We start from the raw sequence: 52,580 nt of genomic DNA, 5'->3' as shown, positions 1-52,580 counted from the left end.
CTTAGCCCTTAGAATTATGCTGTACCTTTTGTACAGAAGATACAAAAAAAACAACCAAACCACAATTATGTTATACTCTGCAATGTAAATAAAAGCTTGCACTCTCCTTCTTGAAGTAACAGTCCTAGGAATTTTAACTAAAGCCAGAATAACCTATTTCTGCAATAAAATCTGCGAAGGCAGGCTCATAAGTGCCATTTGTGGAAGTTTTCAATGCATAAATCCATTTAAATGTAAACACTGTGCATAATGATGTTATTTTGCACTCTTCTCAGGAGTTCACAGACCTCAGATAAAGTTTATGAAGCATAGGAGAAAAAACTTGTGCTGACAAGAAAGAATGAAGGTTCAGGAATAGTTTTGTTGTGAGTCACTACTTTCCTGCTTTCATGTATGAAGGTATTGCCCCTCGAGCTGTCAGGCCTTCAAATCGCTTGTAGGTATAATTTATAAAGACCCAGTCTTTGTTCTTGTAGTCTGTCTCTGGATGGTTGCTTGTGGTCACTGATTTTAAAAAAGAATATAGAGGTATTAAGTTATTAGTAATAACTAAGGAGTTTAACAGAACACAACTTTGCATTACCAGAGAATGCTTCAAAATTATCAAGAAAGAGGGGGGAAATGATTTAACAATACCAGAAGCAGAAAAAAGCCAAAAATAAGGTCACTAGACACACTTGGCTACAATGTAACACAGAGTTAACCATGAGTACATGCAGTTAACTGTGATGGCTTACTGGCTATATTGAATTTTGGACTGTGCTTCTAACATTAGACAAAGCCCTTTCCTGAAAACCTTTTCAGTAGGTCAAGCTGAAACATAATGGAAGTGAGAGCATGAGGATTTGCAAAACTGAGCCTGTAGTAGAGTATTAACTATTTTATATGAAATACCTACTTTTGAGAGAAAGAGATTAAAGCTAAAACTGTACATAAAAAAGAAATAAAAACCAAAGTGGAAATATCTACCTGCTGGTTTAAGGATATCAGATTCCGGAAATTCATCGAAGTTTGAAGTATCATCAATACTTTTGATTTCTATGGATATTGCCGCTGGTCTCTCCCTATTAAGAATCAACAACAACAACAAAACAACAATTTATTTATTACATTAGCCAATGGCCATAGCACATTGTGAGAGACCAGGCAGTGTGACCTGTCGCAATTATACATAGAATACTACGAATACAGTTAAATCATTAAGTGTAAAATCATGCTGAGTAATACAGATGAGATAAAGAGCAATAACAGGGCATGTTGACTGTCTATGGCAGGAAGTTACATAGGACTAGGGCTGAGGTAAGTTAGCCAAAAAGGTGGCCTTGAGTTTCAGGGCCTGTAGTATATAGATGGCCACTCCACGTGATATCAGTGGGTTGGCATCCGCCAGTAAGTATTTCATGCGGTCATCGTCCCAGGCGATGATTGGTGGGATTAAAAGGAAAAGCCTGGGTCTTCCTGAGCAGTAGAAGAAAAAATGAATAAAGTCCTCTATCTTTCCCTTGTTGCATGGAGAGGAAGCAACGACCTGAGCTCCACACCAGCTCTATTAAGAATCGTTCTCAATTAAAGTTTATAATGCAAGTAAGTACCAAAAATCAAAATCTATGTCAGAGGTTCTTCTGAAGTTCAAACTTTGCCTTGCTCATGGGTCATTCCATGGTAACTCACGTTACATTTGACTTATGATTACAACAATTAAGTAATATCTAAACATAGTAAATGAGAAGCAATCTTGAATAAAATAATTGTGTATATAATACATACCTGGTTATTTTAAAAACCTATTACCTTTTTCATATTAATTTCAAAATATTAAAAATAAAAATTATTTTTGTGTGGTAACTCGCGTTACATGAATTGGACAGCTTAATTTTATGTACCCACGTTTTTCCTTTTTCTTCCTCTTACGAGGAATTTAGAAAAAAACTTTTTAGGTAATAGTATTACAGAAATCTTGCCTTTCATAGCATAGTGGTCAGGCATCTCAAATTTCAATGGTTATTAATTGAATAACTTTTCTCATGGTAACTCACGTTACATAATATGGTAACTCGCGTTACTTTTCAAATAATAATTTCATACATTGGAATTTTATGAAGGTAAACAATTATTTTCTTGTCACTTAGGAAATTTTGACAAATATTTATTTAAACATGAATGTTAGAGACAGTTTAGAATCTATAATAGCCTCTTGAATTAACCATAGTAGGTGGGGAAATTACGCCAATGACTTTAGATCAGATGTAAAATATTTCATCAGCAGGCATAGGCCATGTCCAGAAATTTCCAGTTTTTTTCATAGCACTAACTTTGTACTCCTGCTGCTCTTCAACAATTTTAATGTCTTTCACAGTTCCTGGAAAAAAACATTTCCCTCATAACTCACTTCTACCCAAGATCCAAGCTTAATATCAGCAGGAACTGTTGAACCTGCAACAGGAGGAAGGTTAGAACTAAATGAAGGTAGAACTCCCACTTCATAGGTCTGCTTAGTTACTGCATCACTATTTTTAGAAAGTATGGAGCAAATAGGTTTGTGTTCCAGAATCTTAATATGGTGCAACTTTGATATGGCCTTCACTGGCTGCGCACTTTTGAAAATATTCATTGTATTCAGCGTAGCATTTCTTTTAACGATTTGGCCTGGTGTGATCTCCACTACTTTCACCATAGAGACTTTAGTTGCTGTGGTGACAAACTGAGTGGCACTGAAAACCAGGGGCGTAGCAAGGGGGGCAGGCCGCCCCTAGTTCCAGGGGAGGGGGTGACACTTTGGCTGGCCCCTCCCCCCCGCCCCGCCGGGTGGGCCCCGAATGGGGGCATGTCGCCCTTCCCCCCTTTCCAGCAGCTATTTTTCGGCGGGGGGTGGGCCAGTGAGGAGGGGGTGTCACACTGGCATGACACCCCTCCTCGCTGGCCCACCCCCCGCCGAAAAAAACCGCTGGGGGGGGAAGGAAGCAGAACAGGCGCATTCAAGCACCTGCTCTGCTTCTCTTTTCCCCCTTTCCGCCGCTTTTTTCGGCAGGGGGGGCGGGCCAGCGAGGGGGGTTGTCACGCTTGTCACCCCCTCCTCGCTGGCCCACCCCCGCTGAAAAAAAGCCGCGGAAAGGGAGAAATTCCGCCTTTCTGCATCCACGTGCGCTGTGACGTCACGACGCATGCGTCATGCCCCTCCCCCAGGGGGGTGCCTCTGCACCGCCGCCGCCCCCAACAGCGCAGAGGCTTGCTACGCCACTGTTGAAAACTATTTGCTTTCTTGCTCTCACTGCATTCCAAACTTGACGCTTAATGGTCCCTCCTATGCCATCAATTGGGCCTTTGCCATGCGATGTAGCAAAGTAGTTCCACCTTATTTTCTTGTGGTGCTTTTCTTCAAGAGCAGCAATTGCAGCCACAACATATTTGTTCTTAAATTGTGAGCTCGGTCCATCAGACCATACATTAATTATGTCAACTTCTTTACGAATCTTCTGCAAAATGAAATCTATGTAACATACCACTGTCTCCTTTGAATGATCAGAATTGTCAAAAGCAAGAACCAATGGGTGGTGCTTCCCACTATAGCACATTGAACAAGTAAACAAGCTTACTTGGTTTTGTTTCCAGTGAGCACTTTGAATTTCATCCTGTGCCACACAGGTGTAATTTTCCAAAAAGTAATTTTCCGAAAAGAGCAATTAGAATGCAAAATTTGAGCACTGTAACGCGAGTTACCATAATTGCGGTAACTCACGTTACACATTTTGATAGTGTTTGTAGGGCACAAACTGTAACATAAAATTATAATGTTTACATGATTACATTGCATCTATTGCCTAGAAGGAAAATGCAGAAAAGTTTAATTCTGAAGCTCCAATTCAGGAAGATATTCTAAAAATAACTTGTTTTGGTAACTCACGTTACAGCTTCATCATCAATAATTAAAATCAATCAATACCAATGAAAAATGTAATTGGAGCAATATAGACTATTTGCAATCAAAAGATGACATTTTAAGCTTTCAGTATACATATTACAATAATTGTTTACATGGTTTGAATAGATTTTATCTTACCTTTAATGTATGTCTAACTTCAAAAACAAATTCATTTGCAACATGTGCTACATTCAGGTGGTTGCCATCTTGGAATGAAGCATTCTGGGAATAATTTGTTTTGTTGCCAAAACAATTTGATATGTGTACACAAACTTAACATGTAAAAAAAATATTTTTTTAAAAAAATATTTTTTTAAATTTTTTCCTCATTTTCATGGAATGACCCTCATAGGGAATTACTGCACACTAAGCAACTGAATTAGAAAAACTTAAAGAACAGTGTCCTAGACGAAATAAAACATTGTACCTGATATGCTCCCAGTCAACGGCTTCAAAAAAGGGGTTTGTTTTGATTTCTTCAACACCTGGGGCACCAATTCGGTGCTCCCATTCACAGCAAAATCTGCACAGACAAAAAAGGCAGCACAGAATATTCAAAAAGTGGGGAAACAAACTACTAAGTGGGAAAGGGAACAACTGACAATAAAACAAATACAATTCAAAGTAAATGCAATTTTTTCCCCAATGGAAGTCTCTAGAGCAGGTCTCCATATACTGGAAGAAAAAACCTTAGTATCTGTGTGGGGTTAATGAGCGTTGTTTTTAAAGCCATTTCACATTATTTCCCCGTCCTCCAAAACACTGGGAGCAGTGCAATAGCTGCATTACTCTGACTTTCCTCCAGTCATCTGGTCATAAGGGATCATGTTCCCCATGCTAAGCCCTCTGTGCATTACTGAGAAGTTGTGAGGCTCCAGAACATTTTTATGCCATATTAATCAAACCACTACAATTCTGCGTCTCTTCCAGTGAGATATGGACTGCTTAATGCCACTTGTTATGATACATGTTTCCCCAATGTTTCATTATCTGACAATGTAATAAATTGCAAGATTTTCAATGCTTTCTTTCTTTTTTTCTGTTCCGTTTAACGTGCTTATCAAGCAGTAATACTCTCTTTGGAAATTCTGTGCAACACAGAGTTCAGACACTCACTTAATATTTTCCAGTGCACAGAACATTAGGAGCTAGGGAAAAGTTGCCTCTAAAACTGGGATTCAAGGAAGTTTAGAAGCCACACAAGTCTCTCTCGCTCTATCCTGACTTTTGCTGGAGGTTCAACATAAGGGAGAATAACCATCCTCTTCTGCAACATACACAATACATAAGGGAATAATTTTCTCGCTTTATGCAGCTGGCCAAGGAAGCTGGAGGCAGCACAGGAGAGGTTCCCACATTCCTGAAAACCCACCATGGAATAGCAATGGTGCTGTGGTTGATGAGGGAATCCTTGTGGGTACGTAGGCTAAAGCATTTGCCCAAGTTATGGGCTCTCTGGAGCAGACAACTGTTGCAACTGCTTAGGAAAAGGAATAAAGTAAGAAGCAATGTGAAATAAGGAGAGAGCAGGGGTGCTTTGCCTAAGCAACTTTTAAAACTAATACTTCTGAATGATAGTGTGCTGCCTACAGAGTTTTTAAAATATGGAAGCCTAACTCTTATTTTTGTAAGATCACAAAGTGGTAGCCCAAACTTGCAGACTGAATGTTGAGAAATCTTGTATCTGATGACAGCAGATAAATGATCTGGTACCTTAGAATAAGATCCTTGGCTCTCTCAGAGATTGGAACTTCTGGAGGGAATATTAGGGTCTCTTTCCAATTCATCACCTTCTTGTAAGTTTCTTGAGGAGTCTCTGAACAGAAAGGAGGGTAACCTGAGAAAGTTATGAAAGTTCCAATTAGTGATTAATGAAGTCCAGTGAAGTGCAGCTATCATCTTCTACCTTCTTAAATTTATTTTAAGGTCAAGCACCACCAATTGCATATTAAAAATCCAGCTAAAAGTAGCCAAGCAGAAGAAAAGCAGTATTATATATAACATATTATTTAGAAGCCAGGTGAGGGGCAATGATCTACAATATCATATTTTTTATTCTTAGATACATGAATGGTTGTTTCTTACCAATTAGCATCTCATACATGATGACCCCAAGTGACCACCAGTCACAAAGCTTATTGTAGCCTGTCTGCATAAAGACCTCTGGAGCAATATAATCTGGAGTTCCCACTGTAGAGAAGGCCTGAAATCAAACATCACCTGTTACACATTTTCTGTTGTATCTTATCAATGAGCACAGGGAATATCCAGAAAAATGACTTCTGCAGTCACTATTAATGAACAAGTCTGCAAACAAATTTGTTTGTGTCTCTACTTCAGGATGCTGGAGGGCAATGTGATACTCTGGCCATAAACAAAGTCCTACTGCGCCTCTTTTGCTGCCATGAAATTATTATTTGAGAAATCTAAACCAAGGATGGGGAACCTATGGCCTGCAGGCCAAACGTGTCCCTCCCCCCACCCAGGTCTCCCCATTTGGCCTGCCAGGCTGTTTTGGGAAAGTCAAAGTTATATAAAATGTCAGTTGTGAGGCAAGTAAGGGTGGGGCTTCAAAGGAGCTTAAAGTAAGCTCTCAATTGTTCTTTTTATGATGCAAGGAGTGCTCCCAAACAAGTGCACCTTGGAGGAAGCAGTGCTACTCTTTGGCAAGCCTCCCCATACTCCCCCTTTGAACCCCTGACATCTGGAGTATAAAACAGTCATGTGGCTTTTAAGCCTCCCCACAACTGCCTGTTTAACCCTCCAACATCACTTGGGAACCCTGCACAAGTAATTTTGACAGGAGGGAGACACAACTTGCCTATCCATCGTGTGCCATCGTGTGCCATAGTGACGACATGTGGCTGACAGTTGGGCGATCCCACCTGTCAAATTTGGCCTGCAAAATAAATCCTGATGAAGATCAGGCTTGTGGAGCCCCTAACCCTGATCTAAGCCTTTGGTTACATTTGAGATCCCTTCCAACTCTATGGTTCTATTTCCCTAGATGAGAACAAGTGGCAAAGAACAAAAGAAGTATGCATTACATACTGATTTCTCAGCAGGATCTTCAAGGTCCTAAACACAAAATATGACATGATCTCTACACAGAGGGAAGAATCTCTAGACAGAGCAATACCTACCAGCTGCCGCCTGTTTCTTTTCCAAGTTTCTGCTTTCCTTTTGGAGTTCATATTCTGAAAAGCTAAAGATAGAAGACAGGTAGTATATTATTTACCTTTGTGTTTAATGGCTCTGTTTCAATGAAGTGTTGATGAGGTTTACTTTTTTTACAATAGTTCCCTACTTTTAACATATTCCCCTGAATCCCAGTATGCTCCCTCTCCCCACCCCATACAACCCAGAAATGTGCATGTGTACATGAGAGGATGACTATGTGAAAGAGAGCTAGAATAGCATAGTAAAAATAAATAAAAGTTATATGTGACTGACAGCAAGATGAAAGTTCAGAATTCATTTGCATACATTTCAAAAAATGGCTCCATATTTATTAAAGTGGATGTGTATTATTCCTTCTAGTTACAGACAATTTATTCTTTGGTGGCTACACTCAAAATCTTCAGTAGGTATCCATCCTGCTTTGCATTTTTGCAAAAGCAGTATTTTGAGGCCTCCCTCAGATATTTAGCAGCAGTCATTCCATCAAGCTGCAGCAGAGGGACAGATGCGCCTACAGAGTCACTCCATCAAGTCCGCTGAGATTGCCAGTGCCATTTAGCTCCCCATCAACTGTTTATATTCAAGCTGGTCATTATAAGAACTCTGTGTAATTTTAAGAACCGATTATCAAGCTTGCTTGTTTCCTTCTCCCCTCCTCGTCCCATTTATCATTTTGATTCCCGTCTTAAGACTGCAAGCCCATCAATATTTCTGCCTAGCAACAAGATCAAAAGACGTTTTAGGTACAAGACAACTTACTGAAGTCACTAGGAAGGTTGTGGCTCAAATTTCTATAGAACTCTGTTCTATGTGCTTTCTTAAGTCCAGTGCAGAGACCAAAGTCGGATAGTTTCACATGGCCCTACATGTCAAGAAACAAACACAAAATAAGGAGATACAAGGCAACCTCATTTTTTAAAAAAAATTTTTTAAACAAATTTTATATAACATTTGATTGTATCAAAACCACTAAGGAGTTCAAACAAAATAAAAAAAATTCCTTCCAGTAGCACCTTAGAGACCAACTAAGTTTGTTATTGGTATGAGCCAATAACAAACTTATTTGGTCTCTAAGGTGCTACTGGAAGGAAAAAAAAATTTTTCCGACTACGGCAGACCAACACAACTACCTACCTGTAACTAGATCTAAGGAGTTCAGGTACTGAATGTTTGACCATGGTCTTAAAAGCCTGAACTGGCCTTGATCTCAAGACCAGGTTTCTAGCAAGATAAAATGACTCTGACCAACTCATTCAGAGCCTTGGGTAATTGTGGCCAAGATAGCTTGGTGATACATACTGTGCATGAATGAAACTATTCACTTAAGAAATTTTAAGAACATGTACAGGAAGCAGGAGAACAACAACAAAAACTCACAACCAAAATAAAATGTCATGACTCTTCTTCAGCACCCAAAGCATGAATGCCAGGAATCCTAACTAGAACGCTATAATTTATTTCTCTAGTCTGGATGGTGGTATGGGAAACACATGCTATTGAGGCCTCCTGGGTTTTGGATTTGATGGAGGTGCCGCCTTCTGGTTCATGCATGACATACCACACATTACTGTATAATTTATTTTTATGCATCTAAGCTATTTAGCACTAGTCTCCCATTTCCGTCTCTGGGGTTTCCAAAGTAAATTAACACAGCATTAATAAAATAATATTAGATCTCTGCCTTGTGTGTTTATTTATATTGTTTTCAAACCTATCTTTATTACAGAATCATAGAATTGTAGAGTTGGAAGAGAACCAAAGGGTCATCTAGTTCAACCCCATTTTTAATTGTATGATTGGAAATCACCTTGTGATGTCTGTAAAAGGGGGTTCATATAACTTAATAGTAATAAATATTTTCATTGTCCCTGAAACAGCTTACAGTAAATAATACTCATACCTTACTGTCTAACAGGAGATTATCTGGCTTGATATCACGATGAATAAAACCCAGCTGATGAATTGAATCTATAGCCAGCACAGTCTCTGCTATATAAAACTGAGTTTCTTCTTCTGTTAGAGTATCTTTTTTCATCAATAATGTCATCATATCACCTGCATGTACAGAGAACAGGAAGTGAAGATAAGTTGTATTCAGTTTCTTTGTAATGCCATATCTAGTTGTCCTCTTAGCTTGGCCTAAATTCCAAGATACACCATCTTCTGTTCCAAGTCTCTTTTTCCTCAGAGCTATTTCATTTACTTCTTAAATAGCTACTTAGTCTATTTTCTTTCCTACACAGGCAAGGAAATAGCATCATAGACAGAATTACATTACGTCCTGGAAAATGTGCATGCTTTACTCCTTGCAACTGCTAGTAAAGGATTCTGAATTGGCCAAAAGTAGATGCACATTCCATCATAAATATAGCAGCCTAAAACAGCAGAATGGCCTTTTGAATATGCCCTCAATTTCACCAAGTTTCCTTCTAACAAGTTCATGTTTCTAATTTCAGCATAAATAAATACAATATAATCAAATTCCTGCATGGGCCAGCCTCAACTTATTTCTGTCAATAACAAGTAAAAATGAAAGTCTGGATATAGCTCTGAAAAGTTGTTGAGCAGTAAAGTGGATAGGTCATTTGGTCAAAACAGTAATATTCTCCCTTAAAAATCCACATGAACACCCTGACCAATAAACAATAAAGAGCAAAAGTCAACCTGGAGTGGGACTGCTTCACTATCAGTGGATTTCATATGCTCAAAACTGCCTTTCCTATAGTTCCACTATAGTCTATGGGTACATCACTTCAGATTGTGAATTGTTCAATACATGCTAATCAGTGACTAGCACATTTCAAAATGAGGCATATAACTTGTCATGTAGTCAGCATTCACAATAATATCAAGCAATATTAGATGACACAGAAGTTCAAAATAATTACCTCCAGGCAGAAACTCCATAATTAAGTAGAGGTTCAGCTTATCCTGGAAACTATAGAACATTTTTACCACCCACAAACTGTCTGCCTCCACTAGAATGTCACGTTCTGCTCGAATGTGGCCAACCTGGAGAGGGATACATTTTATTTTTTTTAAGAAGCAAGTTGTAATTAAAGAAATATTTACACAATATTTGCAAATGTTGTTCATAACCCAAGAGGTCCCCAAACGGCAACTAATTTTTAATATTAGTTACATTTCAAATTGCAGAATGGTGCATGCCAGCAGCACAGGTGCCGCACAGTCAAGTGAGTCAAGGTACACGCAATGGGCTATAAACCCATCCCAACTGTGAACAGGAAATAAAATTTAAAAATGAGCAAATCCCTCCCCTTACCAGCAGCAGCCACTTAGTTAAGAGGGCTCAGTTGGGGCTGCCCTTGAAAAATGTTCAGAACTTTCAGTTAATGCAGGATGCTGCAGCTAAAGATTTGACCATCACCACATTTCAGAATGCTCTGAATTTCAGCGTGCTCCGGTCCATGGGGTCACGAAGAGTCGGACACAACTAAATGACTAAACAACAACATTTCAGAAACATGTTATCCCTTTGCTAATATCAGCTGCACTGGTGGTTGGTCTGTTTCTGAGTGTAATTCTAGGTTAAATCCCACAATAGCTTAGGACAAGTTGTCTAAAAGCACTTTTTCTTCCCATTAGTCTCTCTGCCCTCCGACATCTAGCAAAGCCCTTTTATGCATTCTGTTGCCTTAAGAAGTGTGTTACCACCCACTATAAAAGACTGCTTTTTGTGTCATGGCACCCGGTATATTAACTCCCTGCCCAGAAAGATTAGGTTTATATCCTGTTCTGCTGGTTTCATGTTGTTTGAAAACCTTTCTAGCAAGCCCTTGTTTTTAAGCTTATGTGTTTTTTGGCATTTGTTGCTGCTATTTGCATTTTTACTGATACTGGCATTGGCCTGGTTTGTAAGTTACAGTATGTCAAATTATGGCTAAGTGTGAATGAGGGCGTGTGTGAGTATTTAGAGCAGCCTTTCTCAACCTTGGGTACCCAGATGTTTTTGGCCTACAACTTCCACCATCCCTGACCACTGGTTCTGCTACCGAGGGATAGGTAGTCTCTATTCAGACCAGGTCTCTCCGGAATAGAGACATTGGATTCTTATCTCGTTATAGTTATGTCATTATACATGACAAAGCTATTTTTAGCCATCTTACCCCTTGCTTTTTCCTGTAAGATCAATTGCAGTCATCAACAGGTTTACCACACCTATCAGCCAATCACCCATTCCCACCACCCTTCTGAGTAATACCCCTCCCCGCTCTCTCACTATATATAAGGGTCTGGTGACTTCTGTTTCAGTGTATCTGAAGAGGTGTGCATGCACACGAAAGCTCATACTAAGAACAAACTTAGTTGATCTCTAAGGTGCTACTGGGAGGATTTTTTTATTTTTTTTTTGTTTCGACTACGGCAGACCAACACAGCTACCTACCTGTAACATTCCATTTGGTGATTACAGAGTTTCTTTTTCCTAGAAGGTTCTCTTCTGCCTTCCATGCATTCCAAATTTCCCCCAAAAATGATAATTTAAGATATCCCATCTGAGTCTAATGGTTCCAGCAGAAAAGAAGAACTTCACATTGCTTGCACATTCTTACTTTTGACATCTGCATACTCTCATTAGGAATCAGTATTTACCTGCTCTTTTTCAAGCATATCTGCTTTCCGTAGTATTTTCATTGCGTACACATGCCCTGTATCTTTCTTCTGAACAAGCCGCACCTAGAAGTTGTGGAAAAACAATGCACATATTAAAACCTCTTTCAGCCATTTTGTTTAAGACAAACAGTTACAGAAAGGAGAATTAGGGGAGAAAAGTGCTCTGTTTTGGGGATGATTGCACAATATATAGAGCCTTCTGTACCTACCAGTGTAGTATATCTAGTTTTCAGCTGCTATGGAGCATAACACTATCTGGCATTGAGTCAATTATTATTTTTCCTTCCTGGCTAACATTCATGACAAAGCTACCCTTCATAATAAATTACAGTAAGAGATGCAGTGAATACATATAACTGAGACAGGCCTAGGGTACACCCAAAATATTTGGATAATGGGTATAAATAAAGCAGATTATTACTATAGCACTATAATGGAATACAGCAACTTAGAAAAGGTGTAGACACAGGATATTAAGACAGTTAAGTTTGGAAAATAACAACATTATACTGTTAGCCATTAGATGATTTTCAGAAAAGCCAGTAAGATGCTGTTGCTGCTTAGAGCATTACCTGAATTCTGTAAATAACTACATGTAGGAAACAGATGTTACCAGATAACTGTTAGGGAGCTCAGCATAAAACTACACTTCATTTGCCCAACTGTGTTCAATGTTAACAAATCAACTATGTCCAATTGTCCATTACCTTAAGAGGATTTTCAAATTACTAACATCTTTTTCAGAAGTGTAGAAACTACTTTTATTGATAGGATACTTGCCCTGAAAGCAAACTCTGTATTTGCATTTAATAACAGGGTGATAATAGGAACCCACAGCTGTTTGGTGGTGTTGGAGGATCAGAAGTTGGCTGTCTATACTTTTTAGAAGCCTTTTTCATTTTGAACTCTTACCTCTCCAAATGCTCCTCGGCCTATTACTTTTAAAGATTCAAAGTCTTCCAACCCAAGTCTTGTTCTTTTTAGGCGCAGAAACTCTGTTTCCTTTCGGGCGTGTGCTGATCTCCTCATTCTTTTCTAGTTGTTCAAAAATGGGGGGGGGGAAGGTTAATGTCATTTCCTATTTAAAAAAATTAAAAATCAACAGCTAGGCCAGAATCATTCACAGCAAAAGCTTGTTATCTTTACTCTGGTCTTTGACACCCAAGGTGTATATTTTGAGGACCCTCCCTTCTTTTGTGGCTGCATTCCATAATTGTATGCTTTTAAACTATTTTTAATTTTGTATTTTAAATTGTTGTAATCCGTCCTGTGACCTTAGCATGAAGGGCTGGTAATAACTTTAAATCGTTAATAATAATATAGGGGCGATGGGAAACAAGCACCAAGAAAGCCAGTTTCAGCATATGCAATACCTCTTCGTCTTTTAAGCCTTCTTCTTCCATAACTTTTTCTAGCTTCTTTTGTCTGGGAAAAAAAAAGAATAAAGTTTCTGAATGAGGTCTCCACAAGTTCATGCATACAACTTCAGCACAGAACAGATCTGCCAGGAACTGGAACACTGAATTCCAAGGCTTCATTTCTCAATGCACACAGCAATCAAGATAAACACCCTGTTTCTGCTTGAACTTCTGCAAAATGAACAGGAAATTTGCTCTTATCGTGCATTTACATCATACAAATTAAGTCTTTTGTAAAGAAAAGGGGCACATAACAAGAGCAGAGTTTAATCATTTATAATAAAAAGGACGTACAAACAGATTGCAAGATGAGCAACATCTGGAAGGTATCAAGACCTGATTTAGATCAACCATCAAATATCTTACTGCCAGGTCAAGGTGTGTCTGTGGTGGGAAAGGGCTCACAGGAGATAGCTGGCAAAAACAGAGGCCACATCATCACAACCAATCTAATACCCAATCCATAGTGCACAACACAACTGCATTTGTCACTGGGTGGAGCAGTAGAACATAAAAAGTGGAAAGGATTTCATTTCTGCATTAACCTCATAGAATTATAGAACAAAATAAGCATAAGAATTTCATTAAACATATAAAATGACCTTTGAAACACTATAGCTTCTTAGAGTACAGTATAAACTACTTCCATTTCTATGAAAATGGTCAGTCTCTTCAATTCTAACCAATCTGTCAGCTTAATAAACCTTTAATTATTCTGTATATGCAAATAAAAAGCTGGGTAAATTTAAGGAGGATACAGAAGGGAGTAGATCTGATGCATTTTAGTAAGGCCTTTCAAGAAAATTGCTCAAAGGCAATATATTTCAAAAGAACTGAAACTCCTTACAATAGAATTCTGAGGCAAGGGTTCCTGTGAGCTTCATTCAGGTGGTCTTCAGCATGCCCACATTAAATTATTATGTTGATTTTAAACTGTATTGTATTGCTGCTTCCTTTATTGTATTTTACTGTATTATAATTTGAATTCCATAGAATGCAAATTGTAATACAAAAAAATACAATGTAAGAAATTAAAAACCAATAAAAATACGCATCTAGCACAGCACATTACAAATTATACAACACAAAGGAAAAAACCATGAAGCTCTCCCCCCTCTCAAGATCATCAGCAAACCTGAATTGGTCCCCCAATATCAGCCGGGGTGGGGGGAAGGAACCACTGTTCTAGGGTACCAGTCAAGCACACACCATCAAATGTACCTCACGGTTAGAACCATAGAATTGTAGAGTTGGAAGGGACCCCAAGGGTCATCTAGTACAACCCACTGCAATGCAGGAATGTTATTCCATGTGAACTGGCAAAATATTCTAACAAAGATTTCACATGGCTGGATGTCATAGTAAAAGACTGGCAGCCATGACAAGCTATTTCTATACCTGATCAGCCTAATAAGCTTTCAACTACAACATCTAGACAGAGATGTTGGTGGAGTTTCCCCACCAAGCGAAGGGAAATGGGTAACTACCAGAGAGGTGTGTTTTTCAGCAGTGGCTTCACCTTCAAGGACCTATGTTCTAATTGGCATTCAACAGAATGAAGAGAGGGGTGTTTGTTAAATATTTCAAATAAGGGAAAGCTAAATTGGAACAATGCTTTTATGCATATATATATATATATATATATATATATATATATATATATATATTTACTGAGCACATCTGACCACTACTTGTAGCAGGAAGTAGTTAATATATTTTACAGATAAATATAAAATACAATACTTAGAAGGGAATGAAATCCAGGAGGCAGTAAAATGTGTTTCGAGAGGCTGCTTTTGATTATAGTACACAGTAGAGCCAAGTGCATTTCGCAATAAAAACTGTTTATACTGGACACACTGAAATAAAAATAAAACATAACACTAGAGAGAGAAAAACAACTTTCATTCCAGGAAAATGCTGCTACTAGTTTTCATCAAGCATCTGCAACATATGCCTTTCTTGAAATGCACAACCATAGCATGGGCACTGAAAAATATCACCATACTAAAGTATTTTAGAGGCTTTTTGAGGACTTAAAAGTGTTATAAAAACTTCTAGCAGGATAAGATGATCAGCGTATTTGTGGCATCCATTGTTTCTTAAATCTTGATATAAGGAAAATAGCATTATTTCCGTTTTCATGCAGCAGGGATATTTACCTCATTTCTCGTTCCTCATGCTGCGCAATCAGATTACTGTAGAAGTTTTCTAATGTCACCTTTGTCATTGTAACTCGCTCCTTGGTGTGGTTGCTCATAGATGAACAAGGTGCTGGGCCAGTCATCGCCATGGTTCCTGGAAGAGAAAAATTAGAAAATATCTGTGATCCTAAACCTTGTAGCAAGAAATCTACACTACATGATGGCTTAAATTTAAATAAAGGAGCCAGTTTAAAAATAAACAAAAGCTTTGCAAAATGCAATATGCCCAAACTGGAAGCTACAAGTGTAAAAGGCCACAATGTTGCAAAATAATTGTACAAGTCAGACTTCCTGTTTTTCTACATAAGTTATGAACAAGGAGGAAAGAAATGTGATAACTATTATGTCTCTGAATGACATTTTCAGGTTGCATTACAAATGTTACGTCTCTTATTACTTTCATCTCCAGTCAATTAAAATTCTACCAACATGTTTTAAACCAATCATAGTATTTCCATGTAAAAGTATTTACAAACACAGCAGAAGCCACATTTATTTCCTTGGAACTTGCTTCTATTGAGTAAGAGACAATATCTGCAGGGCTGTCAACAAAGACTGAGCAAATTTGTTTCTGTTGCTCTAGAGTCTAGGGAAAGGGAATATTGATTACACTTTGGAAAGAAATAATGTCCTGACCATATGAACTACTGGACAGTGGAACAGGCTGCCACACAAGGTAAAGAACTGTTGGAGGTTTCTAAGCACAAGATGGATGGATCTGCGATACTAGAGTAGCAGATAATATACCGGTACCTAAGTAGAAGTGGACTAGATGGTTTTTAATCCTTCCAACTAAGATTCAAATTACCGTAATTTTCAGCTCAAATTTACTTGGAGACAAGTCCCAGTGATTTCAATAGGGCTTACCGCCAAGCAGGTTTTCATAGACTGCAGCCCAAGCAGTATTTTGCCTTGTATGACAGCAGAAACAAAAGTTTCTGTTCCTATTTTCTTCACAGTGTAACTAGCCCAGTGTTTTTCAACCACTGTTCCGCGGCACACTAGTGTGCCGCGAGATGTTGCCTGGTGTGCCGTGGGAAAAATTGAAAAATTACTTTATGTATAGTCAATATAGGCACAGAGTTAATTTTTTTAACATTTTCTAATGGTGGTGTGCCTCGTGATTTTTTTCATGAAACAAGTGTGCCTTTGCCCAAAAAAGGTTGAAAAACACTGAACTAGCCAACCTAGAACCAATTAGCTCTTACACGTTTGCTTTTGTTAACAATTGTAACTGCTTTTAAAACCTTCTCAATTTCATCAGAACTTCTCACCAAACTAACCAAAAGTTATATAAAATAATTCTTTAAACTAATTAAAGTGAGTATTTTGCTCGCATGACTCTTTGAATGCAATCATTTTACGGTGCACTCCCTTCCAAGAAAAGCAGTACATAATATAAATTATGTCTCTTTGTGATACTAGGCAACTGTAGCTCCTTTTCGCCATTTGAAATTTCCCATTAAAAAAATTATCATCATCCCCAAGGACCAGAGTGTCACTATGGCCCATCTGCAGTGTTCCTAGCCTACCATGCCAGTTACAGGATCATGCCGCATGACACAGCCATGGCTTCCCACAAAGTTTGTTATGGGTGTTAAGGGTTGTTAGGAAGACCCCGGTTTCCCTCAAGGAGCTACAGTTCTCAGGATCTCTGGGAATTGTAGCTCTGTGCAGGGAATAGGGGTATCCTAACAACTCTGACCATGCTTAACAAACCACAATTGCCAGGATGCTTTTGGGGGGGAACCACGGATGTTTTAAAGTGGCATGGTACAGCTTTAAATGTACAGCACAGGTGGGGCCTACTAGAATTCAAAGCGAAGCCTTCCCCTATGCATTCAAAACACATTTCTCCCCAAATAATCCTGGCAACTGCAACTTACCCCTCCCAAAGCTGCAAATTCCCCAGCAACCTTAACAAAATACAGTTCCCAGCGCTTGGGGGGCGGGAAGGGGCAAGAAATGTGCTTTTTACATGTAGGGCTTTTACAATGACTAGAATCCCAGGAGACTTAACTATAAAGGAGCTGCTACACTCCTAGGCACATTTACTCGGGAGCAATTCCCTCTCCTCAAGTCAGCAAAAGCCTCACTCGCCATCAGAAACGGCAAGGAGAAGTTGAAGAAGGAAAAGTGAGCACGAGGTGCATTTTCCACAGAAGTTTGCATGGGGGAAGAGGCGAGCAGGTGTAAACAGAGGAAGGAAAGGCAGAGTCAGGCGTCACGCTAAAAACCTAGCAGGAATCTATGTGGTCAAGAAGAAGAAAATGGGTTTGGGGGGGGGCAGGAGACTCAAGAAGAGGAAGAAGAGGAGGTGGACGGGGCAACTTGAGGCGTCTCCCCTCCCCTCTGTGGATGCTACAAAAGTACCTACCTGGCAAGAGGGGGCGGGACAGGATGGCGCCCCGGGAGGCAGCTCAGCCTGAGGGAGGGGGAGTAACTTTTTTGGGGGGGGGGAGATTAAGAGCAAACACCGGAGGAAGAGACGCTTACCAGACCCCCTTCTGGGAGCAGCGCCGAGGAGCCCCCGCCGTCCAGTGCCTTCCCAGCCGACAAACACGAGAGAGAGCAGGGGAGAAGCAGTTCCCAGAGGCCGAGCCCCGCCCCTTGCTCCCCGCTCAGTCGCCCCCACCCCAAAGGAAAGCTGGAGCCCGCGACCGGACAAGCGCCGACTGCAAACTCTGGCACAGCCCGCATGCGCAGAAGAGCTCTTTCTCTCTCCCGGCCGCGGCGCCGCCCTCTTCAAGGGGCGAGGCTCGCCTGATGGCCCGTTCCCCGCCCGCAGCTCGAGGAGGCGGGGCCGCCGCACTTTTGCCTAGCCTCCGGCGCTGCGCATGCGCCGGCTGCCGCTCTAGCGCCTCGGCGGGAGGGCCGGGAAATTCGTGACTGCTGCGCGCCGCTCCTTCGGCGTATGAGGAAGTCGGCAACTGTTTCCCGGGCGGCGCAAGGCGTCCTCCTCCGCCTCGCCCTCCGCTTGCTTACGCGGAAGTAAACGCGGCACGAGGGCGTTTGCTCCCAAGTCAGGGGAGGGTAAGGGTAGGGTTGCGGGTTTTTAGCAGCTTTGGTCGGAAGCCTAGGCTCACGCACGTTTATTTAGAAGAAAAATGTCTGTTCAAGGACACTCCACCCACAGAACTCCCAGTTAGGGATGAATCGACGCTTTCATATATGGAAAGCAAGACAGGAAGGTTCGTTGGTTCCTCAGGGTGTTTTTCCACAACCCGAAATCCACATAAAGATTTGTACAGTATTAATTTCAAAAGATCCAGTTCTTATGCTGTCTTTTCAAGAGACAGGAACCTGCCTTGTTCCTGATCATTGTAGAGTACACAGTACTTGCATTTGGCATTTCTCTGCACAAATAGGGAAATAGTGATGCTCATTAGTTTTATCAGATCACACCAAAAACGTTTGCTTGTATTGCGGCACCGTAAAAACGCCATATGCCAGGTTTATCCGGCATACACTCTTGTGGACTATAGCCCACTTTGTCAGACGCCTATGCCAAAATAAATCTGTACTTAAAAGTGCCCAAAGACTTGTTTTTCCTGCAAGAGGCTAGCTTGGCCACCTCTGTTGAATTTTTTTAAAAACATGCAGTTCTTTAAAACCATTTCCAGAAGAACAAAGGGCAATAGTTTACTTCAGCTCTTCTTTGTCCTGATTATCTATCTTCTGAGACAGACACTTGAGGGAAGGACTCTAGACAATGGAAGGATTTATGCAACTAATAGAAGACTTGGTACATATCATAAGCCCTACTCTGTGTCTACTAACCCTATGAAGAACCTCTGGTCCCTACTCGTTAATATCCATGAATTGAGGAAGTTGATGCCCTAAAGACTAAATTTTGAAACAAGCAACCATCACTTTGTGGTTAAAGCTGAGGTGTGTATATTTGAGACTGCTGTTGCACGTGCTCAGATGACAGCTTCAAGAATAGGAGTTGCGGGAAGCTACAGGCATGGGAAACCAAAACAAGTACTGTAATATGCATAGAGTGAAGACACCCCTGCCCCTTCTCGGATGTAAATGTGCAAATGTGACTTGAAGGGGAGTGGGGAGAACAAATTTGCTGTGTTTTAAGCTGCTAATATGTATATAGCCTCAGATGAAAAATTCCTATTCTACTTTTAAATCCACTTACAGGATAATACTATAACTCAGATGAACAGTGACAGCAACTCGTACATAGCTGTGGAAGTCCTTGTTGTTGCCAACATAGCTATCTAGTGGGTTTTTTTTCTTTCATTTTAATGGCATTTAATAACTTTGACATTTTCTTCAAAAAATGCGTAGCTATTAGCAAAATATAATCTTGCTTTATTTTATTTAGACTTCCAGCATTAATGATGTACAACATCTTGATAAATTCCATGCAAAAACCATATATCTTAATGCATTCCATAACACTGAGGATGGACAGTTTGTTTAAAATGGATCACTGTAAAATATGATCTATCAACATTTTATCATTATCAAAAGATTATTTTAATACAGCTTAAGCATTATATTTAAAGTAAATGAAACCTTGAATATTTTCGGTGACCTGAATAACAATGCTATAGCAATACTACATATGTATTTTAGCATTTGTACATATTGTTTAACATACAGTATTATTAAATATGAAGGACAAAATGTGTTCTTGCCATTTATTACTCCTTTGGAATGTACAAAGGTAGCTTTGTATAACATCTCAGCCCTGCACTTGTTGACTTGGGAATAAGTCACACTGTGTTCAGTGGGGCTTATTTGCTAATAATTGTATTTTGAATTTTGTATTCAGAATTTTGCATATGTTTCCCCAAACTAGTTTAGATCTGAAATATGGCATTAGAAACTAAGAAACCATGACAAAAATGGGATGTGAAGGCCAGATCCAGCCTCTACTTATGATAGCCTTCAGAGATTTTCCAGGGGGAAATTGAGATATAAAATACAAATGTATTTGCAAAAGAAAAAAACAAACTTGTCCCACATTAAGTAATAAGATGCTCAGGCAGAGCCCCCCAAAACAAAATCTGCAAGGTGGTTTAGTATCTGGTGCCTGGACATCCAAAATCTAACCAGTCTGCGATCTGCTCATGGCCAAACGTTGATTATACACTGATTATACACTGAATGTCAGTGGTGTACAACAGAATTTCATATTGTGCATTAGTATGAGCCCATTTTAAATTGTTACATTCACCATCTGTGTAATATGGTTTCTGTGTTGTATTCAGGTAGAGTGAATTAACAGCACTGTCTCTTTTTCACTCTTTAAGTGAAAGTTGACCCCTATAATTACCCACTTTCCTAGGATTAGGAGAAACCTGGATGCAGGGCTGTGTTTAGAGACTCCTCAGGGAGCTGTATTTAACCCACTTTTAATGCCAATTACATTACCAACACTTGAGCCTAACAGAACAATCAACATTTCGTTCTCTCACATCACATTGTTTTAGGTTTAAGGTATGCAATCTGCACCTTATCTCTCTCATAGAATTGTAGAGTTGAAAGAAATCACGAGGGTCATCTAGTCTAACCCCCTGCAATGCAGGAATATTTTGCCCAATGTGGGGCTCGAACCCACGACCTTGAGATTAAGAGTCTGATGCCCTCCTGGGCAACACTTCTGACAAAACCTTTTCATCCCTCTGGAAAGTGGGAACCCTCAGCATACTTCTTCCAGAGGTATGTAGTATCTGAAATATTTTGTTCAAGCAGCTAACTAGTTACTTGCAATGGTTGCTTCCAATTCCACATCTTCAGAGTTGCAGCAGAATGTTTTTACATTTGAAAATATGCATATTTGGGCTTTTCTACTAAGTGTTCTAATCAGCTAGATGTGGGTGATAGGTTGAGGCATTATTATGGATGACTTGATTCCTTTTGAAAACCTTGAGTAGGTCTGAATTGCTGCAGCCTGATCCAATGCATGTTTACTCAAAAGTAAGTCCCATGGTGTTCAATGGGTCTTATTCTTGTTTGCCTAAGATTCCAATTCTTACTGTAAAAAGCATTCTTTCTGAAGTAAGGAGACAACATTAATATGCTCAAAGAACCAGGGGTGCGTATTTAGAAGTATGCATTTTTACATGAAAAAAATGTATTATAGAGCATTTGAATTTGCTTTCCAGCCTAGGTGTTTTCTTAGACATGTGCTTTATTATAATTTATACCCACATTGCTAAAGGGGAACAGTAGAAAACAGGCACAAAAGACCTCAAGTAATTATATAGGTGGTGGAAGCAGGAAATGAGTATAAGGGACAAAGAGTGAATACTTTCCATGTACCCCAGCAGAACCTGCATGCACAAATACCTCAATAAAATTGTTCCAACAAATGCAAAGGAGTGAAGTAGCAATAATAATATATAGCCCCTGGCAATATTTCTAGCAATTATAAAAGATTTGTGCTATCTAGAAGGGGGAAATTCCTTCCTGTTTAATAATTGGAATAAGGGGGAAATGTTCTGGCCTTTCAACAATGCGAAGGAGTAGTAAATGGCACAAACACACCTTTTCTTTGTTAATCAAATTTTCTTTTGATCTCCCTCAGTGTATATATCTCAAGTAGCAGTTGGACTGCAATAGGTTCGGTCAGGAAATCTATGTCTGGGTGCTGAGATTTCTTTTGCCATCTTGATCTCTACCTTGAAATATGTCAGAAAGATCTTGCAGGTCCTGGTTACCCTTTACATTCTTTAGATACTGCAACACGTTTGTTTTCCTGAGGACAGCAACAGGCTCTTCCTTCTCCAGCAATCCCAGCAGCAGTTGCTTCATCATCTCTAGAGACTCTTCTCTGCCAGTTCCATCAGAGAGATCGGAGAGGTCTTGGTTCTTTGGTGAGGTCCACACAATGTGTGCCTGCGGGATGTCCCTGCCCACGGCTGTGTGCACTCCTCCCATGGCTTGGTGGAGCCAAATCAGTCGGTTTAACTCTTCACGGAGATTTCCTTTGTTATGCAAGAACTGGAATTCTGCCACTCCTCTCTTACTGAAATGTGAAAAAGCCAGCACGGTGCTTGAGAAGCAGAAACACATTCACAACAAAGCAAGAAAACATTTCAAGTATATTAGTTAAAGATGAGGAAACCAAGATTACTAAGGGATTGTGTCCAACCTTGATGCCATCTAACTGCTTGCAAAAGTAGTGTTTGGTATTCCTGGGGTCTGAACCAGTGCTGACCACTTAAGATGTTTGACATCTGCATTCGTTATTTTCTTTGTAGAATTGGACTGATCAATGCAAAGTTGACAGTCCCCAAAGCCATGCAAGTCCCACAGCTCCTCATCTGCCTTTTTTGTAATTCTTTAAACACTACCTCAGAATAAGTTCCATTGAACTCAGTAGGAATTACTTCTAAGTAGGCATATAGAGGATTGGACTGTAAGGCTACAGTTCTATGCATGCTTGTTTTGGAATATGTTCCACTGAATTCAATGGACTTTTTGCAGTGGCATAGCTAGCTGTTACTCACAAAACCTGCCTGCTCATTATAGTACCATTGACCAAAGAGAGCCCACTGAGGGCCATACTTTGGAAAGGATCATAAGTCAGTGGTAGAGCACATGGTTTGCAGGCAAAACATTCAAGGTTAAACAGCATGTGCAGGTAAGACTGAGAAAGACTCCTATCCAGTTATGGACAGCATGGATGGGAATGGCGCCTGACCTCTCAACATCTGTGTTTGAGGGGTAGAGTGGCATAGAGGTCGCTGCAGTGCAGACACCACTAAATGCATCAGATTGGCTCTGCCAGTGCATTTGAACCATGCCGACCCCACTGCCACACCTCTCTCCTGCCTGAAACCTTGGAGAGTGGTTAGGGCTTCGCTGGATGAACCAATGGTCTGATTCATTATAAATATGTTCCTGTGTCCTATGTTAGACATGATGATAGCAGTCACATTTCTTTATTACTGTATTTGTGTGTGTGCTCCATCTTTGTAATAAAGTTGTGGTGTACTCCCTGCTCCAGAAACTGGGCTAGGAGAAAATTGCCTGGACTGATGGGGTGCAGGGAGGTAAAAGGGGGGGGGGAGTCATATTTCCTGATCCATGCACCCATTTTCATGTCAAGACTACCACATACTTTGGCCTGTTTCAGACATAATGGGAAACCATGATTTCCTACTCCATGAAAGAGCCTGTATGAGTCTCAAGTTTCTATGCATCTCTCTCCCGTGGCCACAAGGAGATTGGAAGCTTCCATTTTTAAACAAGCCCCAGTTCCTCTTTATGCCCAGGCTGGAGAGATTTTAGCAAGAGGTACTAACCTTATGACCAGCAGACCATGTGAGCCTGAGGTTCATGTGGGCTCGCTCATGTGGCGAGCAACTGGTTTCCCATTATGTCTAAACCAGGCTAATATATGTGAACAGGACAGACATGTGAATAACATATGTAGCTGTCTTCATTGTTTCTGATTTTGTTATGGATTTGTGCTTTGACGTGTTAAAAGAGGTAGCTTTCTCACCCTTATCACTATCTAGGAATGAACAAAAGATTCTTTATGGTTTTTGAAACCATCTTAGAAAGCTCTAACAACAAGAAGACTTTGCCCTTTCCCTTAGCTATCTTGTGACTTTCAGTACAGGATAATCTTGTTTTTAAAAGCATCTTCCAAATGTATCAGATTTTAAAGAAAAATCATTTTTAAAATTACAAATGATGCTAAACATTTGTTTGCACAGTGACCTCCTTCAGAAAAATACATTATATTGTAAAGCATTACCCCAATGTTACCATTTTTTCCATCCAAAAGTCAACACAGTAAAAAACAACAACAACAACAACAACCCCATCATATTAAAATAAAGCTTATCAAAAATTTAACTAAAAAAATATTCTTACGTTTTGGTTTCTTGACATGTTGCAAACCAAACAAGAAAAAAAATGGACAAAAATGTCACCATCTGTAGATATCTTTGGGACAAAAGCATCTTCTTTCTTGTAAACTATTAAACAAAATGAAATAAGATGGACATTGAAATGCAACTTGCAGCTACCAGTATAACATATTCCACTTAAATAATGGATAGTAAAATTAAACCATAGTGGCAGATAGGAAGTATGGATAGTAAAAATAAACCATAGTGGCAGATAAGAAATATTGGCCTGAAATATATAATTTTTAAAGAAATACTATTCTCTGCCTTTTCATATTTACTGTGACAACAAAAGCCGCATAATTCCATAGTGTATTTTATTTGTATATTAGGACACAAAGGGTTTTAATTTGAAACAATAGAAAACCATCTTTTAAATATATACTGGATTCCAAATATTACTGTCATAAATATATTACTGCAATCTTCACTCGGGGTAGTATAACCTATGAAAAGCAATAGCATAATATGTATATAAAAATGTTTGCTTTTGGAGGGAACAAATCAAATATTCTGATCTGAACCAGAACTGGTTTTCAAGAAATATGTGAATACACAAAATACATCCTGAATGGCACAAGCCATCGGTTCAATTTTTCCAGTACTGTAATCGCTTATTGACAGATTTTGTCAATAATATATTTGGGATATATTTGTATAGCTACATATAACAGATAATATCTTAATTAAATATTAGTTGAAAGAAAATATTTAACAGTGCAACCCTATACATGTCTACTCAGAAATAAGTTCAATGGGGCTTATATCCAGGTAAGTGTATATAGAGTTTTAAGCCCAACAGGTTAAAAATAGCAGTGTAATGTAGAGTACTTACTATTTCTCCTTGTATTGGAGTATGGTAAAGTTGATTTGTGGAGTCTTACTTGTTGCTAGCAGATCTCTAGTGACCCTCCTGCTGCAATGACAGTGTGCTCCTTTCCTAGCTCTTTTATAGTTGCTCTGTGACTACACTTAACAATAGGTATGAGCTGCGTATCATATTCTATGACTAAGATCTTTTCCTCCTTGTATAAATGAAAGATGTGATTCTCCCAGAGACAATCAACTTTGGACAATAAAGTTTACTATTTGGCTAGTGATTAAGGCACTGGGACCTCCTGTTTTTGAAATATCTCCCATCCTGTCATTTTCATAGGTTCGTAAAATCATGCTATGGAGGTTGGGATCAATAGCAAGGCTGAAGAATGTGAGACTTTTTATCACTGGGGGACTTATTCCAGCCATTTCTTGCTGGATAACTTTTGATATAATTTCTGGATCAGCACCACATGTTTACGGTAAGAATCAGCTTGATTTTTTCTAGAAGGCAGCTGGAGAAGTGGAGAACTGAGCATATGAACAAGGCAAGGAGCAAACTTCCTCTTCTTGACATGTTATTGTCAGATTTTGAATTGGACCAGGATTTACAATGGTACATGGTCACAATATGCCTTCAGTGCCAGGGCTCAGCGTGGAAATATGAAGTGGGATATTAATACCGGTATATCCAACTAAAAATTGGTTGTTGTTCAGTCGTTCAGTCGTGTCCGACTCTTCTTGATCCCATGGACCAGAGCACACCAGGTACCCCTATCCTCCACTGCCTCCCGCAGTTTCGCCAAACTCATGCTAGTCGCTTCGAGAACACTGTCCAACCATCTCGTCCTCTGTTGTCCCCTTCTCCTTGTGCCCTCCATCTTTCCCAACATCAGGGTCTCTTCAGGGAGTCTTCTCTTCTCATGAGGTGGCCAAAGTATTGGAGCCTCAGCTACACAGCCCACCCCAAATTTAGGGTTTATGTTTATCAGTCTTGGTTGAACTATGGCAGCCTCAATGGCAAACAAATATTCAGGATGCCCCCAGTGAAGTCTCCTGCATCCACCCAGTGTCACCAACAGTAACTTGCAAACCGACCCAGAATATCTCTCTGGCGTAACAGGATGGGGCTTTGCTATTACACATGCAACACTTTCCTCAGATGCTGCATAAGCAGATGTCACTGCCCATCCACAGATCAGAAATGTATGGAGATGGGGCATAGCTAGAGTCAGAAGATGCAGGGCTGTGAGGGCTCACCTAAATACTTCCCCAGCAGTGCTATCTCAGCAGGCCTGCTCTTTGAGCTTTGATATAAGGCAGCAACCTGCTGTTCTGAACATCAGAACTGATCTTACATATGTGCCTCTCAGCCTTGCACAGAAAAAGAATTCTGCTACCTTCATCTATCGTTTATTTGACGTTCTCAGTTTTCTTTCTTTATAGTTGTCTAATGCAGGCATCCCCAAACTCAGCCCTCCAGATGTTTTGGGACTACAGTTCCCATCATCCCTGATCACTGGTCCTGTTAGCTAGGGATGGTGGGAGTTGTAGTCCCAAAAACATCTGGAGGGCCGAGTTTGGGGGTGCCTGGTCTAGTGGATTTTAGTCTCAAAGCATCTTCAGAGCTCCCCAAACCCCTCACTTTCACCGAGAACTATTGGTGAGACCCTTATTCCTTGCTAAGGAAGTTCTGCATTCCTCCCATCACAGGGTTCTCTTCACAGATAAATAAATCACAGCTCTATTTTCCCTTGGTTTCTGTCCCCTTGCCCCAACCTCCACTCCACTGCCAGGTAAATGAGTCTGCTTCTTTTCCCAGTACAGTACGCTTTCAGAGCAAGTTCATGTTCCTGAAGCTTTTAGACCCACATCAGTCTCTTCTCTGTGGTAAAGGTAAGTTTCTCTGGGTGCATCTGAGGCCTGTGCCTCCTCTGCTGACTGCTTCCCCACTCTGTAGTCCAGTGGTGAAGGCAACAGCCACCTGTGGCTGGTGCAAGTTCACTTCCATTTAGGCCAGAGTCGGCAGAGAGTGGACACCACCAACAGCCACTTGCAGTATTGCCTCTCAGATTTGGATTTCCAAGGCACCTTTCAAGAATTATGGCACAAATTAAATAAGACAATAGAAAGGCAGTGCAAATTATATAATACCAGCAGCTGAACAGAGCCAGTACCTCATAACCTGGACTTCTGCTTTCACAATAGGATTTCCTCTCTGCCTGCCCACTGCCCATCTACTCAATGATTCCCAAATTGTCCAACACAGATTCCGAGAGTGTGCAGGAGCTGAAAGGTGAGGGTGAGATGACAGGAATGCATGAGTGAAAGCCCATTTTGCTAGCACATGGACACCATTGAATGTCATATATATTTTCTATGCAGTCATATTGGTATAGCTGTTTGTGCCTCATTGCAGCTACACTTAAATGTAGGATCATTTTCATGATGTTCATAACATAAAAAGTAGTAGCCAAATACCAATGTACAGACTTAACGGGTTCTGCCTTGTACCATCTGGGGCTAGAATTGTTTATTTTGAGCCATTGTGTTCATCAGCTAATCACTACAGGCTTCTAGCTTTGTAACAACTCAGTTCCTGGCATAAGAGCCATTTATTGAAAAGGTCAAAACTTGTAACCAATTAAAAGATTTAAATAGAGGTTGCTAAATTGGTTGCTAAACTCCTGTGATCTCTTTCTAGTTTCCAGGACACCCAAAAAAGTTAACGCAAATGATGTTTCTGTCATAGTTACGTGTTTGCAGGCTAATAAGCACTAGCCATAGCCAAGTCTAAAACATCTGATCTTTATAACCACCTTTATGTAATTGAGGGGCAACTACCATTATAATAAGAACTATGATTCCATTTGTCTGAGCAAGTGAATGTCAGCCAGAGAAATTGAAAGATGCTCATTGAATGACAACTTAAAGCATTCTATCATAGACAAAGTGTGCTGCCATGGCTACTCAATTCCACTAACCATGGGAAGTTGAATTCTAGGAAATATCTCAGCAGCTCTACTTTTAGAGAATGGGTGTTGCATCCAGCATCATTTTTAACTCCTGCAGTAGTAGTTATGGAAGCTTCAAACTGCTGGCCTTCACTGAACAATAGTTACCAGATGGTTACAAGCTGGCTTCCAGTACTGAGTTCAAGAGTATCCCAGGATTGGATAAAAGTGTCTAAAGAAGTGGAGCATATTGCAGGACAAAAAATCCATTCTAAATCCTAAACCTGCCCTCCATTTTTCTCTTTGAACACTCCATAAAGATGTGATTATATCAGGGGCGGAGCAAGGGGGCAGGGCGCGGTCCGCCCCGGGTACTACCCTGGGGGGGTGACACTCGGGGGGCAGGCCCCACCCCCACGATTGACACCGGCGGCGCGGCAACTTTTAAAAGGCTGCAACGTGCGAACAGCAGCACAGCGTCTGTGCTGCTGTTCACGTGCTGTAGCCTTAAAAGTTGCCGCACCGCACAGAAGGGGTGCCGGCCGATCGCACCCGCCATCTTGGGTAGACTGCGCATGTCCACCCAAGATGGCGGGCGCAACCGGCCGGCACCCCTTCCAACCGGCGCTGCGCCGCACCGAGTTTTAAGCAGCTGTTCGCCCGCTGCTGTTCGCCCGCTGCAGCCTTAAAACTCGGCCCGGCCCGGCACCGGTCGGAAGGGGCGCCAGCCGATCGCGCCCGCCATTTTGGGTGGACTGCACGTGTCCACACATGCGCAGTCCCCCCAGGAGGCTGCGCACACGTCGTGACATCACGACATATGCGGACAGCAGAGACTATGGTGTCTTTAGGATCAATGGTTTATTTACACATGTATACAACATATATACAACCTGAGCCTAGCTCTGTTTTCCAGCTTCTAGCTTACATCACTCAACTCTCAATTCTTGCTTTTGTCTTTCTAACTACCAGTGAGTTGGGGGGGGGAACCCACATATTTGTTATCTGGCACAGAACCACTTCCTTTGTTACCTAATGGCACATACTTAGAAGGCCATTACCTCACCAGGAAGCTAATCTGGCTATTCCAGGAATTGAATCAATGCTGGATCCAGGAATTAGAAGGAAGCTCAGGCATACAACCTACCCCACCTAACTCATAAAATTATATTAAGAGCACATGACATGTCCAGCTTTTTACATAGCATTCATGCGAAACAAAACTATTTGCCTCCATATGTATGATATCTTTATAGGCCTTGTGGCCTTCTGGGGTTTTAAGTTAGAATAACTTCAGACCACTCTACAACAGAAAGCACTCCTGTGTGGGTGACAAAATAGCAGAGGAGCTATTCAGATAGAAAACTGTGGGGAAACAGGTAAAAAACCGGCTTTTATTTCCAGAAAAGCAAACAGGTTTATTTGCTAGCCACTAGGTGGCAGACCGACAGGGTCACACATACTACAATGCTATCTTCCAAATGTAAGGATTCACAAAAGTGTACTTTTAGAAGTGTAAGTCCCGAAGAGGAGGAAGGAGAGGTCACACAACAGAGCACTCACATGAAAATATGGTATTTCTTTCACCACATGGCAATAAGCCTGCAGAAAGGACCCTGATGCTCAGGGAATACTTTTTCTTTTTCTTTTTTGCCAAGCAACCCAGAGGGATTAGGACACAAAAAGGGCAACCACAGCTACACACAATCACACACTGCTAGGACTATCCCATAGTGGTGCCCTACACAGTACTCAGGGTTGGGAAGCAGGTGGTGGGATTTTGACCCCCACTGAGGGAAAATGGCCTCGCTCATCTTTTGCATACCTGGCCAAAAACTGTCAGATTACAGGGGTGCCAACTTGAATAAAATATTTGGGGACCTAGGTAAGCCCTTCCCCACATAATCACATGATGGGGCACACCCACACTATATGAATGGTATTGGCAATCAACTTTGTGTGGGGTGGTGCCCCCCGAAATATTCTCTTGGGCGGCCAAAGGGACTTCGGCCCCTAGGAGTTGGCAGATAGCATCCCAAAACACTTTGCCCTCATCACCTTTCCACACAACTTGCCAGCCGACGGGCTACCTCATCTGTCACAGCAGGGCCAATTAACCATCCCACCACTCGCTCTGACAGCATCAGGTTCCTTGTCCTTCCTATTCTGAGGCCAGCTGAAGCCAGATCAGGTGTGGGAACGGGGTCCCTATCTCCCAACCCCTCTAGGAACAAAGTCACAACACAGTTGGCAAAATTATAGCCTTTTTCGTACAGCACCTGGGACGGGCAACACCTCTGCAAAGGGAAAACATAGCTCTTCGGAAACAAGGCCCACTTTGTAAATCGTTAGGAGAAAAGAATCAGAACTGCGGCCGGCCGCCTTAAATTCCCTTTTAAGGATTAATGGCGATGTGGGTCGTCCGCCCAATCCAGTGCGGGTTCAGGTTAAACCTGAAGCGAGAGATGCCGCGCCTCTAAAAAAAAAATGGACGCCCTTTAAAACAAGGAGCTCATCCGGGAAATTTGAAAAGTGGTTGCGTCGAAGTGGAAATGGAGCAGTTGAAGGAAGCCCCACCGGCCTTTAGGAAAATACCGGGACACTTTCCGCCCCACACGTTTCCACCATAATGTCCGGTCTCTTCGTGAGGCACTGTCGGCCCCGCCCCACCTATTCTCTGGTTGCCACGGTGACAGTGGCCCGGCCTTCTGGGCAATAGGAGCAGGCACTACTAAGCGAACAAGAAACGTCAGGAAGGATCTGCTCCTTGAGGCGGAGCCGTCTCTCTGAGAAAGGGGGTAGGGCGCAAGGAACTGTCGATCACCGGAGAAGCGACGTGTAATTGGTGAGAATCCTAGTCACGTGCTAGGTGGGCAGGACATATATAAACTCGGTGTGTGTAGGCGCCTTCCGCCATTTTGTCCAGTGCGACGAAGTGGGAGCGGCGGCCGAATCGAGTCTTGGCGGGAAAACGGGCGACGCAGCGATCGAGTTCGGTGGCTAAGGGGCGAGAAGCGAGGGAGACGGCGGAGGCGACCGAACAAAAAATATATATCATAAAACCCTGTAGCGGTTACTCGCGAGAGTCCGTCATACTCCTGGCCCGGCAGCCGGTGAGGGAGGGGCTTGGTCGGGATGGAAGGCCTCGCGGTTGCGGCAGCGGACAAAGAGCCGCCGCCATTTTGTGTGATTGAAGTAACGTCGGGTCTCCCGCCGGGATGTTGGTCCCGGGGAGGAGATGAAAAGGGAGGCGGACTGCTTGAGCGTGAGGGGCGGCGTGGTGGGTATTATATGCGCAGGCTCGAGTCGAACCGAGAGAGAATTGTGAGGGCCAGAGGCCGCCGCGATGGGCGGGAAACCGCTCAGTAGTAGGCGCGCCAGTTACCTAAGGCGTAAGAAGCCCTTTTTGTCTCCTCGTGAGCGAGCCTGAGGCCCAGCTCAAATCACCACAGGCTGCCTTGAGGGAGGCCTGCTTTGGGGATCTGAACACAACACGCCCTTCCAAGACGAGTCGTCAACCCCTGGACACACCCTCAAATGGGGGAAAGGATCGACAACTTTCTTATATCGAGGTCTCATAATTTTGACTTCGCTTACGTGTTTCAAGGGCCCAGAATATGGGTCTTCAATATAAGATTATTAGTACCTTGGAACAATGGATTATATTTCTAAAGTAGATTAAAAGATGGACTTAAATGTATGAATAGTTCTGCATTGTAAGTCAAGTCATCTGCACTGTATTTTCAAACTCTTGAGCCTGTTACAAATACCTTATAAACCAAAAGGTTCCCTAACTATTTAAGAAATATTATGAGCAGAAGGCAAACCAGTTTTTCCTTGCATGTATTTCAGAGATGCATCGTGATTCGTGTCCACTGGACTGCAAGGTTTATGTAGGTAACCTTGGGAACAATGGCAACAAAACTGAATTGGAACGAGCTTTTGGCTACTATGGACCACTACGCAGTGTGTGGGTTGCTAGAAATCCCCCTGGGTTTGCTTTCGTTGAATTTGAAGACCCACGTGATGCTGCTGATGCAGTCAGAGAACTAGATGGGAGGTAAAGATTCACTTGCATTTAGGTTGAACTTGTGTGTATACTCTATTAATATAATATGCTGCTTTGATTGAAAAGAAGTTGGTCGTTAGATTTCTTACTTTCTTGGTCACAAATTGCCTGGCTTCTGTACCTGGAGAGGTCTAACTGAAATAGAACTAGTTACAGGTAGGTAGCCGTGTTGGTCTGCCATAGTCAAAACAAAATAAAATTTAAAAAATCCTTCCAGTAGCACCTTAGAGACCAACTAAGTTTGTTCTTGGTATGAGCTTTCGTGTGCATGCACACTTCAGATACGAACTGATTTTCTGTGGGGGTTAGTGGGGCTGGGGAGTAATTCATACTAACAGTCTGTTAGATTTGTGTGAAATGTAATCATTTGCTTGTGTAAGAAGAGTTTATTTTGAGTAGAGTTTAAACGTTGCATATTATTCCTGAACTTTTAGATTTTGCACAGCTATCAAGTTTGGAAACACTGAGTGCCCTGTTTCAAACATTTAAAAAAAAATTTTTTTAATGGAAATATGCTCAACATTGCAGGCTCTTAATGGCTCAGTCTGTAGTTGATTTAAAAACATTTTTATTTTGACATCTATAAGATGTCATATGCTGAATATGCATTCTATATGATCAAAACCATTTTAAGTGCTGGCTGCTTCTTAGGAATGAAATACTGCTCCCCAGTCTAATTTTCAGTTAAGCAAAACAAAATTAGACTGAATTTGTATGGTTTTGTGTTGAAGTTCAAATAACTAGGAAAATACAGGGGCACTAGTTGAAGTCTCTGGCTTAGTTTTATTAGGCTGTTAAAACTAACAACTCTTCCCTTTTTCTCTTAGAACACTTTGTGGGTGTCGTGTCAGGGTGGAACTCTCCAATGGTGAAAAACGTAGTCGGAACCGTGGTCCACCTCCCTCATGGGGTAGACGTCCTCGAGATGACTATCGCAGGAGAAGTCCTCCACCTCGCCGCAGGTATTTAGGAGCAAAGAACTTGTATAGTAATGTTGGCAGTATTACCACTTGGCATAATAGACTTTTTTAAAAAATTGTTTATCTATACCTACCCAGGCAGATTTTTAAAGCATTGAACATGTGTTAGAGGGATACATTGTGTTGAACACTGACTTTTATCCTTAGGTATCTATACCAGTTGATAGTGCCCTCTAACACGGATTATCATCTTTTCTTCTGGAGTCTGTTCATCTTCTAGTCACTTTCTTTTTCTTCCCAGTACTCCAACTTGGTTTTTTTGCTTTTCTTTACACCATTGTTGTAAACATTGCATACAACAGCTTGGCTTTTTCACCCACTCGATATTTTTCCACTTTAGCACAATGATGCCAGGCAGGCAACTGTTTTTAAAATGCTAAAGCAATGAACAGTTGCTTAGCTAAATCTGACAATAGTAAATCTATTGAAATATGACCAGCTTTTGAGTTATGCAGGAATAAATTTCAAAATAAAGCAGGTTTTTACAAGTAATGCATTCTCTGACCCTGACAGATTGGTTGGGTGTTTATTAGTCATACTTAAGGTCTTTATTTCTGCAAGGGCTGATTTTAGCCTGTTTCAGGTAAATGAAGTCCATACAAGATAAGAGTGAAATCTGTTCACTTTCACTGTAGAACACAATAGGAATATTTGTTAGCTAATAGATGGTTGTACTGATGGCTTGTTTTTCATTTTTTTATGCTTTTTTTGGTCCATCTATTAATAAAAATGAACCCGTTACAGAGTCACCATCATGTCTCTTCTCACCACCCTCTGAGTCTGCATTAGCCAGTCAACTAGCCCTTTCAGCGTCATGTGACCAGCGCGCCCCATTCAGCTTGGCTGGTGTCGTTTCACATGACCCAGGCATGGCCAGTCGTCAGGTTGCACCGCCCTTTGGTTCCCGAGCATGCTGTTTTCTCTCAGCCTTCTCTCCAACCTTAACCAAATCGGCAGCAGCCACCTCGACCGCCCACACATTCCCGGCCAATCAGCTCAGCTGTTTATTTACCAAATGTCTTCACAACAACTACAGCAGCAGCCTTCGGCTAACAAAAAAGCAGGAAAAATCCACAACACCCCCTTCGCCAACCAACTAAATACAACGCAACATCTGGCAAAACCTTTTCAGCAAATTCTTCTTGGCAGTCAGTCCGGCAGCCTCACCTCACCATTTCTAGCTTGTTGAAACCAAAAACTAGTAAGTTTTTCCTGCTTATACAGTTTACTGCTGGTAAAAATAAGGAGTAAGCGGCTTATAAGTAATTACTTTTTCTCAATCAAAGGCTGGCTGTGCATAATTTCGTGGTAACATACATATGTTGCTTGAATAAAACTTTTAAGGGTGTTAAGGAAACTTAATAGAAGAAACTAAACTGCAGTATATTTGCATGCGAGATGGCAAACTACGTTTAATTGCTAACTTAGTTCTTCCTTGCAAAAATCTGCCAACTCCTTTCACCTTTAAACTGTTTTACTAACAGTTTTCGGAACTTAAAACAATTACTTTTGGGATAAACTGGGCAAACTAAGGTTCTTTAGACTAAACACACTATGACATTTTGAAATTTTACATTCACAAATAATGCAGTTCTAATGGCGTTTAATGGCTTTGTCACGGTGTGCATTAGTCTTTTACTTGGTACCTTGTGTCCTGTTGCGGACTTTTACCTTGCATGGGTTCCAAAATACTGGTTTATACCAATTTTGGGACTACTTGTGGGACTTTAGTATAGTGTTCTAGGCAGTGGATTGAGTTGAGATGGAAGTGCTGCATTGGACAGGTTTGCTTATGACATGGTGTTAGTTAAAGCAAACTCATGGTTGGAAGCGTGCTGATCACAGTTTTTAATGCCTGAATCTTTCCATTTTGCTGGACGATGAGTGCCATGTTATTTGGCACATTCACTGGGCCCAACAGTGACTTGACAAGTTGGGAATTGCCTCGCCCCACTAATGTTGAATTGATGAAAATACTCACTTTTATATTTTTGATTGTAGATCTCCACGAAGGAGAAGCTTCTCCCGTAGCCGCAGCAGGTAAACTATTGGTGCTGCATTTGGGTTGTCCAGATCATGGGTAGACAAACTAAGGCCCGGAGGGCAGATCTGGCCCAATCACCTTTTAAATCTGGCCTGCGGGTGCTCCGGGAATAAGCGTATTTTTACATGAGTAGAATGTGTCCTTTTATTTAAAATGCATCTCTGGGTTATTTGTGGGGCATGGGAATTCGTTCTTTATTTTTTATTTTTTCCAAAATATAGTCCGGCCCCCCACAAGGTCTGAGGGACAGTGTACCGGCCCCCTGCTGAAAAAGTTTGCTGACCCCTGATAGTGCTTATAGAATAAGGGACTCCCCACCCCCTTAAGCAGATGGCACTGTGGTGCAGATGGCACAGGTGGGACATTTCATAGCCCAAATGATAGTTTAAATTATACACTTGAAGTGACATAAATCTCTGACTTCTTTGAAAGTGTACTTGGCCAGCACAGTTGTCAGTATGCTGTGTTAAAATGCATGCCAAATGTGTTTATTAAAGTATAGTCTAATCTGAATTCAGTTTTAAACAATTTAAAAGTTTTTTCTGGCATCAAATGCTATGATAAACCAAAATACCTTTTGTTTTGAACCCAGTATCAATGATGAATTACATATTCTAAAAAGTGCTTCATAAACTAAGACTTTCAAGCATGTTTACAAGCACTGTACTAGTTAATGCACTGGTACCATGTATTACTCAAATAGAAAGTAAAACCTGTGCACATTAGTATTTTACAGCCATATTAATTTGCAACATATTTAAAAATATGAATTTAAGCTACAAGAAAAAGGTTATTCAAGGAGTGAATTTTGAGTATGCTGTTTTTCAAGAATTGCATGAAAAATATATTCTCTTGAAATCCTGATTATTCCTTTTATAGGTCCCTTTCTAGAGATAGAAGGAGAGAGAGATCATTGTCAAGGGAGAGAAATCACAAGCCTTCCCGTTCATTTTCCAGATCTCGTAGGTAAGAACACTTACGTAACCTTAATGTCTGAATACAGAGTTTAATTCTATAGCATATTTATTAGAGAATGTCATTTTCACTAGTGCACTAATTAACAGCCTTATATTATATTATATTTGTATTTGTCTAGTTGAAATTTCAGGTGTATGAACTCAAGGCAGTGTTTAAATAATGATACTGAACTACTTCCATTGTTTGACTGAGAATCTCAATGTATATTCTATCCAGCCGTTCCAGGTCAAATGACAGGAAATAGAACTTCAGGAACAGCAGTGTACAGGAAGTCATATTAGATCTGAAGAAAGGAGTATGTGAAAGGAGTATGTACAGAACATTGTTTTCTTTTAAGACTTCATAAGCTTGGTGCATTTTTAAAATGTTTTAGCTGTCAAATTTTGTTTTTCTTGTCTCTTGTAACAGGTGACAAATGTAACAGTTGTGAATCTGTATATGGTTCTGAGCAGGTCATATGAAGTGTAATAACTTGTTGCTTTGCAGTGTACCCTTAAGCATAACTTTGATTTGCATTAATGTTTAGCTAATAACCTTGCATAGACTTACCAAATAAAACCTCAAAAGCCATGCAAGTGGCAAATGTTCTTCATATAAATATTGTGTTCTGGAATCTCTGCAGGATCTAAACTTGAAAGGAAGTACACAACACACATGAGCATTTGCTACAGTCACAAATGGGCAATCTATGCAGGGTGAGAGCAGGGTTAATGGACAGGATAAAACCAATAGTAAGCAAAAGGGTTATGAAAGCCTTGTGGGAGCTATATGTTTTTGATACTGTTTTACAAGTTCTGATTTATACCAGTTTAGTCAGAACTACCTTCTACCATGTAAAAGTGTAGATTAAGTTTTGTATCTTTGTGTGGATCAGTACTTACTGCTGAAATGTGAACTGCTTAATCTGTTCATTGTAGAGCAGACCAAAAGAACAGATGACTAGCTTAAAAGGATTTGGGTGCATAAGGGTACATTGTAGATGCGAAATTTTCTTATTGTGCATAAGTTGTCATGTCACTGTAAACTCTTTGAGATCTTTGGATTAAAATTTTGGTTACAAATCGTTCTAAGTATTTAACTTTCGTATTTTGACATACTTTCATGCAAATATAACATTCATATGGACTTGTGTACAGTTTTAATTCAAATCTGTTATTGTGAACAATTTGAAGCCATAATCAAATTTCACTGTGTTAATGTTTGGATAATGAGCTACTCTGAGAACGTTCATACGTAAGTAACAGAACACACATAGCTCCTTTTAAAATACCTCTTTGAATACCTAGAGGCAATTACCTCAGTCATCATCTATGCTAATAGATGGCTACTTACTACAACACATTCACAATAAGTTACAATAATGATTGGCTTAGCATGCTGCACTCCAATGAGCATTCATTTTAGTAATGAAGCACTCAAACTTGTCTACCAAAAGTGAACTTGCTATGCAGGCATTCTAGTTAAGCATAAAAATTAAGCTTTGTAATGCCGACAAAGCTTTAAATGCTCTGCATTAAAGCAAATGTTGCATGCAACGTTTATCCATTGGTCTTGTGCCCAGAAAATAACTGGTCTTGTGAATTTTAGATTAAATCCATACTACTTGAAAACATTTGGTTTAATTTCATTATCTAGCCTTTTAAGAGAAATTACATGGTCATCCAAAGATTGTTAATGTTTAATATTCTATCTTAACTGGCTTCTAAAAGGGGAAATGCATGCTTCATTAAAGACTTGTCTTGCAGAGTTCCATTGTGCCTTGTCAACCTATGTGGATAAAGCATTTGTTTAAAAAAATATCGCAGCAGAATAGAGCTGTTTAAGTAAGTGTCTTTTTGGGGAGACAGGCTTGGAGGGGGCAATTGCGAACTAAACCCTATGAAAACAACACTCAAGACTCCTTGAACCTTTGCACATGGCTCATATCACATGTAACCCAGGTATCAGAAAAATGTGAAGGAAGGGATATGGTTAAAGCATGTCAAATTGCAGAGTTAGAAGTGCCTGTATTATGCCATGTTCTAAACATCCAGCTCAGTTTTAGTGTGTATGCTCCCTGTACCATAGAGGTTCTGAAACTTGTGTTGAGGGGAGCATGAGGTACTGCAGAGCATCACTGCAGAGCATCAGTCCAAAAGAGTTGCATATTAAATCCTTCTGGTAAATTCAGATTACCTCTGGTGGCTTCCTGGTCCCCTTTTAGGATAGAGTAGCTTGATACCAGTGTGCTATTCTTCGTGCAGTACAAAAGTTTCCTTTGCCTGGCAAGCTTGCATCTGGGTCTGGTGACACTCATCTGTGCAGGTACCTATGATGGATGTGAAGTCCACAGAGAAGTGCATTGTTCTTCACAAAATGACAATACTGTAGTATACAAACAGCTTTAGAAGAAATTGTACCATCAAGTGATGTTTGCTTTCTCTTGCCCTAGACACATGGCAGCAGTTTGTTTCTTTGTATACGCATCATAAAGCTGTAATACACTAAAATTGCTATTGTGGGCTCTTGCTGAGTAGCTGGGACATATTGTTTCTGGCTGAAAAATGGTTACTTGACTGCCTACAGCTAGTAGAACATGCAAAGTAATTGTAATGACAAGCCTTTGTACTATATGGCTGTAGGTATGCCCTGATGTTATGACCCAAAGAAAGTTGCCACAGAATTCCTGAAGTAACTTACCCATACCTTTTAGATATTTCTGGCTTGCCTTACTCTTACTATGTGGAGGAGATAACAATGTTAACTTCATAACCATGTGATTTATTACAAGCAGTGTGCTTGAAACAGAAAACCCATTATAAAAAACTAACTGAGGCTGGAACCTTAAATCGCTTTTTAGGTGTAACGCGAAGTGGAATACATTTAGTGAGACTAAATTTTTTGAAAATTAGATTGCTTGCTATATCAGACATTTGAGAAAGGTGAGTTTTGATACTGAGTTAATACTGTGAGCAGGAAGCTAATGACATGGCATTTTAGGTTATATAAAAATCTTAGCTGTGATTGCAAGGTGATGTATGCATATTCAAACAATTGACAGACCTGTAGGCACAACTTGAATATTGCTATCAAGTTCAAGGTGAATTGATTGTTGAATTCATCCACAAATGCACTAAAACCTTTAGCCAGTAAGGGGACGACAGAATGCAGGCATAATCTGCATAATTAGGTTGCCTGTTTCTCTTGACATTGGTCAAATTACATTTTCTTTGTAGATAGGTTTCCAGAACTACATTTGAGCAATGGAACTCTTCTCCCACCAGTACCCCATGAGTCTGTACTGAGGTTCTTCCAACAAGGTGGGGGGAGGTGGATTTGGGGAGGATATGTGGTTGCAGGTAAGAGTTGTGTTACACAAGCAGGAGCCTGTAAGCTTACTGGACACTCACCAGAGCTTCCAGTGCTGTTTTCCTTGTTTCCATTCATGCTTGAATAATCATTGGTTCCGTACAATCAAGAGCAAGAAGACCATAAACCATGTGATTGGATGAATATTGACTGAACGAATGACCATCTGCACTTTACTGCATCTGTACCGCACTTTACAACACTGAAGGCGGTTGAGATTCTGGTGGCAAATATTCCAAATGATCACAGAACAAAGTGTCAACAATATCACAGTTGTTGTGAGAAATGGAATTAAAATGTCATCCTGTGGGAAGGAAGAATCGGGGCTGGAAAGTGACTGGGGAGGAGATACTAGTAGGTTGCAAATCTGAAGATAAATCGTAGAGAGCAGTGTAAGTAGATTCAGGAATTTGTGTGAAGGGCAGATAGGCCTTGAGAAAAAGGCTTTTGAGTTTCCAAGATTAGTCCCAAGAAGTTCCTGGACCTTGCATGAAACAATTCTGCTTCCTGTGGCTTCTATGATAAACTGCAATGGGTTTACATTCTTTTATATGCTACATGCTAATTGAAACTAGTCAACTAATTTGTGGCCTTCTAATATCAATAAATCAGTACCATAACACTAATACATTTAATTAGATCAGCTAATTCACACTTTGAATACCAGAATCTAATCAGATTGCCAGGAAAGACATTATAAGCACATGTGAACTGCCTGCAATATTACAATCTGTAAAATTAAATATATTTGTTTTCAGTGTTAGTATTTTGAGAAACATGTAAGTGTCCCTTGCCTTCTACCAAGAAAGAATCCCAAGAAATTTTGGAGTTGCTTGCATGTGCTTGTGGTTTGAATATGAAAAAAGAGGCATTTCTTCTGGCTTATCCATATCTCCAGTAGAAGTGAAACAAGATAACAACTCCTTTTCTTCTAGATATTTTGTAGAGGAATCAAGGAAAAATTGAGATTGGCTAGCAAGCCAAAGTGATAATTTGTGGGACCCAGTCAGCTCATATGTAGGGGTGGAGTGGCACAGGATTTTACCCACAACATGAAAAGCAGTCTCCTGTTACAAACAGGAGGATACTCTTTCCATGCTGAATGCAGTCTGCGGTGGACAGTTGTTAGCAGGATACCTTTTTTTTTTAATTAGCTGTGCTTTAGTGCTGAATAGAGAAGGAATACTCCCAAGATTGAATGAATGAATGACTGGATTTATTATGGTCACAGGCCAGAAATCTCCCCCCTTGTGACAAGAAAAAATGATTCATCTATGTCAGAAGTGAGTCAAATATGTTGAGAAACCTCTTTTAAGGCCATGTAGTGATGTCCTTTAAGAATTTTTATCTCCTTATCCAGGCACTGCTGGAGGTACTAGGCAAATGAAATTGCATGGCTGCCTAGTTACTGCAACTTTGCTGTTGGGACTAAACTCTTCTAATGCAATATAATATAGTAGCTGCCACCATCTTAGATACTGTAATAGACAATTGTTAGGAGTAGTTGCTTGAGGAACCCAGTTGTAATGCTAACAGCTGCTAGTTTCAACTAACCTCAAATATTGACACATTCTTCATAATTTTGACAAAAGAACTCTGTTTATCTATGGTGGTGTTGCTGCTCCAAAATCAGTTGGGCTTAAACACTTCCCACACATATTCTAGCAAGGTAATGGTCATATTTGTGACTGCAAAAGGAAGTTGTAGAGTCCTAGTGCTTGGCATTCTGAACTGGAGCACCGGGCTGTCATCGGAGATGGGAGAAGGCTGTCTGAGGAGCATCACAGGTGCCTGGACCAAATTGGAAGTGATACTCCACCCACATCTTAACAGCTCCCTGTTGAGTTACGTATTTAAGAAATGCATATCCTGATTTTCACTTATTTCAAAGCAGCTAGGAGTGCTCCTAGAAGCCTGAAAACTGCAGTTGCTAACTTAAAAAGACAAAATCTTGGTGAGCACCTTGTTTCATTTAAATAGGGTATATGGGATATGGATAGTTGCAAGTTAATTTTTGGTTTAATTTACGATTAAAACACCTTCACAAGGCATGAAGTCTGTGTGCTATATTCATACTACCTGCTCCTTGAAAGCCTTAACGTGGCATGAAATCATGGGAGGGAGGCTGACATGCCTGTTTATATTTGGCGGGGGTGGCATGCAAGATTATGAACTTGAATGGCAGTTCAACATTGAACTTGAACGGCAGTTCTACATTGAACATAGCATTGGTGCAGGGCTTTGTGGCAAATTAAAATGGCAGTGAGGATTGCTTTTTTAATTACTGTGGGGATTTACAATGATGATTGGCTCCCAAAAACAGCTGCCTGGAATAGTGCCCACTTCAACCAGGCATCAATACAGTAGTGGACCCTGTAGGTACTGAAGGATGCTGCGACGCTGCGTGTCTCGGACAGCCATGCAGTTACAGATCACTCGCTTACAGATCTATTAATGTGCCACAGTTCCTAATTTAGAAATGAGATTTCCTTTCTGCCACCTGGGGAGTCTGGGTGCATCATAGAAAGCAGATTTTCCATTAACTTCAGACTAAAGACAATTTAAAACAGTCAGCTACATTCTTACATATAAGCTTGGCTGTTGACACAGCCTTAGGCATAACATGATCCTGGAAGTTAGAGTAACAGAGAAGGAAAATTGCAGGCTTGTTCTGGTCACGTAAGACACATCTGTGGTAGTTTCTTCGTGTTTGTGGTGATCAGCAAACGACAGCTGGGATTAAATGCCTCTATGTAACCTGGTCTCTCCTAGGAACAGCTGCAACTAACCAATGAAGACACATATTTATAAAATAAATATACCTCTGATAGGTAGTCATGTTGGTCCATTTACGGAAAATGTCCAGCATCCCCTAGGCATAGTCAGCTGCAGTACTCCAGCTTGCTAATTTCATCACCTCTAAATTCTTCATTCTTAAGTGAGAGGAATTCCCAAGAACAGGGTATTATTTTTTTTCCTTTAGAGATGGTGCAATTACCTGTTAAATCCCCAATTATCACTGGGCAAATTCAGCCTGTTTTACCGTTTCCTGCACTTAGTTAAAGCATGTCGTGCAAAGAGCTGTAGCACACATGGGATAATTCCTTGAGATATACATTCAGTTCTTTAAAAAACAAAACACAGTGAAGAATTTGGGTACTATTTAAAAAACCAAAACACATTGCTCCCTAAGTAACCTGCTCTAGACAGAAACTCTTAAAGGGGAAGGATCACCCATGATATTCAATGGCAGATACCTGAATAGACAGAAAGGATGACATCATCTCAATTTTTATCCAAATACTCAGAGGAGAGGCAAGAGTATCTTTTTTTAAATTTGATGTACCCATTGTAGGTATGATGGGCCATCTTTGAGCGCTTTGGGGCATGGCGTTCCACATGGGCAGGGAACCTTAGGCCCCTCCAGATGTTGAACTGTATCTCCCATTGTCATGGTTGCTGGGACTGGTGGAAGCTGGAGTCTGGCAACATCTGGAGAGAGACAGGTTCCCCACCAAGGAAGCTGAACCATTAATATTTTACACAACAACCCAAGAAGGTATAAAAATAAGAGGTGTGAACTAGGAGAGATTTCTTATTTACATTTGATACACCCATCAAGGGGGGAATTCCCCTTGTGCATTTGAGAGGTGCTTGAAACATCACAGAACAGCTGTTCTGGATTGGTTAAACCAGGCCAGTGGTCCAGAGATACAGTAGAGGGATTTTTCTTTAAAGAAAGAGACGTGGCTTTTTCCTTAAGCCATTTTCCTCACTGAGCAAGCTTTCAATTTCTTCAGCTTCGATGGAAAAAGGAGAGAATGGGGAAGATTAGTCCTTGCAGCAACACGTTTTGTACCCAGAGCAATTTAATTAAGTCTGCATAACCCCTCCTGCACTCCCAATTTAAGCCTTACAAACTGCAGGATGAGATTTTTCTATCCTAACTTTAGTGTCTTTCCTTTTGGAAATTTATGTTGGAAGGCCTTAATCTGTTCCTTTTCTCTGACTTTGGAAGCCAAGCACAGAGGGATGGAGTGGTTGACAACTTACTATGCATATGACTGTGCAACAAATAGATGTTTCTGTTTTTGTGAGTTGCTGTTTGCGTTGGCAAGATGATTATTTTTCTTCCCTCTGTCCCTCTCTCTTCTGTCCTCTTTGGCTGAGCCCCTTGCTATCAGCAATACATGGAGCTCAGTTAGTAGATCACGTTCATATGGCAGGAGGCAGCCCGGCACATATCCTGATCATAAGCTGTTCAGGGCTCTGTAGATCTGTGTTTCCCAAACTTTTTCCAACCATGGCTCCCTTCTGACCCTGTTTCCTACCTGTGCCCCCCATGGGTGTAGGCAAGGGGGGGCATCTGCCCCCCAATAAGTAAACATCAATACAAATCTGAAGTTCTGCCACCCCCACAAAAATCCTGGCTACGCCCATCCTGCCCCCCATCCTACTGGTAGAAAGGTAGCTATTTAAATATTTTGTATGTAAATAGAGCATGCTTTATTTATATTTTTTATAATTTATACAAAATACAATTATGTAAAATGACAGGAACATAATGAAATATTGCTGAAGCATAAGAACATAGAATCATGGAGCTGGAAGGGAACCCAAGGGTCAACTTTCTAGTGAAACCCCCTGCAATGTAGGAAACTCGGCTAAAATATCCATGACAGATGGCCATCCAACCTCTGCTCAGAAACCTCTAAGGAAGGAGAGTCCAGAACCTCCCAAGGAAGATCCATCTTCCATGTATTATATAAAAAAGAACACTTATTTGACCCCAGTTATTTGACACAGAGGGGGAAACCTATAGATAAAGTCCAAAAGGTGCACAGGGAGTTCCATATATATGGGAGAATTTTAAAAAGCAAGTGGTCTTCACCGAACTGGTGTAAAAAGATATTGCCATCTGGAGGAGCCCTGGGAGTGAGGCCCACTGAACTCAGTGCAGCTTTCTTAGTTATTTACTAGATGCAAGTCAGCAGCACCAGATGACCCTGCTCTGCTAGGCGCTGGGGTAGATTGCACCCTGCACATTGCAGAGTTAGGCCCAGGCTGCCTCTGGGCCCAGCACTGACAGCAGCAACAAGCAGCTCCAGCTCTCCCAGCCCTGCCCATTGCCACCTCACCACCGCACTTACCTGACCTGGGGGTTCTGGATTGCTGGCTCTACTGGTCGAAACGGGAGCCTCAGAAAATTGCCCTCTTCCACCAGAAAGAAATCAGGACTGCTCCAGGAAAACACACATGGCAAAAAGGAGTGTCAGGGGGGCCACCCCCTTACCCACTTGTGATTGGCCAAGTGGATAGCCAACCAATTAGGATTTAAAAAAGAGAGAGAGAGATTCCCCCCCCTTCACTTCTTGGTCTCCCAGCCTTGTGCTGTGTCCCCCCATTTATGTGATTTTCACCTGTGGCCCCCTTGAAACATTCGGGGGGTGGGCACAGTGGCAGAGCTTCATGCTCCAGCCCGGGGGGGGGGGGGCGGAGAGCAGGTGGGGGTGCGTGTCCCAGGGGTGTGGCGCCCAGCATGGGTGGGTGCGGCAACCATGATGGTACCCCACCAGGATCATGCTGCCGGGGGCAGTGCGCTCTCCCCCACTCCTCTTCCTCCGCTACTGGGTGGGCAGAGGGCAATATGGCCTCCAGTTGGAAAACACTGCTGTAGATGATCAGTGTTTAGAACTGAACCTGGAATCAAACTACAGTGAAGGTAAAAATAAAGGCACAACATGCTCCTGATAACTGGCTCCAATCAGAAGTCTCACAGCAACGTTGTGTACAAGTTTTTGAACATTTTTCAGTGGCAGCCCCATGTAGCTGGAACATGGCTGGAGCACCAGATTCAACTAGGCAAAATTGTTCATGGATACATCTGCCACCAAAGCATCTAGGAGCACGCTGAATCTGCGAACTTTAAGGAGAGTGCTCCTTCATCCAAGATTGGGTATTTTATCAACAGGAACACTTGTCTGGATTAATCTTTAGTTTGTTAACTCCCATTCGCTTTGTTAACCCTTGCTCAACAATACTGATTCCAGGCAGTGATTCAGAATTTCCATGGCTTTCCTTGATTAAGATGGAAAGAAGAAATGTGAGCTGAGTAGCAGCTGGATACTGATGGCAGTTAACTCAAAATCTTCAGATCTTGATAAGTTTCATATAGATGTTAAACAGCATGGGAGACAAGATGAGCAGTCGTCCTCAGCACCATGTTTCAGAACTGTATGTTTCCATTAAGGACAGGAACTGCTGCAAACAAGCAGAGTCTATCCCAGGCAGGTCTATGAAAACCATATTGTGGTGGATAATACTGAAAGCTGTTGACAGGTCCAACAGACCACGAGGGACAAACTCCCTGGGTCTAGTTCCTAGTGTAGTTTGTCTAGAGCAGTAACCAAACTGTGGCCTGTGAACTTCATTCAGGTGGTATATGCAGTGTTGGTAAAATTAAAATTAAAAATCTTACAGCATCTAGCACAGCACATTATAATTGCTACAACAGGCAGAAAAATCATTAAGAAGTCTGTCAAGCAATATTCAAGTGGTTCGAGGGCAAAAAAAAAAGTTGGGAACCACCAAATCCATTTCAGTACCAAAATCAGGCCAGAAATCAGATTGAAATTTATCTTGATCCTCCACAAACCTTTGGCAGGGAGACACCATTGCATGCTTGCTCCCAAGATAAATTGGTGACTAGCCAGAAATTATCCAGTATGGTGAATTCAGACAGGGCCCTTTCAACAATTTTACAACAATCTTCATCAACAGTTTTCTGGTAGAACTATTCAACCACTGAAGGTACCATAGCCCATTGGCACACACTTTTCTTATGTGCTTGACCAGCTGTCCTCTGATGGGTGTGCAGGTGATTGCCCTAAATACTTTAAGGATCCTATCCTCATACAAATTGGAAAGTACATCTGTAACTACTGCTAACATGGTGTCCAAATTGGAACATATGTGAGTGATTTTTACCCATGAAGAGCTCTGCAATCTGGTCACAGTGGCTTACTGAGTGCTGGGATGTATGCTATGCTGATGTGCTCCTATTCCATGCACTTCATTTAAATCTGATACCTCCAAAGGTTTAGAAACACAGCAGGTTAAGTCATAATCAAATGCACACACACACACACACATATTTAAATTGGGCTTCAAGGATGGTCAGCTTTTTCTCTGCGCCTTTTAATATCTGCATTATTGGGCATAGCCCTCCTGATGTTGCTGAGCTACAACTCCCAGCATCCCTAACTATTGGCCATGTTGGTTAGGATTTATGGGAGTTGGGAATCCAACATCTGGAGGGCCATTCCTCTATTAAGGCATAGAGCCTCTGTCAACATAGTGCTATGGTAGTAGGGACGCGGGTAGCGTTGTGGTCTAAACCACTGAGCCTCTTGGGCTTGCTGATTGGAATGTTGGCGGTTCGAATCCATGTGATGGGGTGAGCTCCCATTGCTTTGTCCCAGCTTCTGCCAACCTAGCAGATTGAAAGCACACCAGTGCAAGTAGATAAATAGGTACCGCTCCAGCAGGAAGGTAAAGGGCGGCTCCCTTGGCCTGAAGCAAGATGAGCACCGCATCCCATGGTCGCCTTTGACTGGACTTGATCATCCAGGGGTCCCTTACCTTTGCTATGGTAGTAGTTTTGTCAGTGCAAGCATTTCAACTTCCCAAAAGGAACAATTCCCCCTCTTCTACTTCCACACACTGATATGAGGGACAGGGACGGGGACGACGACTCATTGGACTAGTGGAAGTCCTTCACAGGCTTTTGCTAGCAGGATTAATTACTTGAATCTAGCCTGATGTGCAAATATAAAACTGTCCCTTGGCTAAGGCTAAGTGATGAAGAAAAACCTGAAAGTCCAACTCCATTTGTAATGGTTGAAAGACTGTAACCCTGATTTGGAAGCAGCATCTTCTGGAATTGGTGGATATATGACAAACTATAAATAATAGTTTGTTATTATTACAATTGCATTGATTTTTAAATTGCTGGTTTTGGTGCTCCTTGTTCTCAGATTCTTCATGAGACAGGTTGCCTTTCATTTTAATTTTTCAGGGACCTGTTTCTACGTTCTTGTTTTTCCATACACGATATTAAAACAGTAATTTGTGCGCCATAAAAGTGTTCGTTGTGTGATTTATGGCAGTTCTCATGGGATTTTCTGGCTTGATGTGGCAGCTGAAACAAGCTGCAGTTTACAAGCCTTTACATGTCTAATCAGAAGTAAGCACTACGAGTCCAAGGGGACTTACTCGCGGGCAAGGATGGGATTGCAGCCTAGGAGTCATTCAGCAACTGTGGCTCCAATTTTGTGGTCACCTATCGGTGCGTAAGCCCCTCGGTTTTCACAAGCTTGCATATTGCTGGTGATGTGGAGGGCGAAAGGGAACCCCCACCCAGCCCAGCCACGTGGCCGCAGCCTCTGGCGCCCAGCATTCAGCTGTGAATGGAACAGGTGCAGCCAATATGCTTAGCTGTAATTAAACTTCAGCAATTGGGGTGACTCAGCAAAAAAAAAAAAAAGCGCGGGGGGGGGGAATGTTGAAAGAAAAGCCCAGGTAGTCCCTGCTGTCTTTTGAATGCAGGAACAATGACATTTCTTTTATGCGAGCCAAAAATCTCCGCCAGCCACAAACAGGGAGAAGAAGAAAAAGTTCCCGGAGCAATTACGTTAATGACTGTGAATGAGCCCAGAAACAAGTTTGGGTGAAAATGAATGGGGAGAAAGGGGCGGGGGGAGGTAAGAATGAAATGAGCAATTCAGCGGGTGCATAAAGCAGGCTGTTTGGGTCCAGCAATGTCACCAGGAGCCAAGAAAACTTGCTTCGGAGAATGTCTCATCCACCCTGCGTTTGGCAGAATTCTGTTTACACACTGCTGCATTTTGGGTCTCATCAAGCTGCCTTCATAAATGGAGCGGACAATGGCTGAATATGGCCAAGCAGGGAGGGAGTCAATTAACATGATCCAAATTAGTTAGAGGGGCAGAGTTAATCAAGCATTCAGTGCTTTGTCATTCTTGTCTTTCTTTCATGGGAAAATCCTATTAGTATAAAATCACTTAATAGAGGCACTTCAAAGAGCTGACTGGGAAACATTTTCCCCTCGGATGTGAGCACCATTCAGCCGAACACTGGATTCATTTAGGCTCTTGCTGAAGCCTGAGTTCTATGAAAGGGTGTTCACGTTTCTTTGCTTTCAGAAAAGATGCTTGTCAGCAGAGATAACAAATTCCACCAGAGAATTGTGCCACAATCCTCTGCGTGTTTACTTGGAGGTAAAAGCCCCCACAGAGCACAATGGGGCTGGAACACAGATAAATGTGCATAGGATTGCAGCCTTAAGAGCCCAAGCTCCGCTGTTGAAAGTATCACATTATGCACGGATTTGGCAGACTAGGTGTGAAACATTAGATTCGCTAGCAGGAAGCCTTTCTTTCCCTCTTCGGAAAAAAGATACAGGATACTCTCTTGGGCATTTCAGGTCGGGGTAGCGAAACCTTCAAAATAAAGAGGGTTTTCAGCTAGTGAAACTCATATATGGCAGGTTAAGACCCACAAAATAGTTGCTGGCTTCCTGTGGATGGATCACACTGCTGGCAATTGACACATGATTTTAACTGGTTGAATGATATCCAGATCAAATCTGGAACCAGCTGGTAAATCCTGTCTAAAGACACAGTTTTACTGCTACTTTCCCAAGTCAATACCATTTCGTAAGGAGTGGTAGTTTCCTGAGACCTGTTTTGTGAGCAGGAAGTACACATTTATTTCATCTCTGCCTCTTGGTGACTTCAGTGAGTCTCTTCACATACATGTGCTGGGATCACATCCTGTCAGCCTTGTCTTAAAGTGGGGTGGGGACAGGTGCCCCCCCCCCAGGTCAGCAACTGCTTTCAACTCTGACTATTAGCCATGCTGGCTGGGACTGATGGGAGTAGGAGCTGAAAAGCTGCTGGTTCCCCACCCCTGTCCTAATTATATTTATTTTTAGCTCAGTTGGTAAGAGCATGAGACTCTTAATCTCAGGGTTGTGGGTTCGAGCCTCATGTTGGGCAAAAGATTACTGCATTGCAGGGGGTTGGACTAGATGACCCTCGCGGTCCAACGCTACATTTCTACGATTCCATTATCTATCTTGACCAAATTCAAAAACCTCTTAGCTGGTTTAATTAAAATAGGCGTTAAAGGTTGACAGTAAAAAAACCAACAGGTTAGCCTATTTTTCTAAAAGATAAAATCAGCTGTTTTGAAATATATACATTGTAAAATAAAACCACATATTAAAACACAGCTCAAATTTTACATGTCTAGATAGGCTTGCTTAAGCAAAAAACATTTTTGTAGACACCGAAAACACAGTGAAGGCGCCTGCCTAATGCCAACATGCAGGGAGTTTCAAAGAGGAGGTGCTTTAGCGGTTGGGGGCATACAGGAGTTTGTACTGCCATAGCTAAACAGACAATTTATTCCTAGCAAGTCTTTCTGATCCTTGCCCTGCCAGGAGTTGGGGAAAAGCAGGGGGGCTTGTAACCTTGTTATGCTGTTTTCTTGCTTGGATACATGGAAATGTCATCTTTCAATTTCTTTTACACAAGGATGATAGTAGGCAGCTCGCATATAGTTGGATATATTTTGAGTCGCAGAATCCAAGCGAATAAGTGCTCCTGTGCAAGGTTTCAGCCAGCCATATCCTGTCCCAGGCTACTTCGTTCCATTCTCTCCTAGTTTTCAACACAAACACACACACCTGTATGCATTCCATGGCCACTAAGCACACCCAGTTCTCACTGGACTGTGGTTTTTTATGTCCTCTTTCTTAGGATTCTTTTCCCTACAAATTTGTGGGTTTTAAACTCCCACCCCCACATATTGGTCATACTTCGTTCTGCAAACCTTGGGAATTTCCCCAAGCCTGCTGGTGCATGACCTCTTCTTGGGTGTGGATGGGTCATGCTTCGAGAATAGGATTTTAAAGACTTACAGAGCAGCCATGGAACACATATTTCTGAATGTAAACAGGGTGGCCACTTAAAGAATTGCAAAATAAGAGGACAAAGACTTCCAAAAAACTTTGCAAAGGCTACTGCATATACTTAGATACACATTTAGAAATAATTACTATTTTAAAAAGAGAAATACAATCCATTTCATCATCGTAGCTGTCCAGGTGCTATCAAATTATTGGCAGGCAGCTCCACGTCCCCTATTCTCCTTTTTTATGGTTCTTAACTGCAGATAGAGGACTGTAAAATAGGACTGTAAAATAGACCCTAAATGTAAAAAGCCCCACTCTGTTAATAATCTGTTTTCTAACTGAACAATTATTTCAATGTAATGCACAATTACACACTTCCAGGGTTATAGTTCCTTTGCATAGCAGCCTGTAGGAATTGTGAATTATAGTTTCAAAATCTTTTTTTATAAATGTATTTTATATGCTTCTTCAATCAGTTGCTACAATGCAGCCTGACCCCATTCATCAGGTGGTTCTAGGAATGACTTGGGTTTTCTTTTAGGTTTGCTTTTTAATGCAGGCAGTACTGAATAAATCAAGTGTACTCTTATTCCCTAGTGGTAAATGTGGAAAAGGAGAAGTTTCTGCCTGTTTACAAGCACCTCCTTCTGACCTCGTAACTCCATTCTCAATTCCCAGCAAGCTCTAGTTACTCTCTGTGGTTACAGAATTGTTGACAGAAGCGTTTTTAACTATAACTATGTTTATATATATATCACACACACACACAGTCACATGTTAAATCAGAACTGGAGTCTGTTTTAAATGTGATGCTTGACTTGTGAGAAGAACGCATCCATGCAGTTTCTTATGGTGCTTATTTCTGGTTTAAACTGGCTTTCTTTGCCTACATGGACAGGATTGGAATACAGTGGTACCTCGGGTTACAAACACTTCGGGTTACAGACTCCGCTAACCCGGAAGTAGTACCTCGGGTTAAGAACTTTACCTCAGGATGAGAACAGAAATTGTGTGGCGGTGGCAGCGGGAGGCCCCATTAGCTAAAGTGGTACCTCAGGTTAAGAACAGACCTCCAGAATGAATTAAGTTCTTAACCAGAGGTACTACTGTACTAGTGATCCATAGCCCAGGAAGACCAAATGGTGACATGCTTGCAAACTCTGTACACACAGTGGTACAGAACCCATGCTTTAAGTATGAGGAAGGCCTTGTGGTGCACCATTCAGTTAAGCTTTTGATTCTTGGCTGACACCACACATTCTTGCCCTGGGATAAAAGAATGGTTTAGAAGCAGAACCTGAGGAAGTTCTACTTGAATTCCCTTTTTGTTGTTGTAGGCATCCATCTTTCACAAGAGACAATGGAATGTGCCTTTGTGTGTGTGTGTGTGTGTGTGTGTGTGTGTGTGTGTGTGTGTGTGAAGTCAAACTGATGAAGACTCACAGCGCCTGCTGTGGCTGCAGAGACCGTTAACTCGTAACTGCTGCCCCCCACATTGTTTTTACTGCGTTAGCAGCACTGAAGTGACCTCTCTGGGGCAAAAGCCTGGGCAGTGTGTATGGAGGTCCTGGGATTTGTCGATTTGGTCCAAAGGAAAGCAGAGCAATACATTTGGCACCAGCTGGGCTGCATGAGTTGCCAGAAAGAGGTGTACAAGGCACCATGCAACCATCTTAAGGACTCTACTCTGGATATGTGTAGGGTTTACTCCTGAGCCTTTTCTGCTCCCAAAGATGACCTGCAAGGCAGTGGGTACAAATTTTCCCTCAGTCTTTCCTTTACCACATATTTATTAAGTCAGCAGTAGCTTAGTGGCAAATTCTGAATTTGAAGGAAAGACCATAGCCACTCCTGTGAAGGGAAATCCAAACATGAAGGCAGGTGTTTTGATTGCACATATTGCAGGGCCAGCTCAATAGTTTTTGCTGCCTGATATGAAGTAGGACAAGATGGCACCCCCTTCCGTTTCAGAAAAGAAGCATCTGGTCTCCGCTTGATTGTTTTCCCCATTCTCTTGAATTCCTATATGTCACATGATCTATGCTAATCTATCACAAACACACCTGAAAACCTCATTACCATCTCATTCACTTTTGCCACAGCAAAAGCAAGTGAATGAGGCGGGCCTGGTCCTCTGCAAAATAATATCATAAC

General features: G+C 41.3%; 3 protein-coding genes across 3 annotated transcripts; 1 reads left to right on the top strand and 2 right to left on the bottom strand.

The window, feature by feature from the left end:
- Positions 1-278: 278 nt before the first annotated feature.
- Positions 279-17,952, bottom strand: STK38 (serine/threonine kinase 38). The gene is made up of 14 exons (XM_033152571.1): positions 17,850-17,952; positions 15,312-15,447; positions 13,105-13,156; positions 12,644-12,766; positions 11,711-11,794; positions 9,988-10,111; positions 9,000-9,154; positions 7,859-7,961; positions 7,063-7,124; positions 6,005-6,122; positions 5,633-5,756; positions 4,347-4,442; positions 970-1,064; positions 279-504 (listed from the first exon to the last, which is right to left on the bottom strand). The coding sequence occupies exons 2-14, from the start codon at positions 15,440-15,442 to the stop codon at positions 374-376; spliced, it is 1,398 nt and encodes a 465-aa protein (XP_033008462.1). The 5' UTR covers positions 15,443-15,447; positions 17,850-17,952; the 3' UTR covers positions 279-373.
- A 3,836-nt stretch (positions 17,953-21,788) lies between these two features.
- Positions 21,789-24,347, bottom strand: LOC117048579 (parathyroid hormone 4-like). The gene is made up of 2 exons (XM_033152570.1): positions 24,204-24,347; positions 21,789-22,344 (listed from the first exon to the last, which is right to left on the bottom strand). Exons 1-2 carry the CDS (start codon positions 24,290-24,292, stop codon positions 21,954-21,956), a joined length of 480 nt encoding a protein of 159 aa, XP_033008461.1. The 5' UTR covers positions 24,293-24,347; the 3' UTR covers positions 21,789-21,953.
- Positions 24,348-30,924: 6,577 nt separating this feature from the next.
- SRSF3 (serine and arginine rich splicing factor 3) lies at positions 30,925-37,149 on the top strand. The gene is made up of 6 exons (XM_033152569.1): positions 30,925-31,121; positions 31,861-32,068; positions 32,905-33,039; positions 35,059-35,097; positions 35,981-36,067; positions 36,296-37,149. Exons 2-6 carry the CDS (start codon positions 31,863-31,865, stop codon positions 36,321-36,323), a joined length of 495 nt encoding a protein of 164 aa, XP_033008460.1. The 5' UTR covers positions 30,925-31,121; positions 31,861-31,862; the 3' UTR covers positions 36,324-37,149.
- The last annotated feature ends 15,431 nt before the right edge of the window (positions 37,150-52,580 follow it).

The sequence above is a fragment of the Lacerta agilis genome, chromosome 6, assembly GCF_009819535.1.
Source record: "Lacerta agilis isolate rLacAgi1 chromosome 6, rLacAgi1.pri, whole genome shotgun sequence".
Lineage (NCBI taxonomy): Eukaryota > Metazoa > Chordata > Lepidosauria > Squamata > Lacertidae > Lacerta > Lacerta agilis.
This window is presented reverse-complemented; position numbering and strand designations above follow the sequence as displayed.

What these genes read in the sequence shown, in the direction of transcription:
- STK38 (XM_033152571.1), bottom strand. Translation starts at nt 15,442, where the DNA reads ATGGCGATGACTGGCCCAGCACCTTGTTCATCTATGAGCAACCACACC. An exon ending in TATGGAGTTTCTGCCTGGAG is followed by an intron (nt 9,155 to 9,987) that starts GTAATTATTTTG and finishes CTGTACATGCAG; the next exon opens with GTGATATGATGACATTATTG. An exon ending in CAACCTTCCTAGTGACTTCA is followed by an intron (nt 7,125 to 7,858) that starts GTAAGTTGTCTT and finishes TTCTATCTTTAG; the next exon opens with CTTTTCAGAATATGAACTCC.
- SRSF3 (XM_033152569.1), top strand. Translation starts at nt 31,863, where the DNA reads ATGCATCGTGATTCGTGTCCACTGGACTGCAAGGTTTATGTAGGTAAC. An exon ending in AGTCCTCCACCTCGCCGCAG is followed by an intron (nt 33,040 to 35,058) that starts GTATTTAGGAGC and finishes TTTTGATTGTAG; the next exon opens with ATCTCCACGAAGGAGAAGCT. An exon ending in TTCTCCCGTAGCCGCAGCAG is followed by an intron (nt 35,098 to 35,980) that starts GTAAACTATTGG and finishes TTCCTTTTATAG; the next exon opens with GTCCCTTTCTAGAGATAGAA.
- LOC117048579 (XM_033152570.1), bottom strand. Translation starts at nt 24,292, where the DNA reads ATGCTTTTGTCCCAAAGATATCTACAGATGGTGACATTTTTGTCCATT. An exon ending in ACATGTCAAGAAACCAAAAC is followed by an intron (nt 22,345 to 24,203) that starts GTAAGAATATTT and finishes TTCACATTTCAG; the next exon opens with TAAGAGAGGAGTGGCAGAAT.